This window comes from Indicator indicator, chromosome 1, assembly GCF_027791375.1.
Source record: "Indicator indicator isolate 239-I01 chromosome 1, UM_Iind_1.1, whole genome shotgun sequence".
NCBI classification, from domain to species: domain Eukaryota; kingdom Metazoa; phylum Chordata; class Aves; order Piciformes; family Indicatoridae; genus Indicator; species Indicator indicator.
In genome coordinates, this window is record NC_072010.1 from 119,603,030 (window position 1) to 119,675,118 (window position 72,089).

At 42.7% G+C, this 72,089-nt stretch overlaps 1 protein-coding gene across 1 annotated transcript; it reads right to left on the reverse strand.

Annotated features, from left to right (window-relative positions):
* Positions 1–15,489: 15,489 nt before the first annotated feature.
* Positions 15,490–59,933, reverse strand: LOC128968231 (amine oxidase [flavin-containing] A-like). Its single transcript, XM_054382606.1, has 15 exons — positions 59,863–59,933; positions 46,425–46,519; positions 43,541–43,678; positions 35,001–35,105; positions 32,836–32,927; positions 29,774–29,915; positions 27,845–27,994; positions 26,408–26,567; positions 24,530–24,626; positions 22,942–22,995; positions 21,972–22,029; positions 21,469–21,566; positions 19,914–20,025; positions 18,364–18,426; positions 15,490–17,350 (listed from the first exon to the last, which is right to left on the reverse strand). The coding sequence occupies exons 1-15, from the start codon at positions 59,906–59,908 to the stop codon at positions 17,195–17,197; spliced, it is 1,566 nt and encodes a 521-aa protein (XP_054238581.1). The 5' UTR covers positions 59,909–59,933; the 3' UTR covers positions 15,490–17,194.
* Between the last annotated feature and the right edge of the window lie 12,156 nt (positions 59,934–72,089).

Below are 72,089 nucleotides of genomic sequence, written 5' to 3' on the forward strand. Positions count from 1 at the left end.
GATGATTCTGTGTATTCTTTGGACACCTCAAGGCTGTCACTTGCCAGGTAAGGCACAATGGACTTGCAAATGTGGCACTGGCATAAAAAGCCCAAACAATAGGAAGCCAACTTACCTGCTTCCCAAAACTTGGTTCATGCTGAACACAGCTTAGCTTCAGTCTCGGGATCCTAACAACCATATTGATGGAATTAGTACTTCCACTTCTGCCTGCTGTGCTGTGCTGTACTGCCTGTGCACTTTTTGTTAACCAATGAAGGATCTAAATGACAGGGAGATCAAAGAGAACCATGGATCAGACAGTTTTGTACAAGTGTTTCTGCCCTCCCAACCTTGGGACTTTCCAAACAATTAAAAAAAAAAAAAAAAGAAATATTCAACCAAACCAAAACTTTTAGGTGCCTACCTGTCAACGTGATGATTCTACCTTATTTCTGCTGGTGTACATCTGCACACAAAACAGGAAGACACAGGTGTAATATGAGGACAGGACCTGGTGCAGATGAAGTTTGAGATGTCTGGAATTTTTTCTGAGCCTGTTTGCTGCACTTCTCCCTTCAAGCAGTGCCGATTTATATGTAAAAAAAATTACGCTGCAGTAAAAAGCCACGGAGGGAAGTGTAATAATGTATTCAGCAACTAGTGTGAACAGATGGTAGAGGAACTATATCACCAGTCTCAGACAGACTTTTTGGGCTAGCATCTGATCCTTCTTGTGCAGAGCCACGCTTCATTCTCCAAATGGTCCCATAGAAATCCACTGAACTACTTACAAACCTGTAATATTTGTGAGCAGCGCATCCGTCTCCAGCCCTTAGGTTTCCTTCTTTTTAACTTGATGTGCCAGTTAAAAATCTTCTTATAGCAGCAGCTTGGATTTTATCACAAATGAATATCCTCATAACAGCCTTTTAAAATGCATAAGGGAGCTTTCCAGACATAAAGATGTTTAAGTCAGAAGAGCAGTTCAGCAGCATACATATGGCCTTTCTCATTGTATCCCATCGAGCACTAATTGGCTAGGACATTTGCCTACCACAGAGTGCTTCTATGTGGCTTTCTCTCCATGTGATTTATTTACTAAGTGAATTTGTAACCAAAAGCTGAAAGGGAACTGTGTAACTTCAGAACTTCTGCAACTCAGACAATTCTCAGGCCTGAATTAAACATAGGAACTGAAATTTGGGAAGGTATTTTCTAAATTGGCCCAATGTTTGTAAGTGCTAGCTGGTGAACACATACTTAACACATAAAGAACTGCTGCATTTGCAGTTGATTTCTCTGCTTCAAAACTGTTTGGAATTTAAGCCGTGTTTCTGCTCTGGAAATACTCTGCAGGTTTCTAAAGGGGAGCAGAATCATAGAAACATTCAGGGTTGGAAAAGACCACTGGGATCATCAAGTCCAGCAATTGACCCTACTCTACAAAGTTCACCCCTAAACCATATCCCCAAGCACCACATCTAAATGGCCTTTGAATATATCCAGGGATGGTGACTCAACCAACTCCCTGGGCAGCCCATGCTAATGCCTGATCACTCTTTCCCTAAAAAAAAATTTCCTAATGTCCAGTCTAAACCTACCCTGTTGCAGTTTGAGGCCATTCCCTCTTGTTCTATCTAATTACCTATGAGAAGAGACCAGCACCAAACTCTCTACAATGTCCTTTCAGGTAGTTGTAGAGAGCAATGATGTCTGCCCTTAGCCTCCTCTTCTTGAAACTAAACAGCCCCAGCTCCTTCAGTCACTCTTCATAAGATTTATTCTCCAGGCCCTTCACAGCTTCATTGCCTTCCTCTGCACTTGCTCCAGCACCTCCACATCTCTCTTGTATTGAGGTGCCCAAAACTGGACACAACACTCAAGGTGTGGCCTCACCAGAGCTGAGTACAAGGGGACAATCACCTCCCTGCTGCTGCTGGACAAAGTATTTCTAATACAAGCCAGGATGCCATTGGCTTTCTTGGCCACCTGGGATCCATGAGACTAGTGAGGATAAATTTGTTTTGTTCACATCCAATATATATATAGCTTTTCTTTGGTCCTGAATCTGGTAGAGATTTTTCCAAGTTTAACAAGAAAACCTTGCTTGCTGTGGAGACAGAAAATCCAAAGAAAAACAGAAGTTAGGTATGGTTTGAACTGAATCATAACCAAAGCTTTTCATAGGACTGGCCAACTTAATTAAAAAAAAAAAGTCATAAACCTTTCAAAAACCTAAAGAAAAAAGAAAAAGAATAAAAAAACCCAATGCCAAAATCAACCATAAAGCATTTCTCAAGTTGTTCTACCACAATTAAAAATAGTTGCAGCTTAAAATCTTAAATTAAATTTGGATCCTCTGAGATTTCTAGCCAAACCTGAAGAAGCTGGGAAGTCTGAATTACATCTATATTAGCACTTGAAATTTTTTGTCTTCATCCTTCCAGACTGCCACAGCATTAGGAACGCTCTCTTTGTCTTTACAGCTGTGTCTTGCTGCGAGTATGCTGTGGAGTTTGCCATCACTATGGGATTCAAAAGAAGGATTTGCTGCTGTTTCCTTGCCATCTTCCACATGAAAGGAACATGTGGCACTCTGTGTATGTGGATGCCAATGTGATGACAAAACTGACAAATGAAGGTAGAGAATAAAGTTGCTCCCCCATGGGAAGAGGGAAGGTTTAGCACTGGGTTACATCTTTCAAACTCCTTTGTGTCAACCCTTCAAAAAGAAGAATGAAGTCTGGTTTAATGGGTAACCAGTTGTGCTATATTCTTAATTTATTATCATGTTTGACGAGAAATTTGCTATCGTGAACGTTCCAGCAGTTTCCTGGCTTCATAAAATGTGTTATAGAAACAACCATGGAAGTAATTGTTTTTGTCTCTTATGAACTGATTTGTGCTATCATGCATATTTTGTAAGGCTTCTAAGAGTTTTCAGGAAAACACTAACACCACAAGAGGGTTACTTGCTTGTACACTGCTTTTATAGCAACTGTGCATGGCAAAGGATATTGGCTCATGAAAATGTGTGTTAATGAAAGTACTTGAAAGATAATTGTATAAACTACTTGACAGTAACAAGGAAGTGAGCAATCTGAGGCAGCCCCTTGTCTTTCCTAGTGGATTTTTTTTATCTCCATGCATATCTTGATTCCAAATAGTACATCTGCTGTCGATACAACAAAGACATTAATCACAATTAAGTATATGTCTGAGCATTGGTCATCACTGGAACCCAAGGCCTGGAGGAGATACTAGGGACTTCTATTAAAATACCTTCCCATGTCTTCAGTGCAGCTATTGTTTCACTGAGGTAGACTTTACAGAAGTCCAGAAATTGTAAGATTTTTCTTTAATTTTTTAGTAATTTTTTTTTTAGACATGAATGACAAATATTTTTGAGGAAGAAGAGATTGTATGATTTCCAAAAGTGTTTGGATGCAAAAGGGAGCCAGGATTAAATGACAACAGATCTGCCACTGCTCTCAGGCTCTTCTTGGTGATGTCCAATGACAGGACAAGGGGCAATGGGTGGAAGTTGAGGCATAGGAAGTTTCATGGAAACATGAGGAAAAAAATTTTTCCCTGTGAGGGTGACAGAACACTGGAACAGGCTGCCCAGGGGGGTTGTGGAGTCTCCCTCTCAGGAGATATTCAAAACCCATCTGGATGTGTTCCTGTGTGATCTGGTCTAGGTGATCCTGCTCTGGCAGGGGGGTTGGACTGGATGATATTTCGAGGTCCCTTCCAGCCCCTAACATTCTGTGATTCTGTGAAAAAGCAAACCCATGTAAATCACAGATTGCAAATAAACCTGACCTGCATTTAAATAGACTAACATTCCCTTTCCCATCTCCACCACCTTAAGATCACCTTGATCTTGCAATCTGTTCTTCAACAGAGAAAATAAAAGAGATGGCCAAAGCAGTCTTGCTTTCAAAGTATCTCTGCAGTCAAATCGTTTAGGCGTTGTCATAGACTGCTGCTTATAGCGTGTCTCCTGTGGTCATGTACAGGTCAGTGTTCAGTGATGCCTGCCTTTGTGTTTTGGAAAAAAAAAAAAGAGTGACTTCAATTTGCAGGAATATATATTCTGTGTGTGATGATATTGTGCCTTTCATAACTGTAGCATTTTCTCAAGTGCCTCTGTGGTAACTGTCTCCCTTGGTTTCCTTCTTGAGTTTGTTTTTCAATAGGTTCTGCAGATATTTTTATCTGACAGATGTGAACTTTTTTTAACTTTAATTAGAATCAATAAATACTGTCATGTCCCATGTACTGTTTGAAGATTTTCTTTTGTGGAAGCCCTTTTAGACTTGGTTGTGATGGTATTACTTGGTAACACAATGTTTTGCCAGTGAGGTATCTCCATCTTTTCTCAGCAAAGAAAGCTCTGTGAAGGAGAGGATAAAAAAAGCCAAGCAACCTCACCTCAAAGGCAAGCATCAAAAAAATCAAACCATACTTGGTAACAAGTGGATGGTTGACTGTCTTATACTTAAGTATTAGTTTTTATTGCTACAGGTGGACTTGGAGTGTCCCCATCATGAACATGCCTCTCTCACAGTACCTTGTTTACAAGAACATATATGGGCAAATGCTCATAAGAGTCAAGGGCAAGTGGTATACAGCTGTCACTGAAGATAGGAAGAAACAAAACTTGTACCAAATACTGTGTGGTGTAAACATAAAAAAACCTGGAATAAAAATGAGACAAACAGCAGTGGCTTTATTTAATCCAGCAGCCCAATGTCAGTGCTAGAGAAGTCACCGAAGAACCAAATTTGTCTTTGGGAAGGGACCTGTGTTTGACAAAAACATAGACTATGAAAAAAAGTGTGAAAAACATGTCAAAAGCATGCAGTGCTCTTTGTAAAGGCTTAACTTTCAGTATTACTTACAAGCTATAAAGGAGCACAAATGCCATGAAAGCAAATATCCTCAACTAATCCTTTGCATGCTTTGTAAAGCATCAGTCCCCTAAGAAACATATCACAGCCAACAATACATTTGACAGGCCCTCAAAGCAGCTCATAAATGGTTCTGAGTCTTCAGTGCTGCTGCCCTGGGTCAGATTTGAACTACATCTTTAACCCTTTGTTCAGACATTCTAGAGAATATTCAGACATATCCTGTGGCATTACAGAGAAGGTTCTGAAATGCTAATGTATTTATTTCTTTATTTGCAAAGCTTTCAGTGTGCACATCAAAGCAGCTATGTCAGCCAGGGAGTACTTCATTTCCAGCAGTCCAGCATACTGAAAATTAATTTGGACAGATTAATACAGGTGAAATGCATTTTGTACAACATCCTTAGAAGGTAATAATATGATTTCCCGAGAAACCAATTAGCAATCCCACTTGCTGTTTAAGAGAGGGTAGGATGTGTTTGCAAATTATTTGGTTAAATCATGCAAAACTCACTTCCTAGTATAAGAACTGAGGATCATCTTTTCCTCTCACCTTTTATGATTATACCAATCCACTCATCTGAAGCAAACTCTGGAATGTTTGAGGGGCTAATGAGGTTTGTCTTCTGGCTTAAGGCAGGTTAAATTCCCCTTTGGCCTGCAGAGTTGCCTCAAAAGAAAAGCAGCCAAGAACAAAAGGCAAAACTGGCCTCCGATTGTACAGAAACAAGACACAGGTTGGTATCTACTGGAAACAAGGTGAGGATTTCTATTTAGACCAATGCAGTAGGCTCCAAGTTTTTGCCACCTCCTTTAAGTTGCTTCTGTCAACAGAGCTGCCAAGACACAGCCTTGTGATTCAGCCCATGCAGGACTGGAGGAGTACTGTGGAAGGGTCCTTCTCTCTTGCTTTCTGTGTAGTAAAACACCTAAATCAATGGGGTTTCTAACTTCAGGATCTCAGTTGCTTGCTTCAAATACCTGGGATTAGCTCATATCTAATACATCTGTTTCACTTATTCTGCAAAGATATTGATAGCCAGGTTAGATGTTTTCAAACTGGAACAGGTTGCCCAGGGAGGTGGTGGAAACCCCATCCCTGGAGGTTTTTAAGGCCAGGCTGGATGTGGCTCTGAGCAACCTGATCTAGTTTGAGGTGTCCCTGCCCATGGCAGGAGGGGTGGAAAGAGATGATCCTTGAGGTCCCTTCCAAACCTAACAATTCTATGATTCTATGATATTTGCCCACCTAGAGAGTGATTCAGGAACCAGAACATTGTTGCCTTGTGCCTTTTGGACATCTGAGGGCACCTTGACCAACCTCCAGCTGCTGCTACAAAAGGTGGCAGCTCTTCCAGAGGCTGTATGTCCTAAACCAATCCTGCACAGGTGATACAGAGGCATTTGGATACCAAAACAGGCAGCTTCTACCTCCCACCACCTGCTGATGGCAATTAGGTACTTAAATGCTTCCTTGGAGTGTTTTGCTTTAGAGAAATGCAAACAAGGATAATGCAGGTCGTTGAAATCTAATGTCATTCAAGTTAATACTTTGCATATTAATAGGTACCTGCACATGTAATTTGTTAATCCATAGCTTTTATGCAGACAGCCTGGGCAGTGATGTTGTTGGTCATTGGAAGGGAAAAGAAGTACTGTCAGGGTCAGTCAGAATATTGACAGAAAAGCCTTCAGTTAGCAGTTGAGTGCCGAGTTAAGCTGCAAAAAAGATATACCTGAGTAGAAGGGTTTGTAAGTCTATTTTACTTTGCATGACTGATACAGTCATAGCAATCAGCTATTCTAAAGTTAGGCTAGAAAGAGCTCAAAAATGAATTTTTATTATCTGCTGAGTCTTTACCCAATGCTGTGTTGGCTCAGCCCCAGTTTTCCATTCTTGTTGGCCTTACTGAATGATACAACAAAGCTGTCTGAGTTTTTGCATGCATTTTGGGTCAAAGACAATCTCACTCTGTGTTTTGTCAGAATGTGAGAGTTAACTTTTCTAATTTAGATCGTTGTTGTTACCTTTCACCTAGGGCTGGTTTTTCCTACATGCATAGGGTATTTTCTGCTTAGTAAATCTTGCAATCCTTTCTTAACGGAACAAACCTAACAAAATAATGAATATTTTGTTTCCAATCCAGCTTCTTTTACTCTGGCATCTACAGACTCTGTAGACTTCTTCTCCCATCCCTGAAACTTTGAGAAGGGAAAAACACCTCATCCAAATCTAAGTCATCTGGTCATCTGACCTACAGCAGAAAGGGTGTGAGCAAGGGTGTGATAGGACAAGGAGTAAGGGACATAAACTACAGCATAAGAGGTTCCACCTCAACATGAGGAGGAACTTTTCCACTGTGAGGGTCACAGAGCACTGGAACAGGCTCCCCAGAGAGGTTGTGGAGTCTCCTTCTCTGGAGACTTTCAAGACCCATCTGGATGTGTTCCTGTGTGACCTGTTGTGGCAGTTTAGGCTGGGTGCCCCCTGCCACTGCCGCATGAGATACACCTCTGGTGTCCTGGGTGCCCACCCACAGGGGTGGACACAGGAAACGACGTATTTCTACCCATAAATCCTGCACCCTATAAGGCCATCTGCAGAGTCATTCTCTTCCTCTTTCTTCCCTCTCTGCTCCCCTGGGAGATGTCCTCTCTTATCGGGTAATGCCGGGGGAGTATCCTCAAGGCCACTTAGACCTGACTAGGCCTAATGCCAGGAGAAGAATGGAGGGGGGGCAGTCTCAGACCTGGCCAGCCTGAGACTTGCCTAGCAGCGGGAGGGGGAAGAAAGAGCCCTGGGGGGGTTTGGGTTTACCCTCAGGTGGGAAGAAGGGAAGGATTGGGAAGCCTTTGGGAATTCTGTGAGGGGTTCTGTACGCTTTGGGATACTCTTTGTCACTATGCTTTGTAGTTTGTAGTTTTTTTGTAGCCTCACCAATTGCTTTTCCATTTAAACTTTCCATCACTCTCCAATCCGTTTGTGTGAGTCTCATTCTTTTGTCCCTTTCGGGGGCAAGAGACGATCTGTCTGGCCCCAAACCAGCACACCTGTGCATGATTCTATGGTCCTGTTCTGGCAGGGGGGGGTCGGACTTGATGATCCTCAGAGGTCCCTTCCAACCCCAAACATCCTGTGATCCTATGAAGTGCAGACCAGCCTCACCTGCCCAAGGGCATAATGTCATTGGATGTCAGCAGTTAACTTTGGAGGCGTCTTGTGAAGTCCTGTTTCCCTGTGGCAGAAGAGACCTATTGGAGACACACTTGAGGAAGCGGTGCCCAGCAGAAACCAGCCTGTGGCTGATGGGGTTTGTCAAATGGCTCAGATGCTCCCACACAGCCATCTAATGTTACTTGACACTGCACTCGAATATGCTCTGATGCTTGGATGGGAAGGAAGCATATTAATGGGAGGGGAGTAAAGGAAGCATATTAATAATGCACTGAGGCATCCTTGTCAGCTCTCAGGCTGTTCACTCCCAATTTGCATGTGCTCCAAGTTGTAAGAAAACACTTTGTACAGCAGTGTTGCATTTAGCAGAAATTACATTATAATTTCAGATGTGGAAACTTCTGTTCCCTGTCTGAGGCAGCGAGATGTCCCATCAGGCTGTGCAGTTGTTATCTTAAACAATTGACCTGCATGCTTGCACTTAATCATAATTAACAGGAGATGTTTCTCCAGCTTCCACTTGCCAATTCAGCCTGAAGTGGAACAAGAATATTAAACTGAACTTGAAACTATGTTATTCCCTCATTATGTGTTTATGAACTGGAGTGTGGCCAGGGTGCTTTTTCAGAGGTTGCATATTTAAGCCGATGCCTCTGCTTTGTCAAGGGAAACACCCTTCTTGGAGGAGGGGAGAGTTCAGGTGCAATTAGGATCTGTGCTCACACTTTTCTTCCAGCTCCTTTATGCTGCCAAGCAGCAGAGAAGACTCGAGCTGCCCTTCAGAGGAAGTCTTGCAGTGTTGGCAGAGAGGTTGCAGGGGGGTGGTGTGCAGCAGCCATTCCGTTGCCCTGACTTCTGCCAGGGACTGCCTACGGCCGGGAAGCAGAGGTCACAGGGATGGAGCTCGCCTTTCTCTGCTTCCTCCTGTGTGGCCTTATTGGAACTTGGAGACGTGTGAGAACCGGGACTTAAATCTGGGGGCTTTGCTTTAGCGTGCTTCCATTCCAGAGTTCGATATTTTGGGTACGCGACAGGAGGTAAGCACCAGTGCGGAAAGACCCACCGAGATTTTTTGGTAAATCAAAGTGCAAGGTTGCTCCTGCAACGCTTTTGTTTGCGAGGTGGGAAATTGCTGCTGCGCTGTAGCCAGAAGATGGCAGCCCCGAGCCCCGCTGCGCCCTGCTGCGGTGCCGGCCGTGCTCCAGCACAGCTGGCTGCAGCTGGTGTCTGCCAACACCTGTCCCCCCTCCAGATGCTAGGCTCTGCCTATTTTAACTCAGCCAGACATCCTGGATTGAACCAACGTTTTGATCGAAATCAAAACTCTTCATCAAGAAGCATAGTGATAGGACAAGGGGTGATGGTTTTAAACTGAAAGAGGTAGATTTAGGTTAGATAAAAGGAAGAAATTCTTTGTGGTGAGGGTGGAGAGACACTGGAACAGGTTGCTCAGAGAGGTTGTGGATGCCATATCCCTGGAAGTGTTCAAGGCCAGGCTGGATGGGATTTTGAGTAACCTGGACTCGTGGAAGGTGTCCCTCCCTATCCATGGTGTCCGGGTTGGAACTAGATGACCTTTCAGGTTCCTTCCAACCCAACCCAACCCATTTTATCATTCTGTGATTTTATGATGGCAGGCTATCATCCAAGGAGTTTTCAAGTGAATGACCTGGCCATGAAAGTCCAAATGAAGAAGTACTCAAGAAGTAATTATGTTCTTTGGTTTTAACCTTGCCTTGAGTGGGAGCTGTCTTGTGGCAGTGGAGCTTACAGTTAGGTTTCATAGAGGAAGAGTAACAGTGATAAGACAGAGATGGCAAATTATGTTTGTTGTATATTGTCTGTGCTTGGTAAATTCATAGGCAGTTGAAACACTTCCTTGTGTGTGATGTGTTCATGGTTATAGGCTGTAGCACATTGCATCTCCTGGGACCCCTGGAAGAGGCAAAGGGCAGCTTTAATAAGGCACTTCTGATCTCCTCTGGCACCCAGCATCACTCTGCTAAGCTTCCCATTCCTTTCATAAGTAATGTGCTCTTGCTTGAGAAACTTTTATTCCCTGCTGCTTCCATGTGTGATGGGTTATTCTCTCTGTGCTAGATAGCTTGAGGAAAACAAAACAAAACAAAGCAAAGCAAAACAAAATTAAAAAACCCAACAACAAAGAGAGCAAGAAACAGGTAACAGAAACTGGGAAGCCAAGCACTACAAGTAAAGAGCAGAGCAGGAATTGCAACTGGATCCTGAAGCATTGATTGCCAAGTACAGGAGCTGAGTGGGAAAAGTTACAGCTCACTAACACAGAGCACATTTAATTTCCCCTACTGGATTTACACCAAGGTGAAATTTGCTTTCTCTCTGTGTGCGTGTGTGGAAAATAATTGTTGCAGTGAACATTTACAAAGCAAAATTTCTTGTTTCCAACTGCTCCAAAGAGCAACAGACCAAAAGGAAAAGAACACCACCAACTGAATTCATGTTCCCACATAAGAGGACTCTCTGGATTTGTCCTTTTTTTTTTTTTTTTTTTTTTTTTGATGCCACTGTCTGGAACTGGAAGGTGAGCTCTGTGCAAAGAACATAAGACTAATCCCCAGGTTCTTCCTGGAGTAGTTTCTGGCTGGAGAAAGCCCTCACTGTCAGGCAGCAGAACATGGTCACCATAGAACTACAGATGGGAAACCTTCCCATTACAGCCTGTCAGACTGTGCAGCATTGACACATGCCCTTGGATGATAATTTATATTCAAATACATAATGGTAACTTGTCCTGCTGGTTGAGGGTGTGTTTGATCCTGGGAAAAGAGATCAAGTCTGAAAGGGGGATCTGGATCAAACATGGACTGGGAGGTATTGTTGGTGAACAAGTATCAAGAGATCAGGTGCACGCTGTACCCACTTGCTTGCCCAGAGTGGATTTTGAGGCTGGATGCCGGGTGAATCTGGTTAGATCTCCCTCCCCCTTGTCCCATGTGAGGAGTAAGGCTGAAACAACACTCTCTGACCTGAAGGACATTCATGTCCACTGCACCAAAGCATGCAGCCCCTCTAACCCAGTGCTTCATCCTTGTGGTGGTAGCCCCTTCACAGACCTCTCACGTGGTGGATTTCCAATTAGAGGAGGGGTTTGGGTTGTCAGCACCCACGCTGGGCATTTTGGAGGTTGTGTGATGGCCAGATGATATGGGAAGGAAAGCTGCACTGGGATAATGGCGCAAAAAAAACCATCCAGCAACTCTACTCCCACACCCCTTGCCTGTCCAGCTCCTGGTGGACCAGCAGCCTGTCACTTTCAGGGTCCTCATCCCAGTAAGGCTGCTTGATGGCAGAGAGGGTGTGGGATGCATGAGAGTCTCACAGGAGTGTTTATTTCCATCCCTATTGCTGATTTCCATGGCTCTCAAAGGTGTTGAAAGGCTAATTATGTGACATGCTGTGAGGGGCTTGGGCACAAGTGCTGTGGTACCTGTAAGCAAACCCAGCATTTTAACTGAACAAGAGGCAGGGTCTCTCACATGCATCATCTCTGCTCATTTATTTCAGACTGCCTGATCTCTTTGCTCTGTGGTGCTTCTTATTTTGCTGCTAGTATGGAAGAACAGGTTTTTGGGTTCCTCCTTTCTCCCTGCTGCTCCTCCTGCCAGTGCTTGCTCTGCTCTTTGCTTTATTTCCAAGCAATAAGCAGCATAATTTTCACTTGAGTCTTGCCCATTTCCCAGGTATGTCAATGCAGTTCAGTTCCAACCCTGCTACTGATGGCTTTAGTGTGAACCTTGGCTTCTCTCATTTCACCCCTCACTTTGAGAGGACAGCCATGTCTGCCAAGGGAGTCCATGGCTCTTTCTTCAACAACTAGGGCACTGAGCATCCCTGGTTAGGGAAGGTGTCCAGCTGTGTCCAGCTCTGTGGCCCCCAACACAAGAGATACATGGCCCTGCTGGAGCAGGTCCAGAGGAGGGCTACAAAGATGGTCATAGGGCTAGAGCACCTCTCCTATGAAGACAGACTGAGAGAAATGGGGCTTTTCAGCCTAGAGAAAAGGGTCTGGTAAGGCCTTACAGCTACATTTCAGTATCTGAAGGGGATTTACAGGAAGGCTGGGGAAGGACTGTCTAGAAGGGCTTGTAACAATAGGACAAGGGGCAATGGTTTTAAACTGGAGCAGGGTAGATTTAGGTTGGATATAAGGAAGAAGTTCTTTACAATGAGAGTGGCAAAACACTGGAACAGGTTGCCAAGGGATGTAGTTGAGTCTGAAGACAAGATTAGACTTGATGGCTGCCCTGGGCAGCCCATCCTAGTTGGAGGTGTCCCTGCTCATGGCAGGGAGCATGGACAAGATGGCCTTTGAGGTTCCCTTCCAACCTGATGCAACCTGTGAATCTGTGAAGGTTACCACAGATTTTCCCACTCCATGGCCTGAGTGAGTACCCCAGTGAAAAAAAGGTGTTTCCATCGTGCTTCACTCTCATGGTTTTAATACCAGGAGCAGCTTGTTTGGAGACTTGTCAGTGGTGATAAAGTTTGTCCCATTCTGTTTCAAAATTGGTTTAAGAAGGATGCCTGGCTGTTTAATATTTAAGCTAAATGTTTAATGTTTAAACAGGGAAATTGTTCTGATTGTCAGGAAGGGTATTAAAGCAGGATGGAAACTGGTCTATAATCTCTGACAAATGCTGCCCTTGCTCTGCAGCAGTCTGGTGCCTGGGAGCTGCAGGGGTTTCAGAAATGCCAATTTTAATCAACCTCTTTCATTTCATTTGCTCCTTACCACTCCCACTGCAGTGAGACGTGCTTTTTTTCCCCTGCAAAGGGGGGAACATTGTACCTGGCCCTGTTTCAGACTAGTTCAGCTGAATCGAACTTGCACTTCAAAACTGAAACGACTTGCAATAGAAACGTGTGGAGAAGGTGAAAAATGAAGCTGGACAGTGCTGGCTTATCAACATATTCCACATTTGGGGGCCCTTTTGCACGTGCACACAAAAGCTGTGAAATTCAGATATCAAGTTTAATGTCAGCATAAAAATGAATGGCTCTAATTGCCACAAATAGAGATATCACAGAATCACAGAATGTTAGGGCTTGGAAGGGACCTTGAGAGATCATCCAGTCCAACCCCCTTGCCAGAGCAGGATCACCTAGACCAGATCACACAGGAACTCATCCAGGTGGGTCTTGAATATCTCCAGAGAGGGAGACACCACAGCCCCCCTGGGCAGCCTGTTCCAGTGTTCTGTCACCCTCACAGTAAAATAATTCTTCTTCCTGTTTCCATGGAACTTCCTATGCCTCAGCTTCACCCATTGCCCCTTGTCCTGTCATTGGGCATCACTGAGAAGAGCCTGGCTCCATCCTCTTGGCACTCACCCTTTACATATTTATAAACATTAATGAGGTCACCCCTCAGTCTCCTCCTCTCCAAGCTGAACAACATATAGATGAATGTTTTTTAACAGGTATGGACAGTGTTTTTCAGGTGGTGGAAATATTCCCCTGGTAGAGTGTGCAACTGTGTAGAACTGTTTTGTGGGGGTTGGGTGGGGTGTTCTGTATTTTGTAGTTGTAGAACCACAAAATGCCTGTCAGAAGCAAGCCTGTGCTTCCTCTTGCTTGGGGAGAGCCTAAGGACTCGTAGACCTGTTGTGCTTTAAAGCCTGAGGGGGGTGGATGGAAACCTGACCCCGTGGGTGGACTCTAAGGTGAGTGGGAAACCTGACACACCCTCTCCCCTCCCTTCCCATCATGTTTATTCCCTCCCATTTCCTGCCTACCCTCCATATAAGGTGGAAGCAATTTCTTCTGCCTTTTCTTTCCTGCCTCGTGGAGCTTGCTGCAGTTGTGTTGGGGTCTGCATACCAGGGAATCTGTTGCTGTCCAACCTGGTTCTGTATATACCTGTATATATTTATATCTCTCTTTCCCTAATACCTCTAGACCTTCCTCTTCTCTAAATACATTTTATTTTTTGTAAAAACTACTTTCTTATCTTCTAATTTCTGTTCAGGTCTTTTGTTTACCCTTCTACTTTCCATGCCTACCTTTTCCCTATAGAGGGAGTGGGAGGGGGAAGGGGGAGGACATATTTTCTGTTCTATTGGGTTTTTGCCCTGGAAACTCAAATGGCAACAAGACCTTAGGTACTTACTATGGCTGTGCCAAGCTACACGCATCAGGCAGTCCTAGTACACAGCAATCCCTGCTCTGGCTGGAGCTGGGGAGAACAAGAGTCATCAGGAAGCCCTCAAGTCAAGCAGCAATTCAGGTTAGTCACTTTCCCCCTATTTTTCTATAGGCAGATGCTAAGCTAACCTATCAAATGGCCTGTCAAAAAAAAAAACCCACCCAAACCTTTAAACATTTAATATTAAAGCTTAGTATGTTCAAAATTCAGCCTTGCTGCTTCCTACTGAGACCACTCTCTCCTTCACAGTGAGAGCAATTTGAAGTACCTGTGTAAGTTCAAGGTAGATGGTCAAACTGAAGCTGAAAATGTAGACAGCCTTATAAATAATCTGTTCATGTCTTTTTACCCCAGAGAAGCCAGATCCTCACACAGAATGGCTGTGAACAATGAACAAAGTAGCTCAAGAGACCTGTACTGTTTGTGCAACCTTTTCTGTGTGGTGCTTAACACCAGGAGCATGAGCACCTGCTCCCATCTCATGACAAAGGGCTGCCTGAAGCACTCCTTTTCCTTGGACATGGCTTCTGGTTTGGAGCCCACCAGCACTTAGGCTGAGGTTAGTCTGCACTTAAGAGTGTGAGGGGTCTGGAACACAAATCCTACAAGGAGAGGCTGAGGGAGCTGGGACTGTTTAGCCTGGAGAAGAGGAGGCTCAGGGGTGACCTCATTGCTGTCTACAACTACCTGAGGGGAGGTTGTAGCCAGGTGGGGGTTGGTCTCTTCTCCCAGGCAACCAGCAGCAGAACAAGAGAACACAGTCTCAAGCTGTGCCAGGGGAGGTATAGGCTGGATATTAGGAGGAAGTTCTTCACAGAGAGAGTGATTGCCCATTGGAATGGGCTGCTCAGGGAGTCACCATCACTGGAGACGTTCAAGAGAAGACTGGATGAGGCACTTAGTGCCATGGAATAGTTGATTGCTTAGGGCTGGGTGATAGGTTGGACTGGATGATCTTGGAGGTCTCTTCCAACCTGGTTGATTCTATGATTCTAAGTGAGAGAACATACAAACGTTGTTGAAGCAGAGAACAGAAGTGATGTCATCTTGAGGAGGTAGGTGTTTCTGTTGGCATATCCATTGGGATCCTATCGAGGAGAACACCAGTTTGGTGGCTGCTGCACGTGACAAGCTGAGTGATTTAACCCAGGAGACAAACACCATCTTCCATAAACTCACAAAAAAAATGGCACAAGAAAAAAATCTGAAGAAAAGTTTATAGAAGAGCTCCTCTTATTAAGGTTTCAGAATTATTGAAAGGCACATTTCACCCACGTTGAATGACAGCTGAGTTCATGGATACAGACAATTCTCGCGTTTCGTGGCAAAAAAGAAGACTGCATAATGATGGTACATTGTCAGTTAAACATTAAAGTGATTAAGTCTGTCATGTACATAGTAAGAGTGGAACAGGCAGATGCAGCCAATTACTGTAATTTACAAGGCAGTAATTCAAGCCCTAAATGTACTTCTCCTTTTTGAAGGAAGGGGGTAAGGATTATGAGCAAAACAAGGGGCAGCAAATTGACAGGGAGCCAGGAAGTTGCTGCTCTTCAGAAAATAACAGCTAGCACCTGCTGCAGGCCAGAGGGGCTTTAACTTTACAAATTGATTTTACTTCACTCTAACAGCAAGTGCCTGGGCTGGATCAGATGCTCTTGGGCTGTGGAGTAACTGAGAGCCATGTGTATTGGGTTTAAGAATTTGGATGTCCTTTCCATGGAGTTGAAAGTCCTCCAAGTACCAGAAAGGTGCAAGGAGGTGAACCAGAAAGTGTAATTTTTTGTTATTTCATTCCCATCAGCCTGCATCTCCCTTCCCTATACGAACTGGCTGTAGAGTCAGTTTCTCTCTCTTCTCCCAGACAAACCTTATCTCTTGTGGGGGTGGTTTGTGGCCTGGCTTTGGCCTTGGCAGAGCTAAATTTTACTGTGCCATTCGGGCTTGGGTAGGGAGGTATGGGGAAGGGAGGGCTTTGAGACCTGGGGAATTGAGGGCTGGTTGCAGGGGAGGTTTTGGAAGGTGATGGTGTAGTGAGGTTTTGAAGAAGCCCAGGCTGGAGAGCTGGGCTGAATATGAATTGTTGGGTACTTTTGTATGTTTTTTGTATTGTTGTATACAGTTGTGAATAGTACTCCCATTTAAATTTCCAATTCTTTCCAGCCCTGTGGGGGGTGTTTTCTTTTGCCCCTTTGGGGAGGGGTAGAGCAGCTGTCTGCACCCTAAAACTACAGCCCCATGCCACGGCCGTGCCACACTGACACAGGCACTGGGCAGAACAGAAAAGCACAGATGTTGGCTCGGTAGCAGGCAGGATAAAGTCCACTCACGCTTCCTCTCTCACCATTTACTGAGCTGCTTCATGCTAATTAGCTCTTTTCATCCAGCTCACAGTCAAGTTTCACGTTGCGATGATTAATAATTAATCAAATGCATTTGGAAATTAATTTGGCAATTCCACGTCTGATTGGCATGCTAATCTTTTCTGTGCAGTGGGGATGCTATGGGAATAACTTCAGACAGTCTGAGCTGCTAACTGAGGTGAATACAGAAGGGCATTTATTACCTTGTGCGGTGCAAAAATAAAGTGGCAAGTTGAAACGAAGGAATTCTCCCAGACCTCTTTGCCTTTTGGGAAAGGTGTGATTTGCATTTTTGCCTTGGCTGTCTGAGGAATATACCATTGATATCAGCAGGTCCAATCAAAACAAATGGACAAGGAAAAGGCAAATTGGAAAAAAACACCCCCCACAGTTGATTTATTTCTGTTTAGCTGGTAGCAACTGCGGGTGCTTTGATGAATTAATTATAGTGCTAAGAAGAAAAATCACAAGAACAGCTTTTGCCCTTTCCAGCTGTCCATGCTTCTGTCCAAAAATAACACTCCTCTGGTAAAAGTGAAGATGCTGCAGCTTCTGCTGGACACGTGGTCTTCACTTAGTTCCGAATTGGTAGTCCCTTTTTATAAGCAAACAGCCCCACAGCAGCCACAGAGGTGAAACACATGGTACAGCTAAGCAGGCACAGCATCCCTGGCACAGATGGCAGGTTCCTCTCCCAGAAGCTGGTGGTGAATGGTTTGGCTGGAACATCCTGGGGGAGAAAGGAGATGGTGCTACTGCAGGGTCTCCCTCACCATGTGAGTGGGGGAGTGCCACTGTGGGACTGACAAACATCCCTCACTTGGCTGAGGAGATCACAGGGTTTCCCAATGACCAGAAAGGGGGTGTGAAACTTGTGTTTTTGTCATCCTGAACAGCCACAGGACAGTGGAGATAGAGTTACTTGTGACTGGAAGGAAGTTATATTTGGCTTAAAACCATGGGACTGGGCAGAACTAGGCTGATCTCCTGCATATTGTAGTCTCCCAGGCTCCGAGATATTTGTCTCTGGCTCTTGCCATCCACCCCACAGACAGAGCGTGGTAGTTTCAGGCTGTGCCTGGAAAACTTTCCACAGATTCTGAGCAGAAAAGTAGTAGAATGTAAATAAGTTACCACTGGATGTAAAAAGGAAAATAATGATAAGGTCTAAATAGTCCCATTGGCCTGATATCTACCATATACTACTCTCTCTCCTTTCAGCTTCCTTTATTCTGGCAGGTACTAGCTACTGCTTCTGCTGGCTTGCTGACCTTGACTTCATTTCTTTGTTGTGGTTAAGTACTAACAAGAGACTCTCTGCTCTTTCTCTTGTCCTGTGTACAGGTGGAGGGAAGGGAGCAGGGAGGGGGAAACTGTTGGTAGCCCCCTGATTTTATCCAGGGGGGGTTCTCATGCTGTTTACAAATTGTAAATATATGTAAATATTGTATATTTTGTACATATTCATTGCATTTCATGTTTCTAGATTGTAGCTGTGCTGGTAAATATAGCTTCATTTGCCTTCAACTGAGCTGGCCTGGCAAATTTTATGTTGGGGAGAATTTCAACCCACCACAACAGAGGTAACAGTATTTCTCAGGTGAGTCAAAAAAAAATAAATACCATCAGCATGTGAGGTAAGCAAAACGTCACCAGGGGACAGTCCCTATAGGAATTGCCAAAACAGGGATTGTAGCCTGGCTGAGGGGTACATGTCTGACCAGGTGAGAAAGTCTGGCTTACCTTTGACTCTGGCTCTGGCATCCAAATTTCATTCTCTGAGATCTTCCCCATACGGTGCAATACCTGGAAGAAATATTTATTTGTGCCATGTGAGAAAAAAATTAATCCCCCCACACTACTTTCAGTTTTGGAAAAGCAGAGCAAGGTGACATGGATAAAGGAGATAACTATGACTAGCTGAAAGTGCCTTGGACCAGAAAATGTGTAGTGATTTCTGTTTGTATCAGCAAAGAAAAGAAGGAGGCAGTTTGGGGAGTTTGTGTAAATATATTATAGCTGCTCATCAAGTGGTCGTGTGCCTAACCAGGATAAAAGGACAGTTTCACAGAGTCATTGGTAAAAAGCAGGACCTCACTCAGAAATCCACATGAACTACAGCATCTCCAAAAGATTATTTTAGATTTTTTTTTCCCTGAGTCTAAGTAAAAAAAAAAAAAAAAAACCACACCACTTTTCCACATGACAGTGTGAGAAATAGCAAGGTGAGGTTACTGCCACATGTTGGGGACGTGAAGCCTGTTAGCAGCGATGCTTCTTGGATCACACACTAGAAAGAGGAGAGAGAGACAACTCTGGGGCTTTCAAAACACATAATTAAGAAGTTCTCTCCTGGCTATTCAGGCAGTACAAAGCTCATTGAGGATTCTTCTTGAGGATAAACTGATTGTAACAATCATGGCAGTTCTCAGGGGCAAATGAAGGTCTCCAGAAGGAGACAGCTAACTGTCTTTGTAACTACTGCTCAAAGGCATGGAGAAAAAAGAAGATAAATTAGATGACCTGAAACAGCACAGGTAATGAGGATTATAAGGTGAATATGGCATTCAGTCAAATGGAAGGAAAGGGATGATTCTTCCCTTAAATAAATGCTGTGGCTCTGCCATACAGCAGTTGTCATTGTAAAGAATACCCTTTAATGTTCTTTTTTGCTTTCCCTCCCTCCAGACTACTGTAAAGGGATTTCACTGGGACTGGGAACACAGCCCAGTGCATGTCACTCTGAGGAGATTTAGATGTTATCAGAGCTGCCTATTACAAATTCATAAAGCTGAGCTAAGGGTACTCTCTCATAAAGGGAGAAGCAGAAGGGATAGATCAAAAATGAGAACAATACTCAGATTTCCAGATTGCTGCACAGGAAAGAGCTGTGAGCATTTGTAATGACTTAAATAATTTTTAAAACATACAGTGATTAATTTGTTAGAAACTCTGGTAGTATATCTAAGGGCAGCATCAGGTTGGAAGGTTTTTCCCTCTAGACATGAGGTGTATGGCATGAGCTCCATTTGAACTCTCCAGTGCAGCATCATTTTGCATGAAGTTTTGATTTGGGTGAGATTCTTGGCTTCACTTTATTCAATAAAAAAATGAACTGAAGTTTAGAATACATTTTTTAAAAGGCTTTGGTTCATACCCTTTCCTTCCCCATCAGTTCTAGGAGTGTCTGCAGAATTACAGGGTGTGATGCATGAAATCAGACCCTCCATGCTGTACTTAATCCTTTCTGATCTTTTTAATAGAGATGTTGAAAACAAACCAATGGTCTCTACCTCTCTGGCTGCTCTCTCTCCTGCCTGTACAGCCCCCTCCATGTATCCACTCCATTGGGTAGCTGTCTCCGTGCCAGCAAAGTAGATTCTGCCAACAGGCTGGCGAATGGTCCTTCAAAACAAATGGAGAATGTCAGATGTCAAGTAACAGGAAGGCCATGATCCTTCTAAAAGCTATTTATGGGCTTTGATGGAGCACTTCAGTTCTTCAGAATTGCTGCAGAGCATGGTGCAGTGAGCTGTCCCTGCAGGACCACCTACTTGCTTCTGAACACAAAACAAGATCTGAGAGAGTGGAAATGTAAGGCATAAATCAGCGCTCCCAAATTTCCATGGAAAATAATGTGAGTCTTATTTTAGTGTGGGGGTAAGGGATAATCCTAACAGCCTCTAGAAATGCAGATGACAGATTTATGTCTTCTGGATGGGAGAACCATTGCTATCCTGTCATTACAATAGGATGTGAATGATGTTTTTGCAGTGATGGGTCACTAACCCTGACTTCTCTCTGGAGGTTGGACTTGCCTGGCTGCAAGTCTTACCAAAAAGGGATGGCAGCTGAAGGCCTCAGCATTCACTGAGTTGTGTTCACCCCATAGGTTGAACACATATAAACCAGCCTTTCAGCCACCTAAAGCTGCATGTATGCCAGTCAACCCACCCAGAGGTAATGAAGCCCCTTTCCCATAGAGAAATATGCTTGCTTTAAGAGCTCCCGTCCAACCCCTGATTAGGTTTTCCTCATTGACCTGACACCAGCTTCCCCAGGTCCAAGGTCTCTCTCATTACTACACAACTGTTCCAACAAATTACAGTAGGAGAGTCTGTGCACAGGATTTTTTTCCTACTTGCATGCTAGCACAGAGGCAGGGTGTAGCTCCATGATGGACATGTTAAAGAGATCATGGTGAGATGTGCTACATGGTTTGTTTGGTCTTTGGCTATGGATACAGGATTTGTCTGGTTGTTCCTATTACATGCTGACTGGTGCCTTCCATCTGCTTTTCAGTGATAGAACATGTATATTAATCAGTATTATCTAACATGTTCCTTTAGAAACACAGCAGTTCTGCATGGGGAGGGCATGGGAGGCTTTGCTGGGTGGGAAAAAATGGTGAGTTTTCATGTAGGGTTTTGTGCCTTCCCCTTGTGATGTGTTTCAGTGGGCTTCACTAGAGCATGGTGCTCACCTACACAGTCAATTGGAGACTCTTCATCTGTCCAACATGTGTGCCTGTGAGGTCTTAGAAAGCACTAAGGGACCTACTGTCATTACTGTGTAGAGGCAAATACTGTTGGTAACCTAGCAGGGAAAAGTTTCTTGACTCTAGCATGTCTCTTTGTGATTGTGCTTTGTTTCCTTGAAAGTCATAAGAGAAACTCAGCTTTTTACTAAAGTCTGTACCAAGATCCTTGCCAGTTGGGAAGTAGGGAGCAGGAAGAAAGTTGGAGTTCCCCCAAAACGCTACATGTGCCTTAAGTTTTTTGCATAAGGTGCTGCATTGTCCATGAGCTAAGAAATGTAAATTAGAAAGCAAAATGTTCTCTGGATTACCTTCCATAAGAATGCATTATGCCTGGTGGGTAGTAGGCAGTGTAACAACCCCCTGAATATTGCTCCATGTTCCAGTTCATTTCTTCATAATGTACAGGCTGTAAGTATTAGCAAATAACAGAGTGTGAAACTGTGGCAGAGAAAATGGAAATAAATAACAAATTTCCTTTGAAGAGGGGAAAAAAAACAGGCTAAAGAGTGCCATGTCATCTGGCTAATGCTACCCATCTGTGCAAAACAAATCTTTGCACTTGTGTGGAAGTACTAGCCTCCCATGGGGAAATGACAGGACAAATAAAGCCTTCTCTTTCTTTCATGTAAAGAATGAGATTGGCAGCTCTTTTCTTCCTGTACTAGATGCTGCTGCCCTCCTCTTGGGAATACAGGTTGTATGGCACAACCTGCAACACATTTAGGTACCAGGGATTTTGGCTTCATCTTCCAAAACAAAGAAGTAACATCACCTCTACAGCAGAGGTGAAAAATAGGCATTCATTTCTTACATGTAAAGCCTCTTCCATTCCCATTGCCTTGGCATAACTCTCACAGATCTTCTTCTTCCTACATGCAAATAAAATCAGTCAGGAAAAAAAAAAAAAGGTGGAAAAGTCCCTCTTAGCTATTGCTCTTCTTATAAAGAAATCACATTTACTGCAATACATTGTAAAGAAAGGTGGGTTTGGCTTTATTTCTAACTCTGATTTCAAGTTCTCAGCTTAACATGCATATTTAAATGCTGATGCCTAAATATGGCAATCAAGATGGACCCAGGAAATGGGAAATGAAGGTTGATTTTGGCACTGAGCTCTGAGAAAAAGTAAATCCTTGTAGTTATTTTAGGATGCAGAGCCCATCCGTTCTCATGTTCACTGAGGTAAGACCAGTAGAAAAGCAATATAGAACAACAACATCCCTACAGTTTTCCTGTAGCTGACAACAAAACATGAGCTGGAGAATATCACTCATACTCCTAAGCAGAACTCCTCTTTCACTTGCACATGTACAAAAAAAAAAATCACATTTAGAAAGTGGTTTGTTTATTTCACAGACTAATGCAGAAATCAGACTGTTGTCATCACAGAGGTTTAAAAATGTTATCACCCAGTTTGAATGTGAAGGACATCCAAAACTAGGTATGTCAGGGTTCCACATATCCCTGGGTGAAGCCTCATTCAGCAGAGATAAAGTGTAGGAATGTCTTGAGAAAAATCTCAGTTCGGACAGAGACACAGAGCTGATAAGTCATAACATGGAAGAATGGGCAGGACATGGAAACTCAGAGAAATCCATAACTGCATGGATATTAGCATTAGTGTCTGGCCTTTCTATACTAAAAACTCAATTTTTGCCCCAGTTTCCAATACTGGTAGTTGCATTGAGCATGCGTATACACAAATCCATGGACATATTCATGTGGGAGAGCATCCCAGAGGACTGACTTCCTTCTGAAATACTTAGTTTCTGAACTCTTACCTCTCTTCCTTACTGAGATGGGCCAGCCTTACAGCCTTTCTGGCAAGGATGAAACTGAAAAGAAAAATAGGGCATATAAATATCATGCAGTGTCAGCAACCCAGCTGAGTCACAAGCTCTTGCTTGATATGAGTAAAAAAATAAGAGCAAAGCATTTGAGCAGTATGTAATGGTTTGCCAGTTTTTCATCATACCTCATCAGTTAACAATTACAGGTCACACAGGTGAAAAGGTCTATGCAGGGTAGCAGTCTCAGTTAACTGAAAGTATGTGCATGCCTAGGGGAAAGGCACAGAGGACTGCCTAACAGCTACCAGATGAGAAAGTTTGGGACTGCAAGTGTGTTTTCAAAGTTGCCTCATTTTGCTCTGTGAAAATGAACTCTCCATCCCCACTGATTCAAGACAGCAAAGTTATACCCAAAGTGGGCAGAGAGGACACTGTCCAGAAAACTAGCCTGCACTATCTACCCTCTTATACTTTAGGAGTGAGACCCTGAGTTTTCTTGAGGTTTGGAAGTCTCACAGACAACTGGCCATAGCACTGCCACCTCAGTTGGTGTTAGTGATGGGAGCTTTCACCTCTGACAAGCACTGAACAGTCTCATGGACCAGTCATGTAAGAACTGGGATTAATATTTATTCATCTTGAAGGACACAGATTTGGTGATTATTTCATCTGACCTTAGTGAAGATACCCAGGGGATGAAGTGTGTTCCTTCAGTCTTTTAGAAAGTTGCATAAATCCACAAGGAGAAAGCAGGAAACTGCTGTATGGGTTTTGGAAAGGGCTTACTGCTCTCAGGTCCTGGAAGATTTTTAAGCCTTGAACATGCCCATAAACACATAGAATTCAGAAGAAGTGGCAACCTTTCCTTGCCAGACACTTAAGGATTAGTTACCTGACATTTATATTGGCCTTTTGGAGCAGTCAATTTCGATTACAGCAGAAACATTTGTAAAGATTGTTTGTTCATACTGATTTAACCTATTTGAAAAGCCAGTGGATGCTGTTACATATTTTTTCATCTGTTTGTCCAAACTACAACTTTTTTACTTGGCAGTTTCTTCAGAATCTTGGTTTCCTCACTGCACAGCTGCTTCTTGCTTAACCTCCAGGTAATGTTCATTGCTCTGCCTCAGCTCAAGTGGGGAGAGAGGGCAAATGAGGATTTCTTGGACAATAGCATTTTTGTTTTGGTCCAGGTGCTAAATACAAGGCCTGATATAAGTTGAATACAGGCTCACAAAGCTAAGTAAGAAAAGGCATTATTTCTAAATCTACTCCACAGCAAAGAAACCTCACAACCATTGACTGAATGTTTAAAAGGAACTAAGGCTGAATTCGGCAACCACTTCCCAAGCATCTCCTCTGCTTCAGGCCATTTGTAGCAGAAGCATCACCTAAAAGCTTATATGGACTGGAGAGAAACAAGAGGCTTGTCAGAAGTGCTCTCCTCCATCTGTAAGGATTGTGGGAATGGGCACCACTGATGTGACCTGGCCATTTCCTCTCCTCCTCCTACTTCCACTCCTTCATACAAAACTAAATACACATCTGTAAGTATGGGTTAGAAGAAGCTCTTAACCCCATAATTGCAGGGAAAGATCCATCAGGTTTTGTGTCATCTAGGGTTATTCCAATTGGAGAGTCTTCATCTTCAATGATAAAGCAACCACAATAACCTGAGGAGGAAAAAAAGAAAAAAAGTAACTGGCAGGGAAACTTGCTGATGATCATGGTTTCTGATAAAAATGAACAAAGAAAATTATCCATAAAAGGAATTGTACAGAAATTCCTTCATCACCAATAATGCTTACATGTCTGAAGTGTTTCTGCAACTGCCTCTCTACTCTTTGCCTTCCAACCCTGAGAAATTCTGTACACTGACTTATAAAAGTCTTATTTAAATTCCATTATTACTTAACAAGGAATTTTTGTGAATTGTTGCAAGTCCCTTTGGCTTTCTCTACTGGGGGCAATAAACATTAAAAATAAATGGATTTAGAAATAACCATGATGGTCCATTCCAAGAGTAACTTTGGCCAGAACAACAGCAGCAGCAACAAAATTCAGTGTGATTACCACTGGTCACTGCAGGCTCAAATTTACACCTTGTATTGATTTTGCTAATGGTAAGGCTGTCAGGAATCATGGTGTCCCACAACAGCAGTGCAGTAGAAATATGGACCATCTAATCTGGTATCACATCAATACATGTTTCAGATGAGCACACAAAAAAATTCCATGTAGATAACAATGTATAAGCCTGCTTACACTTCTTTCTAATCCCAATGGCCAGTTTATGCCATGTAAAATGATATTCTTTTGAGTAAGAAGCATTCTCACCCAGTGCAACTCTCAGCACTGTTGCACAGGAAGCAGAAACTAATCTGTTCATACAAATAGCTCTGGAAATGGTATCACTTGGAGCTGAGACACACATGATGTTGCAGCATATGGTAAAAATAACCCCCAGTCAAACAAAGAGCTATCTCAGTTCTCTGAGGTTTCAAGTCTGTAGAACAGAGGATTAAAAACAGGGAAGGGTCTTGCTTACACCTTAAGCTCTCCTTGTCATCTGCTGTCTGTTCTCTTTGCCTGCTTAACCCTGTCCTTAAAGGGGAGGAGGAACCACCTGCTCCAGCAGAGTTACTACTTCTACGCATTGCAGGTTCCAGCAATGCTTTCCAGGGAATCCTTATTTGTTCTCACAGTTGTCCCTCCTCAGCTAGCAAGATTCAGGATCCTCTTTGGGTCTGGACTCACCTCTGAGACATGGCACGTGCTCATTCTTGGAGGAAGAGCTCTCCTTTCTAAGGAGCATATTATTTTTCACTTTCCTGTCTGTTTGGTTTTGGGGGTTTTGGACATTTAATTCCCCCTTGGATATATTCCAAGGGTGAACTGTCTCCATTTTTGGGCTCCCCACTTCAAGAAATACAGGGATCTGCTGGAGAGAGTCCAATGCAGAGCTACAAGGATGATTGCAGGACTTGAACATCTTTCCTATGGAGAAAGACTAAGAGGCCTGGGGCTGTTTAGTCTTAAGAAGAGAAGGCTAAGAGGGGATCTTACCAACATCTATAAATATCTGAGGGGTGGGTGTCAGGATGAAGGTGCCAGTCTCTTTTGGTGGTGCTCAGTGACAGGACAAGGAACAACAGGTACAAGCTAGAATACAGGAGGCCCTACCTCGACACAAGGAGAAACTTTACACTGAGGGAGATGGAGCACTGGAATAGGCTGCCCAAGGAGGTTGTGGAGTCTCCTTCTCTGGAGACTTTCAAAACATGCCTGGATGTGTTCCTCTGCAGCCTGCCTTAGGTGATCCTGCTTTGGCAGGGGGGTTGGACTCCATGGTCTCTGGAGGTCCCTCCCAACCCTAACATTCTGTGATTCAGTGATATTCCCTGATAGACAGCAGAGCTTTAAAATTCACATAGCATGGATCTTCCCCACATACCCTTCCTCTCCCAGAAGGCTTCCTTGTAGTACACCATGCATTTTATGACACAGCCCATGGGCAAACGCTGAATTAACTCATTTCTCCTTGGTGGCAGTTCTGGTTTGTAATGAATCTTCGTTGTCAGGATGGGGGGGATAGCACTGATCAGGTATTTGCCCTGAAACATAAAACAGTCAGTACAGACAAGGTGAAGCTTCTTGCTGAGCCTGCCCCACAGGACACATTTGAAAGACGACTGTTAACAGCTTTCCCACACCTGACTTTGCTGCTTGGCTTTCCCACACAGATATTTCCAGGTGATCAAAATAATTGTGCCATTTGAGAAAAAGAACCTGGGAAAAAAACATGTTGGTTTGTGGTTACTTGATTTTTGACAGCTTTCTGGACACTACAGAACCAGAGCTGAAACTTGGCTGGAGAAAAGTGGGAAAATGGAACAAGACAGATCTCATGGCATAGCTCTAACTGCTTTTTATTATCCTCGGGAAAATATGACCTGCATTTGTCTAAACCTGTTACTTAAAAAATGAATCACTTTTGTGCATGTTCACAGGACACTACTACTTCAGGATAAGCAACGATGATGGTTTCAGCTTTCCTGAACAAGCTCCATCCCTCTCACAGATACTGTGTCTGACTGGAGTGATGAAAGATGCTCAGCTTCAGGGTTCAGAGTGACACTATGCTGCTGTTCTCAGGCTCTCTTGTGCTGGTGGGGCTGCTGAGGACAGGAAACCCATGCCCTCTGACTTGGCTATTACTCAGCCAGCATGGAAGGAGAAGCCAGTGTTTTAATGCATGGTTTAAAAAAGCTCTGGGGAGGGAAGAGAATCCTGCCTCCAGGACATCCTTAGACTGTCTTCTCTGACAAAAAGCCCCTTCCCCTTCTGCTGGCTTTCTCTCAACATCCTCCAAACGCTGCCACCAGTGAGACAAGGATCTTGCAGACCATGACAGTCCTGCATGAACCTGCATGGCACGCTGGGCTCTGCAGCCATAAGGGAGCTGCTGCCTTGAGGGTGCCACTATGGGAAATAATGTACTGATGGAGCATTTCACAGCATGACTGCACAGAGGCAAAATCTTACAAAAGGCATTTAAAATACCTTTTGTTGTTGTTGTTCTTCAAACAACCTATTTAGATATGAACAGCAACATTATTTTTCCTTTCTTTGAAATGGTCTCAATGCAGACTTAAGTTTAAAAATATACAAACACAGAAAACATTAAGGTAGGAAAGGCAGAGTAATGCCAGAAACTATCTAGCAAGACCCAGCCATAAATAAATCTGTAATGCAGGCTTCACAGAGTATCAAGGCAGTCCAAGAAATAGACACACACGAATGGGTACTTCCTGATTACATCTGGCTAAGAGCTACAGTAGATGTATTCCCCCACTAAATGCATGGTCTACTTTTACTCTGATCAAATTACCTCATATATCTCATGGTTTAGAGTCTCCACAATGACATTATCACCTGTCTGATCAATACAGACCACAGGTCTCTCTAGTTTAACTCTGTCTTTGAGGCGTTCCATTATTTTCTCCGATATCTGACCAGAACCCCCTTTAAACTTCCTCTCCTAAAAAAACAAACAGAAAAGAAACACAAATAAAAAATCATCAGCATTAATCACAATGACATTGAATACAACCTCTGCTTAAAATCAAGGAACTCCAGGCTAAATCTGCAAGCCCTAAGGGTGCATAAAGAGGCCCAGACTTTCAGAAGTGTAAAGGCATAAACCTGAGTGTCAGTGGAGACTGCTGTCTGAACCACTTAATGGTTTCCTCAATTAGCTGGATTAAAGACTCTTGAAACCTCAAGAACAAACATATATAATGCAGGTATTCCAATTAGTATAAAAAGAAGTTTTGAGTATTTTACCCATCACTGTGCTACCAGTACCCTCATGTGTGACAGACACCAACTCGCATTTTTACAGTGAAAGCCTGCACCAGCTCAGAAGGAACACAGATCTTTAGCAAGGTCTGGCCTTGAGTGCAGCAGGCAATGAGCTTTATCTGTCTGTGGGAAGATATAAAGACACTGCTGTCTGGATAAAAGCACAATCTGTGACACACACTTCCTTGCAACGTCTGTGCAAAGGCTCAGGGGAAGCACTTTCCCTCTCTCATCTACCAGCTGCTTGTGTTATATCAAGCAGCTCACTGTTACACATAAGATGTAGGTACTGGCAGGGAGGAAAGGATCCACAAAGTCTTATGCTGAAAGCCTGAAACTGATGCCTGAAGAAATTTTATAAGGCTTGTCATGGCTGCTCATTCAGAACCCCCTTGTGGTTTTGCTCAATTGATTTTGACTGGGATAAGGGGAGGTGGAAGGATGGCAGAAACCAAGATGGCTTGCCCCATCCAGACACAAAGCTCTTCCCAGGCTATTTGTCACCTTTTCACATGTCTTGTTTAGCTATGAGTACCTGGGGATTCAATTTATTTTTAACTCTTACTGCAACATCTAGCATTTGCTGACATGTGACAGCAAATGTGGTTGAGGGGCTTTGGTGGAGGAAGTCTCCTAGGTCATGCTCCTATCTCAGGGCAGCTTTGTTACATCCTTCCTGAGACATGCTTCTCTACTTTTACCCCAATGGATAGATGTTGATGGAGACTTCACATCCTTCCAGGCAACTTTCCTTAATGTCTCCATATGCCAGCACACTTGGAACAGCATGATACTGTCCTTACTTTTGCTGTCAGTGGCTTAAGTTTGAAATGCTGTGTCTGCTTTATGCAGCTGCATGAACTGCAGTAGAAGGGTGCCCATATACCACATCCAAATGACTTTGAAAGGCTCCTCTCCCCTTTTCTGAAACTTCACTCAGAGCAATCACATCCAAACCATGATGTCCTGCAGGCAACTAGGCACCTACCATGACCAAGGAAAGAAGCAGTCTGAAGTAGCTCATAACACGTGCTGTCATGTGAACTGTCCCAAGAAGGAAGGGCCTTTTGCTATCTACTTCCAACTCTTATCATTAGAGGCTTCAACACCAAAAAAAACCCCAAAAAGTATTTCACTCTGAAGGGCACTTACTTTGAACTTGTGAAAGCATTCAAATGTGCTAAGTGAACCCCAAAAAGCAACAAACCAGAAACAATAGGACTGTGCTGAAGTGAATGCAGGAAAACCAAACTGATTAAATTGTCCCAATTTATCCCAGTGGATATATTGTATAGAGTCAGCCAAGAGTGCTGTTCCACCCCTTGAGAACAGGATTGTCTCCAGTTCTCTTAGTGTTTCATCCTCTTTGCATTAACTGCAGGGCTGTGATGGGCGCAGCACTCCATTTGCTCTTTGCAATTACAAGAAAGGAGGAAGAATATGAGAAATTTTGTACCTGGCCCCCATTGGTGACAGAGAAAATCCTGTCTGTGCCCCCACACAGCCTCACGTACCACAGGAACCAGAGAGCGGAGACTTCATGAGGCTCAGACGTGACGTTGATATTCACAAATAAGGTGGCATATTCTTTAACAGCTCTGCAGGAGACACAGAAGCAGAAGCAGGCAGTGAGTAAACGTGGCTTCCTGACTGCTTTCAGGATTCTCTTTGTTGTTTGCAACAAGGGCTGCTTTCCCAACATCAGAAAAGCCAAGGCGATTTATATCTGTGTCATTTTTCGGTCTATAGTGAGACTGTTTCAATGGGTTTATATCAGCACCTGCCTCCTTCCCAAAGCATTTACCCATTTAGTTTGAAATCCCACTGATTTTACCTCAGTTATTTCTTTAAATAGTTTCCCAGCTGCTATTTCTCTCATCAGAACAAATGTTTCCTCAGCAGGAGAATGCATTTGGTAAGCAAGCAGTGAAACTCTTCTGCATTTCTCCTTCATGGGGAGGTCAACAGACTAATCATTTCCAAGGTTTGATGGGTCCCAAAGGACTCAGCTAGCCACTTGGTCAAAATATTCCCCATCTCCCATGTAACTCTGCTGCCCAGACCTTCTGTGAAACAAGAATCAGACATGGTAAATAACCCAGAGGAACCAAACTGGCAATCATTGCCATAACTGTAATGAGAGAGTCACCTGTCCACCACACTAAGTCCTCTGAACATAAACAGAGTTACAGCAGTAGGAAATGAGGATCTGGCTGCTCATATTTCTTTCATTTGTGGCTACAGGTTGCTAAAAGAATTGAGATTACTTGCGTAGAAGTTAAAACTTCTGTGACTAGGAAGAAGTTTCATAGAACAACAGATTTATAATCACCTGCTAAAGGAAAGGACTGTGCAAATTATCTAGGCTGAAATACATAACTTCTAAACCTCATGTCCCTGGGTATGAAGCCCAGTCACCTCTGTGTCATTAGCCAGAATATGAAAACATCCTGCATACAAGAACCCTCTACCACAATCCTGAAAGCACCTAAACAGCTGTAGCTGGTTCAGGCTTGAGAGAGAGCCTCCAGGATCAGTAGATGCTGATCTGTGGCACACGTCAAACAAATCTTCTACAATCTTGACCCAAGCCATACAGAAATCACTGTGGAAGAGCTTTAGTGTTTAGGGTACTACAGTTTTTAACTGTGCTTAGAAAAATCTGATTTGTCTTGAAGGTCTAAAATGGCTTTTTACTGAGTTTTTGAATGTGTTTCAGCTGAGTACATGCATTAAAACTAGAGTGCCACAAAACCACTGGCAGCAGAAGCAGTCTTGCAGAGAAGTATTTTACAGGAGGAGAGATTGCTGTAAATCCAGTTCTGCTTATACTCCACTGGCTGCCTGACCAAGAAGAATGGTAAAAAAATAGAAGGGGAAGAGCCAGTGCACTTGCAACAGGAAGGGTAGTTAGAAGTACCCAAGTTTGCAGGCAGATGGCTCATAGAACTAATTGTAAAGAAAACTACCAACACCACGGAAAGCATGAGAAAACCCAAATGGTTGCACCTTGTATCACATGGAGCTGGAGAAAGAATTAAGTGATCAAAATAAGTTTCAAACAGCGATTTTTGGTCAGGAAGCTGCAGGCACAGTGCTAAACCACAGTCCAGATGAAAGAGCAAACAGAGCACAGCCACACAAATGAAAGGTGTTGAATATGAGGGAGGAGAGGATTACAGAACCACACAGAGGCTGGCACAGCAAGTGGGGACACAAGTGCTCAAATGAGCACACTTCTCTGTGCCTTATGAAGGGAATTAACTGAAAAAAGGAAGAAAAAAGTATTTGCAGTAGTTGTCACCTCACACCGAACACTGTTTCTTTTTTCTTTGGGCAGTGTGGTCCCTTACAGACTGGCCATTTTCTAGGTGATACAACAGCTTGGGCCTCCTTCCTACCAAGCAGGACTGATGCTCTGTTGGACCTGCTACTTACAAACAAGGAAAACCTGTTGGGTAGTGTGAAGGTGAAGGGCAGCCTTGGCTGGAATGGCCATGAGACTGTGTAGTTTAAGGTCCTGAGAAGAGCAAAACAAACATCAGAATGACAAGCCTGGATTTTGGAAGAGCAGGTTTTTCTCCTTCTTAAGGACCTGCTTGGCAGCATCTCATGGGAAGCTACCCTGTAGGGCAAAGAGACCCAGGAGAACTGGACAGCACAAGGACAGATCCCCAGGAGCAGAGGGAGGGTGTGCTGCAATAGGCAGAGCTGACCAAAAGCAGCAGCAGGCTTGCTGGGATGAATGTGGAACTCCTGATTTGGCTCAGGCATAAACTAGCCAGGGAGGCGAAAAACAACAAGAAAGTTTGCTGTGGTTGCCTTGTTTCCCTCAAGGGGTGGCCCAGCAGGCATGATTGCTGAAACAAGAAGCAGCATTTGAACTTATCCAGGGTTTCCAAAGCCAACAGCTGCTCAGGTACCCCTCCTCAGGTCTCATGTTGCCCTACCCATTGAGTGAACACTGGAAAGCAGCTGCCTTTTGTCATAGCATGCTGCCCTCTGATGTGCCAGTGGCCTGCTCCATGGTACACACAATGCATCTCATGCAGCAAAAGCAGACACTGTGCAGGAGAGGACATAGCCAAGTTGGAGGATATCACTCCTCAGATCCTAGCCTGCCCTCATTGCTGATCCTGGAAGTGACATTTATTCATGCCTGCAAAGCAGAGGCTTTTTTTCCACCTTGCTCTTCCTAAATACAAAGGCACACAATCTACAACTGAGTGAAGCGAAAGCCCATGCTGTCACTCCAGTATGCATGGGCCTGCTGAGGCAAATTCCAGATATTCCCAGCACCTTTAATCCCACCTGCCAAGTGCAGCTGTACCACCTTATCCTGCACAGGCCCTCATCCCCTGCCTGAAAACAGCTCATCAGAGAGACCAGCCTCATCTCAAATAACCTCCTGGTCTCTCATTGCCTGTATCTCAACTATACTCAGCTGTACCCCAGAATTTGTCAGGGAGCCACTATCACTCTGCAGCTGGATTTCAAAGTGAATGAAGACTTATGTACTTGCTCCAGCAAATCTTATTTATCAACTCTTGCATGGTCATTTTGTCCCATTCTTCAGCATGAGGAGCATTCCATGGTGCTTCAGGAGGAATCTGCAGATAGAGGCAAAACATTCAATATATTATTCACTACTATAGCATAGCTACTAACTAGTAGCACAGTTGATTGATATGTTAGCCAGAGGTTGCTTTTATCCCCTGCATGTGGCTGTAAATTTGGAATAAATTTATCAGACAAAATGTCTCCATTCACACCTTTGGGGATGACCATCAAATCTGGCTTTATCTGACTAATGAGCTATATCATTATGTTGGGACTCATCTAGCCTTTAGCTGTCCAGAAGTGAGAGGTCTATTCTAATTTAGTGGTCTTGGTGTCCTCTAACAGCTGAGAGAATTTTTTTTCTCCACTCTAAGACTCAGTGCCAAGATCACAGAATCTTAGGGGCCAGAAAGGACCCGAAAGATCGTCTAGTCCAAGCCCCCTGCCAGAGCAGGATCACCTAGACCACATCACACAGGAACACATCTCCAGAGAGGGAGACTCCACAACCACCCTGGCCAGCCTATTCCAGTGCTCTCTCACCCTTACAGTGAAAGTTTTTCCTCATGTTTCCATGGAACTTCCTATGCCTCAACTTCCAGACATTGCCCCTTGTCCTGCCATCACTGAGCAGAGCCTGGCTCCATCCTCTTGGCACTCACCCTTTACATATTTATAAACATTAATAAGGTCAACCCTTAGTCTCCTCCTGTCCAAGCTGAAGAGCCCCAGCTCCCTCAGTATCTCCTCATAAGGAAGATGTTCCACTTCCCTAATCATTTCTGTGGCTCTCTGCTGGACTGTCCTTCTTGAACTGATGGGTGTCCAAAGGCCCCTATGTCTCTCTGTTAAACTACAGAGGGAGCAAAACCATCTGGATACTATTAACTTATTTTTAGACAGTTGAATTCTTAATAATAATCCATTGCATGTAAGTATCATGACAAATGCATCTTTAAAGAAAAAAAGAATGCATTTGATAAAATAATGCAGAGCATCATGCACAACTTTCATTCCACAAAGCCACATTGACTGAATGAACTTTTGAGGAATACAGTGAGCTGTGCTTGAAGGTTACTGCAAGGCAGAGCCCCTGATTTGTAGTCAGATTATAAGGCAACTGATAAATATTTCAGAGATGGTGTGACGATGTTTCAGGGCCTAATCTTTTGCACACAGGAAGATCTGAAGTGTTACTGCTTGAATTTTGAAGGCATTTACAGTTGAAGAATTTTAGAAATATACTTTTACAAATAAAAAATACTATGAAGGCAAAGTGGAGCCCACCTTTGGCAGCCACAAAAAAAAAAAAAAATCATCCTTACTCAAGAATTCTATCACAGGGGAAACAGAAAAATTCTTCCCACTTCTGGGAGCTGAGGGAGCTGAGTCTCTTTAGCTTGGAGGAGTCTGAGAGGTAACCTCATTAATGTTAATAAATATGTGAAGGGTGAGTGTCAGGAGGACACAGCCAGGCTCTTCTCAGGGATGCCCAATGACAGGACAAGGGGCAATGGATGCAAGCTGGAACACAGAAGGTTCCATGTGAACATAAGGAATTTTTTTTTTCATTGTGAGGGTGACAAACACTGGAACAGGCTGCCCAGAGAGGTTGTGGAGTCTCCTTTTTTGGAGACATTCAAAATCTGCCTGGATGCATTCCTGTGTGACCTACTCTAGGTGATCCTGCTCTGGCAGGGGAGTTGGACTAAATGATCTTTTGAGGTCCCTTCCAACCCCTAATGTTCTGTGATTTTTTGATCTCCCAGCTCATGAAATGGTTTTCCCTGGCATGAGAATGTACATACACTAAGGTTCAACATATTTTTTTTCCAGGTATCTAAATATCAAGATATTTTGTATCCTCTCATAGCATGGTTGGGTTGGAAGGGATCTTTACATATCTACTCCAGCTCCCTCTCAGTGAGGAAGCCCTCTTATTCCTGATAGGTCCTGTGTAATATAGATATCTCTCCTGAATGATATTTCTTTTTTTTTTTTTTCTCATTTCCTTCCCTATTAAAGAAGCAATAAAAAAGCCTACCAGAAGCAACATCAAACCAAACCAGATTTACTCATGGTGATGTGAGCATTGTAAAAGAGAGACAATTTACAGAGCTTACCTCTTTTCCCATCCTGTCCATGGTCCTCCAGAAGTTATTGTAATCCAGATAAATGAAGGGATTCCATGTTGAAGGGCTAATACCTGTTATATAGCGTGACTTCCCCTGAAATACATATCAGAACATAACTGAAACACAACAGAGCATAGTTTCATATCTTACATGGCCTACGAGGAGCATCTGAGGGAGCTGGGGTTGTTCAGAGTGGAGAAGAGGAGGCTGAGGGGAGACCTCATCGCTCCCTACGGCTACCTGAAGGGAGGCTGGAGTGAGGAGGGGACAGCCACTTCTTGGTGTCAAGCAACAGGACTAGAGGAAATGGTTTCAAGCTGTACCAGGGGAGGTTCAGGCTGGATATTAGGAAATACTTCTTCACAGAGAAGCATATCAGACGTTAGAATGGTCTGCCCAGGGCAGTGGTGGAGTCACCATCCCTGCAGGTCTTTAAGCAGCATGTAGACCTGGTGCTTAGGGACATGGTTTAGTGTTGACCCTTCAGTGCTGAGTTGGACTGGATAATCTTTGAGGTCTCTTCCAAGTGGATGTTTTTTGTGATTCTGTGATTGATTCCTCAAGAACACAAAATTCTGTCATCAGGTGGCTGACTTTTTGCCCCAAAAGACCTAGGGCTTTTTGTCATTTTGGTTTTGGCTTGATGTCTTTTACCCTGCGTATGCAAGTGAGCAGTGGAATGCATGAAGCTAAGTATGAGGGGAAAAATCAGTTGGGCTGACATTAAAGAGGACAATAACACCTTTTTTTTTTTTTTTCTTTTAATTTGGATGGGATGGAAAGAGGTACATTTGTTCTGAGCAGGTTGGCAAATTCAGGCCTAAAGAGACCCAAAAAAATGCCCAGGGAAGTAATAATTTCTTGTTGCTAAGCATTCTGAATGATTACATTCAAATGTACCTAGCATTTGGTTGTCTGCTAAAATATGCATTCTAAAATTTGCATGGGTCTAAAACTGCATGGACTTCAAACATTTAAACTATCTGAGCACATTTATGGTACACCTCACCTATGAAAAGAAAATGGACCTCTTATACCAATTACCTTGGGAGAAACTCTGTCTTGTTGTTGTTGTTAATTGTCAAAAAAAGACAATTTGGGGCTGCAGGAAGAAAAATTTTGTACATTTGCAAACATGGTATCACTGCTTAAAATGTGTATGACACACAGATGCTACAGGAATAGGGGCTGCCTCAGATAATCTTGTGATATAATGATAAGTAAGACAATCTAACAGCAGCTGGTTCTTTGTGATAACTTTAATGTGAAGGAGGACTGGATGAGCAGGCAACAGTTCCTCTTATTAAGCTGCTTTGAAGCTTCCCCCGTGTGAGTCAATGGCAAATTTCTCATCAGACATCTTTAACATTTGCTTTTCCAGGTGCACCAGAAGTCTGTGTGAGGTGATGTGGCAGGATGCAGTGAATACACTGAACCACGACAGGTAGGAGCTGCTTTTCAGTGCAATGTAACCCATGCCAGCCTCTGCTTTAGCAGAGAAGCAAACATTAGGTACGTTTGAATGCAATAAATCAGAACAAGAAATTATTACCTCCCTGAGAATTTTTTGTGTCTCCTTAGGCCTGAATTTGACCTACTCAGGTAGGTCCATCCCATCCAAATTCAAAGAAAAGAAAAAAGTGTTATTGTCCTTGTTAATGTCAGCCCAACTGATTTCTTCCCTCATACTTAGCTTCATGCATTTCATTGCTTACATGCATATGCAGGGGGGAAAAGAAAAGAAAAGAAAAAGGTTAAGTCTTTTGGGGCACCCAACATCAGGTGGGAGTCACAGACCAATTGAAAGGCTGCAGTGCAGCAATACATGAGATGGTGACCCAGAGACTGGGGAACAGGAAGCATACACTTGGCAAGAGAATTTGTCAGTACCACAGTATCACAGTACATTACAAGTTGGAAGAGATCATCAAGTCCAACCCCCCTGCCAAAGCAGGATCACTTAGGGTAGCCCACACAGGAATGCATCCAGGTGGGTTTTGAAAGTCTCCAGAGAAGGAGACTCCACAACCCCCCTGGACAGCCTGTTCCAGTGCTCTGTCACCCTCACTGTAAAGAAGTTTCTCCTCATGTTGAGGTGAAATCTGCTATGTTCAAGCTTGAACCTGTTGTTTCTTGACTTATTACTGTGAACCACTGAAAAAAGCCTGGCTCCCTCCACTTGATACCCACCCCTCAGATATTGATAGACATTGATCAGATCCCCTCTCAGTCCTCTCTTCTCCAGACTGGTCAGTCTTCCCCACTGGTAATTGTGTATGCTTGTGTAAATACCTATGGATTTCTGATATTCTTTAGAACATTTTTCTGCAAAGATCATAACAGAGATAAAAGTTGCAAGATGAAACTCAGAGACCATAGTTGGCTTCCAGACTTGGTAAAATCAGTAGAAAACAATTCCAAACCCTCACGTTTTGGTCAACTTTTGCCCTCCCCAAGGCAGGTACAATGGAGGAGAAAAGCATTCAAATAATGGACAGAAGTCTTGTTATGGTCACCACCACTTGGTCCCCATCTTCCCAGAGGATGGTTGCAGTGATGCCCCAGCTCTGGGCATCCATCTCAGTCCATGGACCACTCTGGGCTCTACCTCTTCACCTCTTCAGTGAGCGCAGCATCTAACACTCTCCTGTTCAATTCAGGCACAGAAACCTCTGCTCAGAGCCAAGCAAAGCAAAAGGCTGCAATCTCAGCACTTATTTCAGCTTGAAAACTAAAAACTTATAAGTTTTGGTTGTTTGGGATTTGTTTGTTTGTTTATTTGTTTGAATTTTCATCAAATGTTGAGTTTTCAAGCCACTCTGAACATGGTTAGTTATGTAAACCTCTGGATTTCTGGGAATGTAATCTTAATTTCGTGTCTTACATATGTTTTCTCTCTCTTTTATCCCCATTTCATTCTGTTTTAGAGAGTTACATTGGAGGAAGGTGGATGGGGGATGCTCCTTCTGCCTTCTCCAGGTGCATGTGTGTATGCAAAACACATTTCTGTCAGGACAAGAGCAGAGCAAATGCTCCTGTGAACCTGTGAGCTATCCTCCATACAACACCACCTCTTCTTTTCCCTTGAGCACAATTTCTCACTGCCAGTTTGCAGCACTGTGTGTTCAGCCACAGAAAAGAGGACCAAAGTATGCATGCAAAGGGATATTCTGCATGCTACAGCTTTTGCTGTCATAAACAGATCCTGTATCAAACAAGGAAATCCTGACACAAAGCAGTAATATGTCGCTAATGGTTCTCTTCTTGTTGCACAACATTTAGTTTAGCAAGAAGATAAGCAATACTGCTCCTGCAAAGTTCATTTATTGATATACTTTTTGTTCTGGTCAGACACCCAGCTGCCACTAATGTCTCTTCCTTGACATGCTTTAACACCAATAATCCTGCCCTGAAGCAGAGATGAGGTGCATTCAGGCTGCCCAACACCAGGTGAAGATAAGTTATAACTGCAGTCATGTCAACAGTGCAAGGGGGAAAAGGGAAAAGACAAGCTCCCTGCTCAGGAGCAACAGTGAAAACTTCCCAGGTTTTCACCCTTCAGTGATACCTCTTTTCAAGAGGCTTTTGGATAAATGACTGTGCTTGTACTGAGTGATGTAACTTGCAAACACTTAACTCAAGAAAAGCACTTGTTTGAAAAGAAAGTAAAACAGTAACACCTTTTAAGCCTCCTCTCCTCCTCCTGTCTTCAGCCAAACCTATTTCTCATATTGATGGAAACAGTAGCCCCTGAAAAGTCTCTCTCAGAAACTCTGTTTGCAGCAAAAGAGCTTCTCCAACCTCCAGCATTAACTCTACTGTGTTCCACAGTTACAGGATGAGAAAATCCCAGACTATCCTGATTGCTGCAGATAGGGCAATTAGCAAAATAACTTGCCCACTGCCAGACTACCTAGAATTTTCCTCCAATTTTCCACCTTTACACTAGCTGTAGGCCACCATGGCCCCAAACTGCTGATGACCAATCAAGAAATCCCTGTGTGACATGTATCATATTGGATATTCACTTATCTGCTGTTTGAAAGAAAGAACCATCATTTCAATACTGATCTGAAAACATTCTTATCCCCACATCTTTGGTCAGTGGCATGCCCCAGGAAGATCAATGTGAAAACATATTTTTTCCCCTAAGAACTATGAAATGCCAAATGATAATTAACAGTCTAAAGTTAGGTTACTTGGTGCTCTCTTCTGCATGCAAAAAACACCCCTAACTTCAGCAAGACTGGAGAATAAGGGCAGGAAAAGCTTCAAAAATATAACAGTGCTAACAGCCACATCAATTTTACAACTCTCTCTCTTGCACAAGTATGTCCACAGCAGAGAACAAATCTAGCCCAAATGACCTGGGGTTTGATATTGCCTCCTTACTAGGCAAAGGAACTCTTGCTGCATATTTCACAAAGGAGCTCACTGCAAGCAGGCAAGGTCTTGCAATGTTTCATTTTTGAACAAGTTTATCATGTTCTGGGTATATTATTTTGAGAATTACTGGTTTCTTAACTGAAAGGCAAATAAACTACTGGCATTCTTCCCATGCTAACACAGGGCTGCTAGGCTGCTTGTCTGACCCACAGAGTTTATCTAACTTTTTTTTTTTTTTCCCCTGATGTGTCAAATGCTTTCCTGCAGACCTCAGATTTGAGTCCTGCTGCCTGCCTGGATTAGTTACCCCACACCAATCCAAAGGAAACAATAACCTCAAGCACCATACTTCAGCGGTTACAAGGAAGGCAGCAGAGATGTGCTTTGCAAAGTCTGTAGCCCTGGGCTACACTGTGACTTGTAACTAAGCCCATGTCACCCCAGCTGTGACACCAACCCCAAGTTTCAATTTGTGTCAGAAGAGCACACCACTTTGGCAGTCTTGAGAAAGGCAAACCTGGCTCCTACCTGCTGTGCTGAAGCACAGAGAGAGAATTCCTTGCACCCCAGAGCAGAGTGCTCTTGCCCTTGGGCTGTGCACAGCACACACAGCCAGAGCAGCAACTCCCTTATGGTTTGGAAGGGTTACAGGTGGGCATCCTTCCCTGCTCAGCAGCTGTAGCAGGTCTAGCCTTGTGAGCATGGCTGTACCTTGGACTGTCTGTGATTCCTGAGTTCAAACTGCAGGTTTATGGCAATCTGCACAGATGTAGCCACAGCCTTAACTGCTGGACCCTAATCACTTAATCTTAAAGCCAGATGAAGGAAGGAAAAGATTAGTTGGGCAAAGTGTAACTTTGCATACAAGGATTTATCTTTTGTCAAATGTTACCTTGCTCAGAAAATCAAAAACAAAGAAAGAAGCAAAACCAGGCTTCATTTACTAATGTTCTATATGTTTGAGCTGGGTGCTGCAACCATGTATTAGAGGACTAATTCTATGACACAGTTAATACCACACCAAGGCCCTGACACACTTACTTTCTACAGTCTTCTACTAAAGAGAAGATGAAAATAGAGCACAGCATGACCTTCAAGGACTTCTGTAAGAATTAAAAGCTATCTGCCCCTTCTGGGAAGGGAGAATGCCAGCACATCTGCTTTTTCTCAGTCTAAAGCATTCTTGATGAATTATGAGGCAGTAGTCACAGAGTAATTTGGCTGGTGAGAAAGTCAGGTTCAGTAACAAAAGCTATGGTTTGAAGTTGCACATTTACAGCAACAGGATACAAACAAATTCCTGATTGATACCAAAGCAGTCCATGTTACTATGGTAACTGATGGGAAAGAATGAACGATCATCAACAACAATAACAAAAAAGATAAACAACAATTACGTATTTGGATTTTTCTAACGAGCTGTAGCAGCAAAGGAAACCTGCTCCCACTGAATTAGCCTGCTTTTAAAAGCTTCTTGTACATGGAATTTTTCCACACACACATATGGGAAAAATTCCTTTCAGAGCAAAGAGGTTCATGAAATCTCCTTGGGGATTTCCTCTTTCCCTTGGCTGCTGCTAGGATGAACCATTGCCCCACGCTTTCCCCTAATCCAACCCCACCCTCGAATCCTTCAGAAAGAGCCAAACTTGACTGACTAATAGGGCAAACAAAAGACAAAAAAAAAATATCTTAATCTGAAGCTGCTGGGGGTTACATGTGGTTGAATGATTGTCACAACAAATTCTAAAGCCATCACACCATGTTTAGTCATTCCTCAAAGCACTGTCCTTCATGCCTCTGACAAAACCACACAGCATTTGAAGAAATGCCCTTGGGAAGAGACCTTCCTGTTTGGCCCCAGTTCTGTGTTCCCTGACAGCCACCAGCTGATAGAAATATCAGATGAGACACAAGGAAAAAAGTTGTGGTAAAACTTTCCAAACCTGAAAGGCCCACAGCTGACAGTCTATTAGCCCAAGAAGCTAAAACATCCACCTCTCAGATTGATATTTAATTCCTGGAGCAATGATCATTTAATATCAAATAATCTCTTTGCTAACATGTTTTCTATTACCTAGGAAACACCACAGGTGCTTGGGTTCTTGGAGCATCCTTAATGAATATGAGGGGTGTATCTATAGCCAGGAAAGCACAAATCCCTACCTGGCCAACTCACCATCACAGCATGACAGCAGTGTGCAGCAGGCAGGTAAAATGTGCAAACCCTAAGGGCTCTGAGCACTCATCAACTCAACCAACAGCCAGGACTGCACAGATGGTTTTCAACAGGCTTCTTGTAGAAGTGTGATGTAAAAGGGGGTTGAATAACAGATCCCTGAATCAAAGACTACGTGACTACGTGATGTCTCAAGGAAAGAGTAAAGAGAAGCAGCAGTGGAAAACCTTAGGGGGAAAAAAAAAAAAACACAAAAAAAAGAGCTGCAATTTGTGGGAAGATGAGGAGGAATAAGATTTTTTTTTTTTATCTGTGCTTAAGTTTGTCCATGCTAGCAGACTTGCAAGCCCCTTTGCTGTCATCCTGGGCCAACAACTATGCCTCCCTTGGGGACTCTGGTTAACTCAGCAGGATCATGAAACCAAATCTTCAGTTGATCCACACAGGCTGTGATCCAGTTGAGTAGCACATCATGCTGCCTCTTGCTTAGAAACATGCTTTCACTTCAAAGAAAACTCACAAAATTACATGGTTGTTAGCAAGGACATGCATAATGTAATATGGGATGAAAAAAAAAGCTGCATCTTCAGTGTCAAAATGGATTAAAGGCTGAAATTTATGTAACCCATTAGAGCTTTTTATTTGACATACAGAAGATAAGTGCCTTTCAGAATGCTAAGAGAATCCATGTCTGAGTTTAAATTAAATAGAGTGGGCCAAGAATTCAGGTGGTACAAATCAGCCCAGCCTTCTTTCTGTAGAACCACACCAATTCTACACCAACTGGTATAAAGTAACTTTTTTTTACTATTTAAGATGTGACTATTTATTGAGTATGTCATGAACCTACCCAAGAAAGTGAGGTTACAGAACCAGGTTTGCAGAATGAGTGCACTGCTCCAGTTCTTAGAAGAAAAAACTTGGGAAGACATAACAGAAACTAAATCCACTAAGGGTCAATCACATAGCCTTACTCTATCAAATATGTCAACTCTGATTCATATAGGCTACAAACCTCATTCTGCCAGAGCCTGGGTAGCATCAAAACTAAAGGTTATTAATAAAATTAAAAAGTTATAGTGTTTGAAAGATAAAGCAGTTTGTGAGTTATGGAGATAGACAGTTGTACCTCATGCCCACAAATCTTAGGTCTGTCCTTGTCCCTCTCCCTGCTGCACTCCCTCTGCATTGGTTTTGGCAGTAGGTCTTGACTAGGCCTTCAGGAAAAAAATCAGTGGGCTAAATATCTAGGACAAGGGCTGGACATCTGCTCTCAAGACAGGTTTTACTGCAATGCACTTTAGCCACACCAATACCTACTCAAGCATGGTCCCTTAGTCAAGGTCTGGACTCCTATATCACATCTCAGACATGAAGTTGATAGCAAGCCTCAGGAGGAGTTTATTTCTCACTGTTACCCAGAGATGGAATCTCAATGAGTCTCAAATTAGATGCCCAGCTTCCAGACATGCAACTGTAAGTAAGATGAATCCCACACTACAGGACTGGGAGTGATCTCACAGGAATCTAGTTATGTAAATTGTGCAAATACATCCTACTACTCCCAGACTTGTTCCATAACACTGCTGTCTAATATTGTTGCTCAACAGCATCCAACAGTGGTGGTGGTTTTTTTCCTTTTCTTATTTAAATTTGGCTTTTACTTCAGAATAGTATTTTCTGAATTTTAAGTGAAAATTCTTTAGAGGGTATGTTCAAAGGTAATCATCAGTTACTGAATGTATCCCAGTTTATTTTATTTTCACTGCTGTCAGTTTCACTTTGTGAACACTTTTCAAAAGCAAACAAGAAACCCACTCCCAGTAAGTTAAAACAGGAGAAAAGTGTTTCCAACTGGGACTACTAAAAGTCAGTTTAAAAGAAATCCTTTTAATGACTGTCAGTAATTTCCAAAGCTCAATGGTATTTTTAGGGATCTCAGCACAGAAGATGGAATACTTACTGACTTATAATGGACCATATGCCCCTCCACATTCACTTTATAGTTCTCAATTCCCAGCTCTTTTGCCAAGCGGAGAATCCGGTTTTGGGTAGGTCCCACATATGCTCCACCAACATCCACGTAGTTAACCTTATTGTTCTGTCAAAAGGAAAACATGCAGGAATCAGAATATGTGCAGGAAACTCTTCAATGCAAGCAGCCAGAAGCAGGAAGAATTATTTCATACTGACTAGCACTGCAACTGCACATGCAGGGGAAAATGTATCCTGAACTGACTTAACAAGAGGCAATTTTGAGCTCTGTGAGAGATTCATAGACTCATAGATCACCAGGTTGGAAGGGACCTCAAGGCTCATCTAGTCCAACCTTTCACAGGGTGAGAATATAGCTTGTATGAGATGGTCTAGCACCCTGTCAAGCTGGGCTTTGAAGCTGTCTAATGTAGGGGAAGCCAACACCTCTCCTGGGAGTTTATTCCAATGTCTAATAGTTCGAATGGTGAAAAAAAAAATGTCTGGCTCTTTGTTAAAAGGGAATCTCCCTCCTCATGATGGCTGCCCTTTATGTACTTAGAATCATAGAATCAGTCAGGGTTGGAAGGGACCTCAAGGATCATCCAGTTCCAACCCCCCTGCCATGGGCAGGGACACCTCACACTAGATCAGGCTGGCCAGAGCCTCATCCAGCCTGGCCTTAAACACCTCCAGGGATGGGGCCTCAACCACCTCCCTGGACAACCCATTCCAGGCTTTCACCACTCTTATGGTGAAGAAATTCTTCCTCTCATCCAGTCTGAACCTCCCCACTTCCAGCTTTGTTCCATTCCCCATAGTCCTATCACTACCTGATACCCTAAATTGGTCCCTCATCAGCTTTCTTGTAGCCCCCTTCAGATACTGGAAGGCCACAAGAAGGTCACCTCGGAGCCTTCTCTTCTCCAGACTGAACAACCCCAACTCTTTCCGTCTGTCCTCATAGGAGAGCTGTTCCAGCTGAGTAGAGTGGGAGAATGACATCTTTATCCCTGCTGATGATACCCTTATTAATGCAACTCAGCATCCTGTTGGCTTTCTTTGCCACCACAGCACACTGTTCACTCATGTGGAGCCTTTTGTCCACCAAGACCCCTAGGTCCCTCTCCACAGTGCTGCTCTCAAGCCAGGTGGCTCCCAATCTGAGCTGCATTCCTGAGTTACATGTTCCCAGGTGCAAGACCCTACACTTGGCCTCATTAAACTTCATACAGAAGATCACAGAGTGTTCACTCCATCATGCACATGTACAATTGGGTTCAACTCTTGTTTAAATTTCACTGCAGTTTTCAGTACTGGCTCTTTAGTTTCACAAAAGACAAGAGCATGGGGAGAAATATTCAACTCAATCAACACTTTGGTTATGTCTAACCTCACTCTTTCAGAATTCATGTTACATTTTTTGTTGTTGCAAAACATTTCTCAAGTTGAAACCATCTCCAGCACTAAGGCTTGTTTCCTCTCTGTAGATATCTGCTTAGACTTAATGCTGAGCACCAAGCTGCAGTATTCAAGGACAGTAATCTCCTTTCCAGCATGGCACACCTTGGCTCTAGTCTTATGCACTCTGGCTAGCAACCCCCAGCCATGCCTGCTACTGAAAGTGCTCCACACCCTCCCCAGACCAACATCACTTTCACTTGGAAGTTAGAAGAAAAGAAAAAATTTCAGGGACATACACTATACCAAGTAGGCTGACTTCCCAAGACAGTAACTCCTTTTAAACACTGTTTATAGTGAGCATTTCAAGCTAGGCATTCTTAGTGTCACAGAAGGATGGTGTTTATGCTTCATGCTTCAAGTACAATGATTTCTGCTGAAACCCCACTGTTTATCTTTAGTTCCTCTGCAATGGCATCGAACATAATTCAAACCTCCCTTACTTCCAGGATGGGAAGCAGAGGTAAAGTCTGTATTGCATTACCCTGTGCCATAGGTGACACACCAACCTGCTGTCTTTTAGCTTTTGCACATTGCCTCTTGTCCTGCCACTGGGCACCACTGAAAATAGCCTGGTTCCATCCACTTTGCTCCCTTCCTTTCCTCCCTTCTATACACTCATGAGGTCTCCTTCAGTCTTCTCTTCTCCAGGCTAAATCACAGAGAGGGTGATTGCCCTTTGGAATGGGCTGCACAGGGAGGTGGTGGAGTCACCATCGCTGGAGACATTCAAGAGGAGACTGGATGAGGCACTCAGTGCCATGGTCTAGTTGATTGCTTAGGGCTGGGTGATCAGTTGGACTGGATGATCTTGGAGGTCTCTTCCAACCTGGTTGATTCTATGAAATAGCACCAAATCTCTCAGCCTTTCCTCATAGGTGAGATGCTTCAGTCCCTTCAGTATTCAGATCATTAATGAAGAAGGACTGGACCTAGTATTGGCCCCTGTAGTACACCACAGGTTACTGGCCTCTAACTAGACTTCATCATCCTCTGGCCCAGGTTGTTCAGCCAGTTTTCAGTCCATCTCACTGGCTGCTCATCAGCTCCATAAGTTTGTCTATGAGGATCTTACAGGAGACAGTGCTGAATTACTGAAATATAGCTAGACAATATGCACTCTTCTTTCCTCATCTACCAAGCCAGTAATTTCATCATAGAAGTTTTAACAAGTTGGTCAAGCATGACTTCCTCTTGGTGAATTCATGATGAGTGATGACTTTCTTGCCCTTCACGTGCATGGAAATGGTGTCCAGGATTAGTTGTTCCATGACCTTCCCAGGGATTGAGTTCAGGCTGACCAGCCTGTAGTTTTTTGTGTCCTCCTTCTTCCCCTTTTTGAAGGCAGGAATGACATCTGCCATGTCATAGACCCGCATAAGTTACAGCCCAGCATCTCAAGGAGCACTTACCCTGACAGTGTATGTCCTTCCCCCAACTCTGTTCCGGGCCTCAAGAACCACCACGCTGACCCCAGACTCTGACAGCAATTTGGCGGCTGACAAACCTACCAGAAAAAGAGGAAGTGCTTTAAAACAAGTGGCAGGAATCTCTCACATTTATGGTCAAAAACTGAACCAAAGCTTCAAATCCAGAGATTTCAATCCCCTTTTCAAAAATTCCTGAAGATTCAGAAACTTTTAATGATGTCTTAGCAGAGAAACCACGTGCCTGCTGCTTGGTTCCGTGCTTTGAGCATCTCCATAAACAGCATTTACAGTTGACATTACCCCCCCAACATAAAATTGTCAGACTAGCTCAGATGGAAGCAGATGAAGCTACATTTACAAGCAAAACTACAATCTAGAATATGAAATATAGTGAATATGTACAAAATATACAATATTTACACATATTTACAATTTATAAACAACACAAGAACCCCCTGGACAAAACCAGGGGGTTACCAACAGCTTCCCCCTCTCTGTTCCCTTTTCCCCAACCTAGAGAAGAGCAGAGTAGCTTATTAGTACTTAGCCACAACAAAAAATGCAGCCAAGGTCAGCAACAGCTAAGCAAAAGCACCAGCTAGTATCTGCTAGAGCAAAGAAACCAAAAAGAGAAAGAGTTAATTCATACAACTAACATTATGTTAGTTTTCAGGCCAATGGGATTATTTAGACCTTATCATTATTTTCTCTTTTACATCCCCTGGTAATTTATTTACATTCCACCACTTTTCTACTCAATCTGTGGAAAATTTTTCTAGGCACAGCCTAATACTACCACACATTTTGGCATTTTTAAACAGTAAACCCTCAGTTATTAAGGGGCACACATCTATTTGTGCAGTGCACAGGAAGGCAAAACCCAGCTTGTGGGCCTTGCAGCATTAAAGTGATAGAAATAACAAATGGTCATGTTCCAGTAAGGTAAGCTTTCAACTTCTCTCCCTCATCAACTCTCCACTCTACTGCTAGCCACTGTCCTCATTCACATGCAGGAAGAGGTCTGCTTCATTGTCAAGGTTACTTTTCAGCAATGGAGTTTGACTGTAGCAATCAAACACGCTGTATGTAGACACTTTATAAAAAGAATTATGGTCTCAGAGAGGATCATCAGATTATAGGACTTGGTGACGGGGGCAGTAGAGACAACTGAAAATTCAATGGGACAGGAGTCCTTTTTGCTTTTGACAAATGCCAGCTGAAATTGTAAAAAGCAATCATGACTTTGTGAAATTGGATTAGCCCATCGCCCTGCAGGCTGGTTTGGCACTGAAGCATTGTTTCTTTGGAGTTGTTTCCCCTCCTTAAGTATATCAAAGCCAGCCTTATTGATCAGAACTTCCAAGATACCCTGCAGTAAGAAATAATAATATTATATTCATGTTTATTACACTACCTCAAAATCTGATTAAAAGCAACTGTACGTGAGCCTACAATGAATGCACATCTGAAAAGACCAGAGGAGAGAAATCTTTCTGGGCAGCATTAATGGGGAAGTGGAACACCATTCCCTGGAAATCAGAACTGAGGAAGCTCAAATCATAGAATCAGAGAATCAGAACATGCTGGGGGTTGGAATAGACCTCCAGAGATTCTGCATAAAATTACTGGCCACTTGGGCATGAGTGTGTAATTCTTCTGTAAGATTTTACTGTAGAAGCCATGAAAAATCTGTCCTAGGTATGAAAAAAAAAAATTGCATGCTAGTCTTCAGTGCCTAAGAGCATTATTTCATGCTATGTACAACAGCCATTCACACCATAGATATTTAAGAGAATATAATGGTTGCACTGGACTGAGCTGGAAGTCAAGCTTACTACTGGGGGCTGTTTAATCTTGAGATTGAAGACTGAGAGGGGATCTGATCAATGTGTATAAATATCCGAGGGGTGGGTGTCAAGTGGAGGGGGCCAGGCTCTTTTCAGTGGTGCATAGTAATAAGACAAGGAATAATGGATACAAACTTGAACATAGAAGATTGCACCCTAACATGAGGAGAAACTTCTATATGGTGAGGGTAACAGAGCACTGGAACAGGCTGCCCAGGGGAGTTGTGGAGTCTCCTTCTCTGGAGACTTTCTAGACCCACCTGGATGCATTCCTGCCTGTGCAGACTGCCCTAAGTGATCCTGCTTTGGCACGGGGGTTGGACCTGATGATCTCTTGAGGTCCCTTCCAGCTTCTAATGTACTTTGATACTGTGACACTGGTTAATAGCTTAATTATATAAAATAGCCAAAAAGAGGGCTGCTGAAGGATGAAGAGCATGTGGCAATGTGACTGAAGTCTTCTGACCTGTCCTGTTAAACTGTCTTTGCACTCCAGTCTTACATGTTTTTAGTTTCATTATTGTTAATCCGAGTGTCAATTTAGCCACCGATTCAACAACAAGAAGAACAAAAGACTTCAGAAAGCAGAACCACACAGACTGCGAAAGGGCAAGAGACAAACCAGCAACTGCTTGCTGGCAGCTGGGAGAGGGCCTAACTCAGAAATAAAAACAATGTTACTGCACATTTATTTGTTTAAGGAATGGAAACAATTTCCTTTCAAAATGGAGGCCTAGCAGAAACACAAATGAGGAATCTCTACATAGCTGTCTACCAAATCCAACTCTTAAGCTCCACTCTGGTGCAAGTGAAGTGCACTAGGTACAGGTACTTCCACAAGTATGTCTTAAGTCAAGCCCACACGCTTTGTATATACAATTAATTAATTAATTAATTAATAGTCATGAGGTTTAGGGTGACAGGTTGGACTCGATGATCTTTGAGGTCTCTTCCAACCTTCTTGATTTTATGATTCTAACCTCTAAACAGATTGCAAATTGCTTATTTCCCCTTTATCTTCTCCATAACATGCGTTTTCAAGACTGTTGTTTTTCCAGCACCCTCTGCAAGACTGGACACCACAGTGACTGCATCCAGTTTTGGGCTCCCCAGTTCAAGAGAGACAGAGACCTGCTGGAGAGAATGCAACAGAGAGCCACAAGGATGATTAGGGGAATTGAGCATCTCCCCTGTGAAGAGAGACTGAGATCCCTGGGGCTGTTTAGTCTGGAAAAGAGAAGACTGAGAGGGGATCTGATCAATGTCTGTAAACATGTGAGGGGTGGGTGTCAAGTGGAGGGGGCCAGACTCTTTTCAGTGGTTCACAGTGATAAGACAAGAAACAGCAGGTTCAAACTTGAACATAGAAGATTTCACCCCAACATGAGGAGAAACTTCTCTACAGTGAGGGTGACAGAGCACTGGAACAGGCTGCCCTGGAGGGTTGTGGAGTCTCCTTCTCTGGAGACATTCAAGACCCACCTGGATGCATTCCTGCATCCCCTACCCTAAGTGATCCTGCTCTGGCAAGGGGTTGGACTTGATGATCTCTTGAGGTCCCTTCCAGCCTCTAATGTACTGTGATAGTGTGATTTCTTTTTGTTTGATCAATGGGGTGAGAATGAGAGACAGGAATGAACAATACTTTCTACCTTCCAGTTCCTTGCCCCATTTTTGCCTGCTCAGCTCCCTTCAGGTCATGTGGAGCTAGCCTCTCACCTCCTCTCCAACATATCTGCTACTTCCATAGAGAACATTATGCACATTCCAGGAACTTCTAAGGGGGAAGCCAGGACCTTCATATTGCAATGGCCTCCCACTGCACAAGCACTGTTCTAAAACCATCACTCTCTGCCATGGGTAGAGGCTCTCTCAGCAGCCACAGTACCCTAGGATATTGTGAATATCCACTGTGCCCTGCAAGCACATCCAAGCACTGATCTCTTAGGATGCTGCCAAGATTTAGGCAAGGTGTTTTAAAGTGCACCTTTGAATGCCTATATGACTGCAGCACAGAGAAGCCTCTTACCCTCGACGCTGCTGCTGTGTCCCATTGCTGCCTTTACTTTCTCCAAATGTAGTCTAGAGATAAAGCTGCAAACCACCCCAGATCCCTGGCTGCATTCCTTATAGATACCACTCTAATTCTGTAAATTAGAAATATACTATTTGCCTCAGAAAGATAAAAGGAGCCTGCCAAAACCATGCCTCATTTGAAGTATCTGGATGTAGAAATTCACTTGTTATTAGATGAGAATAAACAAGGCAAGATGATTTATACATCCTCCACAAGGGTTTCCATGGCAATCTCACAACAAGCTTCCCTCGTCTGAAGATGTCGTGCAGGAAAGCTCTGTTCCTATTGATTCTGCAGAGCTGTTAAGAACTCAGAATTGCTGCTGCTTTCATTTCAGAAAATTGTCACAACCCCATCAAGAAAAGCAGTTTCAAGTGTAATAAAACACTGTATATACAGAGAAAGACGGAAGGGAAGAAGGGAAGGAAGAAGGGAAGGAAGAAGGGAAGGAAGAAGGGAAGACTAAAAAATGAATGTATGCCAATCTGCAGACTGCAAGACATACACCATAGCTGAAACAGAGATGCTGAACAACACACTGAATTTTGTATATAGCCTGATGGTAAATACAACAAAGAAGGAGAGAAAGGTTCAACTCTACAGGTAAAGCACAAGACTGAGATTTAAAAGACCTGAGTTTGATTCCCAGCCAAGTCCCATTATGTCCTTGTTTTGTAGGGGAGTGTTTATAAGGGTAGCTTTTATGAGAATAATTCCAAGTTGCCTCAATTCTGGTGTTGATAGAGGACACATAAATGGTGAGAGCTTTTAAAAGTTACTTTATTGGAAATATGTAATAGTACAGCAATTTTACTTTTCAAAATCTAGGTTCTGTAAATCCACATCACCAAACAAACGCACTGATATACCATGATCAGAAGCAAAAACCACCAGCATCTTCCCCAGAGGCATCACTTACATGATGTGTACTGAACATCTCCAAAACATGCAAGGGCAGTGATGATGACAGTCTGATACCTTAACCTTTTGACTTTTCAAACTGAGCCCACTATGTATTAAGCATACAAAAAACACCCCAATCAACCCAGAGGCAGAGAAAGCTACCTGTTACTACTGAAAAGGGAACTTTCTGCTGGTTTTATAGATGTATTGTTTGCCTACTTGCTAGCTTCTTCAACCAAGTGCATTTGACTTTTTATTTGCCTAACTGTTGAGCTGAAAGTTTCCCCAAACCCACCTAATGCAACATTCCTTCATAAAATTCCTTTTAATCCACCCCACTGTACATGGAGTGGGATAATTATACTGCATGAATGACGAGTAATACTTTTACTGTAGTGTTCTAGCAGGCTGTAATTGAGTAACATATAGGAAAAAAAAAATCTTTCTGGAAAATCTCTACCTTTTTCCTGATCTTAAGCATGGAATAATTTTAAAACTTATTTGCTTATGATTCTAATATACATTAGTAAAGAAAGACAATTGTCAATATATCCTCATTAAAGTTCCACTGTAGTGCTGTGATTCTTTTTATTGTTTCACTAATGGGAAACCTAACTTTTTCCAAACACAGATAGGGAATTAAATCTGACAATGGCCACATTAGAACCAGCTCTCATAATTCACCTACAACACTCTTTGCCAAATAAGTATGAGCACGTCAGCAAGAGATGCAAAATGTTAGTGCCATGCCTGTGGAGTGAAATATCCCTTCCTCCTCTCTTTCTGGTCCTTATTGCCCCTCCCTGATTTTCTTCTTGTTGGAATTTTTTGTGCACATGATGATGTTTGTCTTAAAATAGAGTTAAAATACAGTCAGTTACTAATGGGCAACAAAATATAGAAGGCTGAGAATGAAAGAAATTTCTTTCTTTTACAGACCAAGGATTTGAAGATTTTAAATTTTCATTAAAAAAGGAAAAAAAAATTAAATTACAGCCCCTTAAATTTGCACAAACCAAGAACAATACACAGAGCAGATCACAAGTCTGTATTAATTTCTGCTTCAGTGCTGCCTAATACCATAATATCACAAACTTTTATCTTTCCACATATCACATATTTTATCTTTCCACACATTCTTTCACAATCCTTGATGTAGAATAGTAAATAATGAGGATGAGGTTGCATTTATTTGTTTTGTCATTTTCAGGTAAATGTTTCTAATTTCTTTTTCATCAGTTCCTCTTTCCCTCCACCTCCATCCCCCACCCCAGCCCAGCAAAAAAAAAAATACAGTTGCCACCAAAAGAGAATAGTTATTTTATAATACAGACTACATTGTCCAACTGAGACTAAGCCACTCTGACTGGTTTCAATAGCACTACTGTCTAAATGCTTTCAACAGATGCAAGCCTTGTTCTGAAGGGCACAAAGACAGTTTCTCTCACAGAGTGTCAACAGAAACATGATGGGCAGAAAGAGGGAATTGTATCCTGAGGATGAAGCCACTTCTCCATACACTGACTGGGATTTTTAAGTCCAAAGGCCACTGCAGGGAACACCTCTTCACAGAATCAGAGAACATTAGGGGTTGGAAGGGATCTTGGAAGAACATCTAGTCCAACTCCCCTGCCAGAGCAGGATCACCTACAATAGGTCACACAGGAATGCATCCGGGTGGGTTTTGAATGTTTCCAAAGAAGGAGACTCCACAATGTCTCTGGGCAGCCTGTTCCAGTGTTTTGTCACCCTCACAGTGAAAAAGCTTTTCATTATGTTCATGTGGAACCTCCTACGCTCAAGCTTGCACCCATTGCCCCTTGTCCTATCATTGGACATCACTGAGAAGAGCCTGGCTCTGTCCTCCTGATACTCACCCTTCACATATTTATAAACATGAATGAGGTCCCCTCTCAGTCTCCTCTTCTCCAAGCTAAAGAGACCCAGATCCCTCAGCTTTTGCCCATAAGAGAGATGTTCCACTCCTTTAATTACTCTGTGGCTCTGTGCTCTTCCTCTGAATAACACCCTCCCCTCAAACCGAGGCAGAAAAAAGTAGTACAAGCATGGGGTTAGAAATGCAGCATGCTCCTTTCCCTTATCTGAATTGAGTAGCAGCAGTTAAAGTGCTGATACCAACTACTTAATGGAAGGTAATTACACATGTTTTCTAACTATTGATAATTATTTTGTTCAGTATATAGAATAAAATCCTACTTGCTAAGCACTGATCTTCAATTAAATGTGCATGTGAAAAAAATGTTGCTGCTAAACTATGATCAATGTCCTTGCCAGCACTGGTATTCCCAGGAAAAACATATTGCCTATCCCATACCTGGTTTTGCTCTTCTAGGATATTTGTCAAGACTACTTGGCTATTTTTTTTTTTTTTTGCCAAGTAGTTTTGCCAAGGATATTTGTCAAAATTTGCTGAGGAAATTTTGTCAAAACTACTTGGTTAATTTTTTTGCCAAGGCTATTTATTTGGAGCAAGTAACAATCTTAAGTCTTCAGAACTCTTTAGCCAGCAGGTATACTCTTTCCTACCTTTCAACATACTTTCATGCAAGCCCAAATCTACTCCTCATTGAAAAAACACAGGTTTACAGCACTGAATTTGCTAACCTATGAATCACACTGGGTTAGACAAGGCTTATTAATGATGCATTTATTGCAGGAAATCACAGGAAGAATATGATGAAAGATCAAGGAAATAACAATATTTCTACATCTAGGTATATAATGAACACATCATAACCATATTTTGTCCATCATTAAACATGAAGCACTGAGCACAGCACAAAGGAGTGTCTTAACCAAAACCCAAGCCCCACATCATAATGTGTTGAATCTTTAGTACTAAAACATTAGAAGACATTATGAAGAAGGAGGCAAATGGAAAGTGGTGTTTCTGCTTAGTTGCAAGCATTGTATAAAACATCTATTACACATCATATGGTGATTTTGTGTCTGCTGTAAATTGTTTTCTCATAATGACAGCCAGCTTGCCAGCAGTACATGGAGAATTGAGAGCTCTGTGAAACATTGTTAATTATTTCTGCATTCAAAAAAAAAAAAAAAAAAAAGGCGGCCTTCAGGAATTGTTGGTACCAAGTGACAATATTATCAATGATTAATAGCTTTCCTGTTGGATCCAAAAAGTGGGAAGTAATCAGACAGCCAGAGCCAGCACAGGGCAGATATAAAGAGATCAACACAGCCTACATTTTAGGAACAAGCAATTGCATTCCTACAGATCAAATTCTGGGTAATATTAGAAGCAACATTAGAAAAAAAAAATCTACTGAAAATTACTCCAGATTTACACAGGTAAGACTGACTATATCTTCTACCAGTAACTGTGTATTTGACAGTTTATCTGACAGTACCACCCACCAGCAGCTTAGCATGCTGTCAAAACAAACAGAGTAGTAAACAACTTCAATTGTTTTGCCATTATAGCAAGCAAGCAACATTTGCATTTCCTCATTATTCAGGCTTTCAACTCAGAGACCACAGCCAATGTGAAGGTAGCTCAGGCAGTAAGGTTGTAGATCACACCTTGTGGAGCAGGAGATGCTAACAGAGTGCTCTTCCATGAAGGAAAAAAAAGAAAAAAAAAAAAAAGCCTAAATAGTGTGTCCTATGTTTTATTTCAATATAAAGACTAATTACTCCTATTTTTACATCCCAGCTTCTCCTACAATTTGTGGCCCTTGGAGTCCTCCATAAGTGCATTAGGAAACAGTGTTATTTCCTGCACACAGCTGGAAAATCCAACTGTCTGTTTTGTTGAGCCATGAGATTGCCTTGTTTCTAGCTAAGAAAAAATAAATAAGAACTCTCTATGTCAAAGAATGGTAACCTTCAGTCTAAGTTTCAATTAGGGCTGTGCTTCCCTTGTGATTTGTGCTTGAAACACGATGTGCTAGAATTGCTTCCAAAATTTACTGGCATGCAAGTTTTCTTGGACTTGACTCCTTCTGGACATATTTCTCCATATCTGCTGTGTCTCTGGCTTGCATTATGTAGACAATTTTCTTAATTCTCCACACCTTCCTTGGATAAATTCAGCTTCTAGTGTCCAAAATTCACAAGTAAAGTGAGACTGGCAAACAAATGCACTCCAAACTTACCCCTGAAAAAAGTTAGGATCTTCTGCCTCCACCCTTTTTTTTTTTTTTAGTCATATTTTGAACTATTTAAGCTTGAATTTTCAGGGTGTGTTTTTCAGGTTGATTCCTTTTTTTTTTTTTTTTTTTCCTGGAAAATCTTGGTCAAAATGAGCTAGCTATTTCTAAACCTCTAAGAAGCAAACATTTGATTTTCAAAACTCCTAGCTTTTTTTTTTTTTTTTTTTTTTTTTTTGCTGTTTTGGACATTCTAGTAGCAAGTTGAAATTTGGCAAGGAGGTAGCCTTTGAGTCAACATATCACATTTTGTTATCCATGTGAAAATATTTCTCAATAAGGACATTTAGAGAGTTCTGAGGAACTACAGGTCACATGTAGGCAGCAGCCATTCTCTATATCTGAAGAGGTGAAAATCTGAGGTTTCTGACAAAACTCCCTGAGCACATGATGCTGTCCAGTTGTTAACAAGTAGTTCCCAAGGAGTGAGTGACTGAGCATCCTGGGCCTCCTTATAACCCACCTGATAGCTCAGAGCTCCTGTATATGCTGCATCTTTGGGCTATGGAGACAAAGTCTGAATGTCTAACTAATCTGATAGCCTTCTATGAAGTTCTGACCAAGTGGGTAGATGAGGGAAGAGCAGTGGATGTCATATATCTTGACTTCAGTAAAGCTTTTGATACTGTCTCCCATAACATCCTCATAGAAAAGCTCAGGAAATGTGGCATAGATGGCTGGTCAGTGAGGTGGATTGAAAACTGGCTCCACAACAGAGTTCAGAGGGTTGTCATCAGTGGGACAGAGTCAATTTGGAGGCCTGTGGCCAGTGGTGTTCCCCAGGGATTGGTACTGGGTCCAGTTTTGTTCAATATCTTTATCAATGACCTGGATGAGGGCATTGAGAGTACCCTCAGCAAGTTCGCTGATGATACAAAACTGGGAGGGTTGGCTGACACCCCCTCAGACTGTGCAGCATGCAACGTGACCTGGACAGGTTGGAGAGCTGGGTGCAGGCAAACCTCATGAAGTTTAATAAGGACAAGTGCAGGGTCCTGCATCTGGGGAGAAATAACAACAGAAACCAGGACAGGTTAGGAGATGCCCTGCTGGAAAGCAGCTCCACAGAGAAAGACCTTGGAGTGCTGGTGGACAGCAAGTTCTCCATGGAATAACAATGTGCTCTTGTGGCCAAGAGAGCCAATGGGATCCTGGGGTGTATCAAGAAAGGTGTCCAGCAGGTCTAGGGAAGTTCTTCTACCTCTCTACTCTGCCCTGCTGAGACCACACCTGGAATACTGTGTCCAGTTTTGGGCTCCCCAGTTCAAGAGAGACAGAGACCTGCTGGAGAGAATCCAATGGAGAGCCAGGAGGATGATTAGGGGACTTGAGCATCTCCCCTATGAAGAGTGACTGAGAGCCTTGGGGGCTATTTAGTCTTGAGAAGAGAAGACTGAGAGGGGATCTGATCAATGCCTATAAATATCTGAGGGGTGGGTGCCAAGTGGAGAGGGCCAGGCTCTTTTCAATGGTTCACAGTGATAAGACAAGGACCAATGGGTTCAAACTTGAACATAGAAGATTTCACCTCAACATGAGGAGAAACTTCTTTACAGTGAGGGTGACAGAGCACTGGAACAGGCTGCCCAGGGGGGTTGTGGAGTCTCCTTCTCTGGAGACTTTCAAAACCCACCTGGATGCATTCCTGTGTGGACTACCCTAAGTGATCCTGCCCTGGCAGGGGGTTGGACCTGATGATCTCTTGAGGTCCCTTCCAACCTGTGATATACTGTGATACTGTGATACTAAATAACTAATATTAACTGTATAATGGAGGGCACTATCCATTTAGAAAGATACAAACATGTGCCTGGGCCTTTTCTGGCCATGATCCACATTTTTAACATACCTGCTCACAAGAAAAGAGGAATGTAGCCCAAGCTCCCTCTTTGTCCAAATGTACTTGCTGATGGAGTTTTGGACAATTTGAACACAATTCTGTGGGGTTCAAGAGGAAAATCTATGTGATAGAGGCCACAAGAGCAGAGTTCTTCTTCCAAGAGCTTCCCTACCATGAAGCACTCTGCAGAAGCTTCCTCCATCCCTAGACTACAGCTTCCTATAAGCAGAATAGATTCTGTGTCCCTGTGAATGACCATAATACAGGCAGGTGCATACAGAGGCCAGGAGGTGCATACAGAGACCGGGAGCATGGATGAGATGTGTTAGGTTGTACAGAAATTTATTCTTGAGGCCATGCTTCATTCTGTGGAATAACTAATTCCAGAGGCATCAGTCAGGATTTTGGCTTCATTTTGGAAATATTGTATAAGCATCTTTAAAAGCCTGCTGATGGGAAGCTCACATTCAACATAACAAGCAGCTTGCTTATACATGATATGCATTTCAAGCACTTCTAGTAGAGAACTCATTTATCCCAAAGTTTTCCATTTTTTTGTTGCAAGTACCAGGTAACGAGTATTTAAAACACAGCAGAAGGAGAGAAGGCAAAAATCTTACCAGATGAGGCAACTGCAAATCTCTCTTCAGAGAAATAAGCAGCAAGTCAAGACTAGAGTCAGAGAGATGTTGAAAGGAAGTCCTGTCCATACTACTATTTATACTGGCAGCAAAATTCTAGATACAGATTAACTTTTTTTTTTTAAATATTTTTTTTTAAACCAGAAAGTAGCACTGTCTAACCATCTAGAGAACTGAGGCATAGACATATTGATACAGGAACGGTAGCCACAGAGAAAGTATATAAACACGAAACAAACCAAGAGCTGATAGAAATTATAATGCCCAGCTATGAATGGTGTTGCATATTAAATTGGATTAATTATAAAATAAGGCATTTATTATTCATTTCTCTAAGGCATCTTTCTTAAAACGATGCCTATTCTAACAGGCAAACAGCAATTTCTATGCCACAGGCATGACATAAGTCTTTCCACTGGCAAGAAAAATATTCCTGTGCCCTAATGGTACTGTGACATGTTTATTTGTCTTCCTAATGTTACTGATATTTTCAGGGACTGTAATGTCTTGATGTTTCCTACTTGGCTCCATTACAGACTCCACACCAGGCTTTAGTCCAAGGCATTCAGTGTTCTGAAGTAACATGCTGATTTTTGTACTAGTGAGGCAAGGGAGAATTTGAAAGTGCTCAATGCATTTTCCAAACACTGCTACAGGTTGGAAAAGCCAGAGGAGGAGCAAGCTACCATCAGAGATGAAGACTTCTCAGCGCCCTAGAAACCACATTAAGATCATATGGCCATCAACTCCACACAGCATGGGTGATAATTCCCTAATGGCACTCTGTGCATTACAGAAACCTTAAGGATTAAGACCAACAGACTTGTGTTAGCAGGAAAACACCCAGGCATCTGGTAAAATCGAAAATCAACCTAAGCTAGGTCCAAACTCTTTCTTTATGTTCAGCCATACTACAGATTATTTACATAATTACATTGTCAGAAATACTTATTTAAAAAATTACTCTTGTTTCAATAAATGAAATAATGTCATTAAGTAAACAATTTGCTGTCTCATGCACTAACTCACTGCAGATTAAATAAAGGAAAGCCTCTGACTTCTTAACTCTAATGAAAAATAATTTTATCCATAGCAATAATTGTAGTATCATTGAAGTCATTCAGTCACATAATTTACCTTTTCTAAATTGTTAGTGAAGACTCCCTGAAAACTAAACTTGGCTAATACTGTATTTATCTGATGGACAGATCAAATGAAGATTGTCTTTAGCAACATCCACATCTTAGGAAACATTTGCACTTGCAAAATGTTGAAGTAGATCTGAAGAGTATTTTGGGAAGTATTTTTCCAAGTCCATCACACCGGGAGAACTTGGCTGTCTGCAGAGCACAGCTCTTTTCACAATCACAAAAGCCCAACATGTTCTTACAGATATTCCCAGGTGACTTTCTGCAGTACTTATCAAAACACAATAGAAGCACCAGCACTGCAAGAGCAACCTAGAAAGCACCACTGAAAAAGATCGTATTTCTTGTGATACAAAAATCCCAGCCTATCCTTGCATTCCCCTGCACCTGTGGACATTATAAAGTCAGGTTTTCTATGGACTTTCTTCTGGTGAGCACAAAGGTCAAATCAATGCAGAAGAAGTGAACACGTTCTAAAATACCCGCCTGGATGTCTTCCTCCCCACTTCTTTAATCCCAAATGTATTTGAAGCCCGGGGAGACCTGACACTCTCGTTAACTATTGCCTAAGTCTCAAGGCTTGCCGCGACAACCAGCCACCCGCCGACCCGCTGCTCCCAGGCCCCGCACTGCTCGGCCGGGCACACCCCAGCCCCGAGCGTCGGTGCCTCTACACCGCCCCCGGCGCAGAGCAGGCTCTGGGACGACCTCCGGGGTGATGCTCTGGGCAAGGCCGGCGGATCTGCGGTGGCCGCGCCAACTTCCCGCACCCACCTGAGATGCCGCCCCCGACCACTATCACGTCGTATTTCTGGGCCATGTCTCTGCGCCCCGTCCCAGCCGCCGTCGCCATCCAGCTCTCCCGCGGCACCGGCTCCTGGCGGGCTCTGGCGGCCGGACAGCGCCGCGCTGGCCCCGAGCACGCCCCTGGGCGGGGCACGGCCGGCTTCACCAATGGGAGCTGTTCAGAGGCGGAGTCTCAACTAGCCACGCCCCTGAGGTTCTCAGTTTGCGCCTTGCCCGAACTGGCACGGCGGCTCCGAGCGGGGCCCGGAGGGGCGGGGGAGTGGCGGGGTAAGCTCAGCGGAGAAAAGACGCCGCCAAGCACTCCCTCCGAGTGCAGGTTTTGCTGAACCCGGCTCGATGCCGGCTCGATTTCGCACCAGCCCGTCCCGGGCGCACCAGAAGAGCTGGAGGCAGGCAGGCAACACCGTGTCTGCGGCGGGTTGCCCCAGCTCGGGCATCCTGCGGTCCCTTACCCCTTGAGTTACTGAAATTCAGAAAGCTGGCGAGCAATAAGTGTGGGAAAGGAAGAGATTCGTGGCGATTTCAGCGTCATGGAGGTTTTAGCATCAGTAAATGAGCCGGGAAACGAAGGGTTAACCTTTGCACCAAAGCAGCTCCTTAAAGACAATGCCTGAAATAATAACTGCTTGCCAAAATACTAATCTTGTTTGTACTTGGCTACTACAACTGCTCTGAAAAGCTGTGGGTTTTTTTTCATGCGTTTTGCAGCTCGCACAATTTTTATTGCCAAAGTGTAAATGTCATCTCTGTGAAGTTAAGTAGAAAAAATAGAGACTGCCCATCCACTTCCAAGTAAGCACAGAAGACCTTTACAGTTCACACAGCTACAGAAAATCTTAATGTCACTTCACGTTAAACAGTAGTGTAAGTTTTGAGAGTTGCCTAGTTCTGCAACCATATTCCATACCTGGGTATAATCAAAGAATTGAATGAGAGTGCAGTACTACACAGTCAGTGTCCTCAGAAATGCCTTGGCTTTCTTATAGTGGGAAAAATCAGGACTTCTGGTTTGTACTAATTGTGCTAAATGTGTAATGCAGGGATCTGTTGGAGTGGGTCCAGAGAAGGGCCATGAACATGCTCAGAGGAATGGAACATCTCTCCTATGAGGACAGGCTGAGAGAATTGGGTTTTTTCAGCTTGGAGAAGAGAAGGCTCTGGGCAGATCTTATAGCAGCCCTTTGGTTCTTAAAGGGGGCCCTATAAGAAAGACAGGGACAGACTTTTAGTAGAGTTTATGGTAATAGCAGAAGGGTTTTAAACTGGAAGAGGGTAGATTTAGACTAGGTATAAGGAAAGAATTTCGTACAGTGAGGCTGATGAAACACTGGAACAGGTTGCCCAGGGAAGTGGTGGATGCCCCATTCCAGATTGAGTTGGATGGGGCTCCCAGCAACCTGATCTAGTTAAAGCTGTCCCTACTCACTGTGGAGGGATTGGATCCTTGAAAGGTCCCATCAAACCCAAAGCATTTTGTGGTAGCAGTGGCTGAATGCAGAAACGTCTACAAAATCACTTAGCAACAATATGAGAGACAGAATAACGGATCTTCTTCAAAAATAACTTCACTTTTAAACCTTTACTTTAAAAAGTAAAGTACATGTGTTGTGCTGATTGTGTTGTACTAGCTGCAGGCACACAAGTGTCAAGTGCTATAGCAAATATAAAGAGCAACAAGACTTCTGTGAGGGATGGTCTACTGACACATAAGCTCCCCACCACTAAGACTGCTGCTGCTTCCATGCCAGTGTAAAGTGAGCAAAAAGGGGACAGTTCAAGCCTATGAGAGTGGTATGTGATCTGAAACAGAAAGTACAATGTACTGATGGCCATTTGTGCTTACTGGGGGAAAAAATGTCTTTGCTTCTTGTGGGTGATAAGGATACCCGCACCCACAGTTTTGATAGCCCCAGTGAATACGTCACAGGGAAGCTGACAAATAAACACGTTCACCAAACAGCACTTCCCTCATAATCCAGAAGCCAAGTTTTTAGAAAAGAACAAAAACATCCTTTGTGATAACAACAGGAAACTTGTGCGTATCTTGCTTACAGATAAGCTTGCCAAAAAAATTCCTAGTGCTAAAAGGAGCTGAAACAGGCTTGTTAAAGAGCAATGGAGATTGAAATGATTTTACCTAGAGCTTGAATTGTACACTTTGTGATTGCTTCAACCTTTGCAGCAAAGACCAAAAAATGCCTAAGGGACTACCAAGGATCGTCTCAGGCATTAGCAGTCTCCATGAGGAGCAATGGCTGTTGGAAACATACAGCTAACTGCTAAACACTTGACAACTGCATGATACAAATAAGACACCTTGGAATAAATTCTACCTCAGCTCATATAGCTCTGCAGACATCTAGGATCTAGAAAATAAGCAACACAAATGGATGCTGAAGCTTTGCTTGAGAACATCAGGATGAGAACAGTGGATAAACCAGGAGATCTTGTTAGCATCTTAGCTGAGCCCATGAGGGTTTGCTGAGGACTTGCTGAAGCAGGGAAGGAAAGAGAGAGTGCTTCATATTGGGAGTGATCTTCCTTTCCTAAATGTTGTGATTACATTTGCAAAGAGAAATTTGAAATGTGCTCAGAAATCAAGAAGAATGACAAACTTTCTAGTAAGGGAAATTTTTTTTCAAGCAGATATATTTTTATTTGGAAGGAAAGGTAATTGTTGCTTAGAAGAGAGAGTTGAATAATAAAGAAATGCTCACCAATGAGCTCTATTCCTTATGCACTATCAAAAAAAAAAAAAACAAACCCAAACCCCCAAAACCAAACCAAACCAAACCAAAACCAAGCAACCAACCAAAAAAACCCAAACCAAAATCAACCCAAAAAACACAGGACAACACTGAAATGTGAGCACAGGAAGATACTGCTGCTGAAACAATTTTCTAGCCATTTTTCTATCTGTTATATGCCTGCTTCAGTGAATGACTTGTAATAATTTGCTGAGCTTGCAGAGTGTGTCTGATCATTAATGTGAAGATATAGAATGGCATAGGACTGACTTAGACTTTGACATTTACCAGGAAAAAAAAAAAAACCATAAAAAACAGTGGAAGTTGATGAGAAGTACAATGGAATATCCTTTCACTTGAGGTCATAGCTGTGTCATCAACAATAAAAGTTGTCAGGTAGCTTCAAGAATGGGCAAAAATGCATTTTATTATTTTTTTTTAATCAAAGAACATGAAGGAAAAATATTCAAAGGTAAATGTCATCAGCAAGTTTTTTTATAGTACTACAAGTGTTTTGTTTTCAGTTTTGCTAACTACTGATGTGAAGAAGTCAAAATTCTTAGGTTATTTCACGAGTAGTCACAGTTATATATTTGTGTATTTATTTATTTAATGTCTGCTCTGTATGCACAATGATGAGTGAAATCTGTCATAATAACAATAGTTGTGGAAGACACAAATGGTTTTCATTCCTTGCTGATTTCACTGCTACTTATTTTGCCAATGCATCAGAAAACTGGAACACAAAACTTAGGGAAAATGCCTGCCATTAGTATTTTTTGTTGATTTGTTTTGGTTTGAGGTTTTCTGTCCAAAATATAAATATTCTCTCTTGTGTGTTCATGTATGCAGTATAATTTTTAGCTCTTCATTTGTTTTATTAATTTATTTTTACAGGCAAATAGAACCTCAGCGCTCTATGGCAAGAATGCATTCTCTAGAAGACTGATTGCTATTATTAGGGTCATAATTACCTCCACTTAGCCATCTCAGAAGTCACACAATTCTTGTGCCTTAATGATACCAACAGAATCTATCTAAAATATCCTAGAATATGTCATCTTAAGTGTTACTGCCAGCTGAAATTTCCCCCATTAACTCATCATCTGTGTTGATTAGCACTCTCTACTGCAGGCACAAAGATGAGCTTTCCAGGATACCTCAGCCTTTTGCAAAGCTTTATTCACATAAATTTACAATCATGTACATTTCAATTCTGGTAATTATATGGTTAGTGTTATAGGGTTGCATCAAGAAATATGAAAAACTGTGAAAAATAACCCAAAGTCTCCCAAACATCAGACTCACTACTTCTGTTGCAAGTCCATTTGTTGAGCAACAGTGTGCATAGCGTGGAGCAACTTCAAACCTCAGCCGTAAGTGATAGTGTTTTTTCTGAGGACACTTTTCCATTTTGGAACAGTGTCTTAGACAATCCCATGCTAAATTTAATTAATTTAATTTGCATTGCTAATGGTGTTTACAGAGCTGTTTGGTTGGTTTTTATCAATAATGGAAATTATAAAAGGCAGTGTAGCTCACGGCAATAGACAATATTCACAGAATCACAGAATGTTAGGGGTTGGAAGGGAACTTGAAAGATCACCTAGTCCAACCCCCTGCCAGAGCAAGATCATCTATACCAGATCACACTGGAATGCATCCAGATAGTTCTTGAATATCTCCAGAGAGCGAGACCCCACAACACCCCTGGGCAGCCTGTTCCAGTGTTCTGTCACCCTCACGGTGGAAAAATGTTACAGAGCATGAATAGAAAGAACACAAAAGGAAACATTCTATGAAATATTTCAGGCTTCCTTGTATGATTGTGCAGTCAGACTAAAAATGCTTACTGATATTTTAACACCATCAAACTCTCCTCTGTGTGTAAGTCTCAAAACTGTCAAATATTTTAAAATAAGTAGATAATGAAAATTTGAGCAACCACGTTAATGAGCACTGGGCAGGCTTCATCAGTGGATGAAATAAAGCACAAATCACCATGTACCCAGGCAGCCTTTGCACAAAGTTGTTTTGCTCTTAGTGCTTCTGGAAGAAGTAGGTGAAGTACAAGCAGGCCATTTGTTTTCTCAGAACTCAGCCTTCTCACCCACACGGATCTTCTGAAATAAAGCAACAATTTTTTAGTCATCTTTTAATTTTGAAGCTAGTTAATTTCCACTAGAGTGGCACTGGCAGATTTCAGCCAGCCTGTTGATAACCATTTCCTGGAAAGTACATAGGTGATCACAAAGCACTATTGTCACCTGTAAAACTTTACAACCCCTCCGTGTGTTTGCTTATTTTAATGAAAGATGTGAAAGAAACATAGCTTCAGATGCATGAGTCATGCTCACAAAACAAACAAAGGCAATTCAGGTTCATTAGGGTAGACCTTGCTAGACAGCACACGTGGTGCTTTCATGGCACAACAGAAGGAGCAAGATGGAGGCAAAGTGGCTATGCAAGCAGTTCAGAGCACGGGGTCATGTTGGAAAGGAGCTGCCCAAATAGCTGACAACAAGAGATGTCTGCAGGACTTCTGGTCAAAAGGCATGCAAAAATCCCAAGCAGGCGTGTAGGTGACAGCAAGGAGCAGCCATGGCAGAATAAGCTTTGCCTCTGGAAATGTGAAGGAATTTATAAGTCTTCCCTGCTGTACTCAGCCACAGTAGATGTATGTTTAACATTCAACCTGGGCATTTCAGGTCTCTGACTGTCACTTAGACCCCTGTATTTCTGAGGGCACAGAAAACTTCCTTAATCCCATTCTTAGTCTCCTGATGATTTGCCAGAGCTCACTTTTCAGGCTTTAGCTATTATATGTCTGCAAGTGTCTTCTGACCTTTGAAGGGGAGAGTGTTGGTATTGCACAACATAGGCTCCAGCTAATAGATAGGGCTTTATGTGAAGATCTGAACTTCACTCTTGTTCTTCAAAACACATGAAACAGATTTGTGCTTGGCAGTGTCATTGTTGCTATCAGGTTTTCTAAATGCCTTTCAGTACCATCACAGTCTCAGATAATTTTTATGCTTCAGGGTTTACAATACACTTCCAGTGTATTGTAAAATGTATATTGTATAATGTTTTCCAGTGTATTGTAAAATGTATATTGTATAATGTTCCTTTAATTACCAGCTCGATAAAAACAGTGGTCTACACATAGCACATAGACTTCTGGTAGCATCTGAGATTAGATCAAAGCTTGTATAAGAGAAAACCACAACCTGAATGTGAAAGTACACTTGAAGAACAAGTATTGGTTATATATCACAAACCCTAGCTGCAGTTGGAACAGGATTTTAGAAGTAGAGCAGCCATTATAGGAATATGGGGAGGTATGTGGAGATCATGAGAGCAGACAATTAAACACCAAAGAAGTACAATAAGATTTGATCTGAGAGTAAGCAAAAGCCTGTTGGAAACACCACCTGGAATAAAGATTCCAGTAACAGCCATTGATACAACAACAACAACAATAAATCAAAAAGCCTTCCTAAAAGTATGTCAGAAAAATCTGTCATGCCCTCTCATTGTCTACCAGGTAAAACAGCATTGGTAACCTATAGAAAGCATCCAAAGGGAGATAAAAGCTATTCTCCTCTGCAAATCCTGTATGGGATGCAGTCAGCTGAAGCCACGTGGACAGCTTCAGCTCTCTTCTAGATTAATGGCTACTTCATTGAATAACTAAAGCTGTCAGCACTCCTCCCAAGAAGCAAATTTACTTAGGTACTTGGGAGCTGAACAAGCCTCTCTGCCAGCCCTCCTCTCCCTGTGCTGTGACCCCAGCACTCTGCAATAGGACGCAGTGCTAAGTAGCACCAGGTGGAAATCAATCACACACATTTCCTTATCTCCTTCAAGTGGCTGAACTGAGCAGGACAGAGAAACCCATTTCCAAGGTGCCATTTATTTTTTTCTTCAGAGTCCTTGACTGGAAGTTGCCCTGCAGGTGCAGCACACTTTCTAGTGTGACCCAAGGAATCATATTCTTGTATTGAGCAAATGATGTTAATTGCCTCTTTTTCATTTTGCAAACCCAAATAGAGAATCCAAGATCTTAACATCATGCTTATTCCCAAGACTGGCTTAGAGAGAACCTCAGCCTTTTTCCTTCCATAATTTATGGAATTTAGATAACAAATCATTAGAAATTGGTCAAAATAATAAATTAACAGATTTTGTAGGAACTGGGAATAGATGGGTTAAAGTCAAAATCATGAGAACAATCACTATTGCTTATCTGGCATTATCCAAACCTGCCCTGGAATACTATTGAATACTTCTGCTTCATGCAACTTAGTAACACATAAAACTTTTTGACTGCTTCAGAGAAAAAAAAATCTTATTTTGGCCCTAGATAAAACAAACCAAAACAAAATAAAACCAAATCAAACACACACACACACAAAAAACAAAGCAAAACTAAATGCTCCCCCTCTTCCCCCCCCCCCCCCCCCCCCAACCCCCAAACCAACCGACCAACCAAAGCACAAACCAAACCCACCAAAAATAAAGCCCTGGAATTAATCTCTGATCAAAGTTGGACAATGTACTTCTAGTGAAAGAAAAAAATTCTGACTATCCTGTGATCCACCACCACCACCTTAGACAGTTTCTCAGAGCTCTGTTTAGCAGTAGTCACTGCCAACTTCAAGAAGATAATCCTAGGAGGCTGGTAGTGCCTGGCTACTCACACCTTCTTGGTTAATAAATTGGCATGCAGCCCTCCTGCATTCAACTTTATGCAGCAAGCAATGTGGATCTGCAGAGCCTCATGGGATTATATGTGATAAAGGCAGAGCAAAGCAATTAGAGTTCAGTTTGCAGTGTCAGGGCAACACAGAGGAAGGACAGAATTGCTGCTTGCCTCAGTGGCATTGATTTACCCAGAACCAAACATGCTGTGAGAGGGAGCTCTATTTATATTCTGCCTGTGCCTTTGACACACGCTACAAGTACAATGCAGTACTTCCAGTGCCTCCACAGATACCTGGTCAGGATGGCAAAATCCTTGCTGTCACCATATGACCAGAGCTGGAAATAAGTGGTGCAGCAGCAGGGAGCTTTGCTCCCGAGTCATTTGCAAAATGCATTGCATGTTGTCTCTTTTCTTAAGAGCGGTTTAAGAGATGGGGCAATTAATGCAAATTTATAGATATTTGGGGGTATTTTCAAGGAACTGAAAAAGTGTTTTGATTCTTGTGAACAAGGTTGTGAGATGCAGAGATCCTCATGCATTCAGTCTTCATCTTACACCTGTGAAATGTGGACTAAGGGAAAAACCACGCATGGGAGTGTATGTTTACTTTTGCTTCACAGTAGGAGAAAGTCACCCAGTGTTAGTATGGACGGGCATAGGCATGATTCTATCAGTAGTGTCTACCAGGGTTACTTCTCATGGTGGAACCATCTGTCCACCAATACAAGCAGCCAGTACCAGGGGAGACAACAGGGGCAGGAGGCTGTGCCATCAGTCCAGGGTGACACAACACCTACTCCAGGGTTTGGAAGTAGAGGCATCTCGCTGGGAAGAGTGATTGACAGCACCTTCACTTGTGTGTTTATAATGCATTTAAAAAATCACTGGAAGAAAGACAGTGCCTCCAAAGATTGATTTCTGCCCATTTTCAGAAAGTTTGTTGCTTCTCCACAGGTTGCAGAGTCTGAATGTGACAGCACAGGCTGAAGGGCCTGGCCGAGCCAGAATTTGTAAGCACCATTAGCAAGCAGTTTGACTGTGGAGATCATTTTCCTCTACCTTAATTTCCCTTTCTGGACTTTTTCTCTTGTCTACAAGACAGAGCCACCTGAAACCTGTTCCTGCAGTTTTATCAGCTCCTAGTAACTTGGGGTGCACACAAAAGAGCTGCTTGGCTTACCTAATGCAATGCCTCAATGTAAAGACTCTTTGTTAAGTGAGACTATTACTTAAGTAATCATATATCTTATCTGATGCTCTTTGGATTTTGACTTCTGGCAGGTATTATTTTTGTATCTTGAATGCCATAGAGCTGTTAAAAGGAGTGTACATCAATAAAGAAGTCAGTATATTTGCTCTTTGGTGTGAAAGTACACTTTCTGAACTTTGGGAACCTCCTCTACCTGAGGTTTTATATCTGCCTGAACTTTTTACCTGCATGATGTTTTGTGTTTGCAGGTGTTGAAAGTTACACAGAGGTGAATCACTGAGTCTTTTGAAAGATGAATTTTACCTCCTCTGCAATTTGGCTGGCTTGAAAATATATTTCTAAGGAGATAGTGCATGGTTAATTTTTTTTCCCTAAGAAAACTTCTATGCGATCACAGAATCACAGAATCTTAGGGGTGATGATGAAATAAGTACTGACAGGAGATTCCTGAAAAGAGAAGCAACAAACAAAATTTGCAATGAAGGTCTATAATTCCCATCTATTTGTGGGCTAGGACCTGGATACTGGTGTGAGCCACTCCCAGAAGACTTTGTTTAATGTTTTTCTGTCCCTGTTTGAACCGATTTGAAAAAGCTATGCTAGCTTTCAGTAGCTACCCTTTTCTAGTTCATGTTTGCCATCTTTTCAGACTCATTTTTCTGAGATGTGCTGATCACATTCAGATCCCTGGGTGACTAATGTGGTTGGAAATAATCCCATTTATTAAATATTCTTCTACCAGGACTATGCTAGATCTTTTTATCTTATTTTCCACTGAAGAAAAATACCTGCTCATGTATTATGCCATGTAATTCAGATGCTTATGGAGTAAAACATTGATTATCTGCATGTGTTTTTTTTTTTTTTTTAATATTTATATATACATTCAGTGCTATGCAGTAAAGTAGAATATCTTTTTTGATGCAAAAGCTTCAGTTTTCCTGCCTGCTGCAGTCAGCAGTTAGTGCCCAGGCGGAGCTGGCAGATTAATAGTGTTGGAGAACAAGTGATCATTTGGGTGGAGCAGCCTGGGCTCAGGGATTTGGCAAGCATGCATCAGTGATCATCTAGAGCCAGGGAACAGGAGGGGGCATTCTGGCCACCCAGAATGGCTGAACAGTGGCAGACTGCGCTGGGAGACTCAGGCAGAGGAGCAGCTTCCAGGTGCAAGTGTTGATACAGCCTTCCTCGTTGTTTTGTCTCCCATCCATTGTCCTAGGCAGGATATGATGTTTCTGCTGCTCCTGGCTGCATGACTGGGCATTTTGCTTCCAGTTAACTCTCTGCAGGCTTGGGCCCCAACAAATCAAGAGAGAGCTGCACAGAGCTGAGCTAGGGGTGACAATATGGTTGCTCACGCCTTTAGCACCTTGCAGTGTGTGTCCCCTGCCACTGCCGTGTTAACCTCCCCACAGGGAGGTAGGTTCCAGGCCCTCAGACCTTCCTCCTGGCACAAAACCCCACAATCTAGCAGCCAAGGGCAAGCAAAACAGGTTGAAAGCAGGTGCAATGGTGCTGTTGCCAAATAACAGACCAGCTTCAAGCCTGCAGAGTGTACTGGCTGCTGAGCAACTCCACCCCAAGTCTGGAGAGGAGGTTGTAACTCCTGCTTGCATGGCTTCTGCTAAGCACTCAGGTGGACTACACAGATTCAAGCCTTCTGCAAGTGAGAAGACATTGCTTATTCACTTCTAGGACACCTACAAACAAAAAGTATCCCTTACAGTCAGGCCAAATAATAAGAGAGTGTAGCTGAGTACAATTAATTTCTCTTGATTTCAACTAACAAGACATCTTGGCTGCCTGTACAGTTCAGAGGGAAAGGCATGCATTTCACAGGAACACTTTATTCTGCCTAAATTGTATTTACAGGTAAGTTTCTGACACTGGTAGGCAATATATTCTTGCAAAGAAAATAGAGATTCTTCATAAAAATGAAAACTTTCCTTCCAGCATCAACTAGAACTGGTAAAGAAATGACATCGAGCTGATGAGCCCAGGTATAGCACGCAGGGATGCTGCTGCCAGGTTCACTGTCACCTTAGGCATGTAGAGTGATGAGATGCATGAGCTCAGAAGACAGGATCAGGGCTCCTACTTACATTTTTGCACACTTCAGTGGTTCTTTGGTGAGGCTGAGACTGGGGAAAGAAGTGCTGAAACACAAAGATAAAAAAATTAATATTCTATCATCGCCACGGCAGATGTACTGACTTTATTTTGCTCCCCCTGGGAAATTTCTTATTGAGACCACCACCAGGTTTGTCTAAATAAAGATAAGACAGACTGGGTTTTGGGCTGAGATGTGTGGACAGCTCAGGTAATTATTCAGCTTTCATGCTTCTAACTTTACTTGCATTTTGACATCTGCCAGCCATCAACCTGCTAATATTGCAGCACAAAGACTGTCAGTCCAGAGTATGTCTAGCAAGCACCTGGCAGTGATGACTGTAGACAATATCTCATTCTTGTCCCTGGATCTTTGCAGCAGAGGAACTGTATGTCTGTATATAGTTTTTTTTTAATTCATACATATTTATGTGTACACATCTAAGCACACAGAATCCTTAAAGTTAAAGGATACATCAGCCTCTGCTCATCACTAGACTGGAGGAATTGAGAATAAACAAAGTCCGTGTGCTAAGATTACTTCCATGATCCATTACACAAGAAGCAGAAAAAGCCTTTAGAAATTAAAATGTTAATTCAGAAAAGGAAAAGCCAATGCTTTAACAAACCATGAACCAACACTTCAACAAACAGAATATTTAGGCAGTTAACAAGTGTGTTTTCTGGCTATCTAGTAGAAATCCATTGCAGGAGGCAGCAGATACTTTTAAGCAGCTGTGAAGAAAAATTAAAAAAAAAAAAAAAAAAGAGAGTGAGGATACTTTTCGCTTGTCCAGGATGGCAGCTGTGGTGGTGGCATGAATGGAGAAAACATCAACATCCTAGAACACCTGTTAAATATTTTGTTAGGTGATAATTTAATTTGTTAAAAGTGATTGATTTCTGAGCTTTTTGCTGTCGGCTGCAGAATTTTTTAAGCATGGTTAATATAGCAGTTAGCTGAACTTTTCTCTTCTTTCCATGAATAGCAGGTGAGTGCCTGCAACAGCTGCTATAAAAGTAGGAAAGTAAGCAAGAAAAATTTTTTCTTAAAGCTTCCTGATTTGAAAAGATTGCATAGGCACAGGCAGGGCTAAAATCTAATCATCCATCTGGTGATGAAAAGCTGTAATTGAAATGATGCAGTGACGTACAGTTGCAGTCTTTCTTCTGCTATTTGGCATGTGCTGTTCATGTGTATAGTCTGATGACTAGAGATGTAGGCAGGTGACAGAAGGGAACCACACAGGCAGTGGTTGCCTCAAATCATGTGGTACCTGTAGTCTTATTCTCACAAAGTTTCCAAGATTGTGAGTGGCATACATCTGTACTGTTAGATAGGCCATGCTAAATCACAAAATGGGCTTAAAACTGTTGACATTGAAGGGGAAAAAGAGAGCGAGGAAGAGAGAGGGAGGAA

Coding starts and splice junctions, on each gene's coding strand:
- LOC128968231 (XM_054382606.1), bottom strand. CDS start 59,908: ATGGCCCAGAAATACGACGTGATAGTGGTCGGGGGCGGCATCTCAG. Junction 46,520..59,862: donor GGTCGGGGGCGGCATCTCAG/GTGGGTGCGGGA, acceptor TTTTTCTGGTAG/GTTTGTCAGCCGCCAAATTG. Junction 22,030..22,941: donor CATCTCAGTAAGGAAGAGAG/GTAAGAGTTCAG, acceptor ATTTGCATGTAG/GAAGAAGAAGATCTGTGAGA.